We start from the raw sequence: 72,089 nt of genomic DNA, 5'->3' as shown, positions 1-72,089 counted from the left end.
CTATATATACTGTTGCAACAATAAATCTTGACCGAAGTGGAAGCCTCTGAAAGAGCGTACTAACTTTTTTCTGGAATTGTATATAAATACGAGATACACATTCCTGGTTTGGAGACGTCTCAGTTGAAAACTGCGAAGCCAAACGCATTGTGGGGGAAATATGCCAGTAGAACGCAAGAAACTAAGAATAATTTTTTCCATGATTTTATTAACTGATTTATTATCCCTTGTTCGTGATCACATGCATTAGATGTTGCCGTGAAGTTGAATAGGGCCTATACCATGGGAGCAGCTCGTTCGCCTGATCCCACTCCACTTAAGTCGTTGTTATGGATGCACTTTCTAACACCCACGTTCAAGTTTGATTGTAAAATCTTAATCTGACAGCATAACCTTTGTGCCTTGTGACTACGGTCTAAAGATTAAGAAGCATCGGTTTTAGCACGAAAGATGCTACAACAAAGGTGGGCTGCTTAACATTTTGTCCAGAAAATATCTATTGCACAGTAATAAAGGTCGTTTTGAGTTTGCGATACCTAATGTAATATAATCTCGTTAAATACAATGGGAGAGAGTCACCACCTTCGTATTACAGATTTACTCATGTTTAATCTCAACACCCGTCCAGGGTCACAAGCTATTACGGTAATGTCCACACATGATCCACACTGCAATCCACTGTCCATCACAGTTGAAGCAGATGTATGTAATTGGCACTCTATATTTTTACCTTCACTTATTTCACTTATGACAGGTATATATAGTAATTACGGGAGCACTTTACGTAAAACCTTTATGAGATGTGGCGATCATATTCTGTACTGACAATAGAACTCTCATCTACACCACGAGAATCAATTTTGTTTCTTCCATTTTTACGTGTACCGCCATTTCGCCATTTTCAAAGAAACAGAACCCAAATTGAGTTTTCACTTAAGCTTAATACGATTAAGTAGGACTCGACGCTTTATATATTGATCCTTAGAAACGGCGTCATGCCGAAACGCGTAAGTATGAAAGAAATAAAATAGATTTTTGTGGCGAAAACAAGAGCTTTGCTGCGATTATTGTGGATTACTGCCTACCCACGTCGATGGGGACATACTCAGGCGAAACTACTTCCAGTGTATTACTTCCCACTACGATGTTGCAACCACGACTCGTTGCACATTCTGAGCGACAACAGCATCTCTAATCCGGCTCTCTTAGCACTCGACAGTCAACCCTTTACCTACTACTCTCGACTTGTGTGCACGAATTGTGATTATCCTCTAAGTAATGGATCCTGGTACCATACAGCTTCAAGCACAATGAGAAATTATAAACAAATAGATGGAGTATCCATAGAATCCCCAATGCCTCCTGGAATTAAAGATCTCTATGCCAAACACATTGAGGAGGTGGCACTTTAAAATTCCCGCGTACAACCCAGACTTATTTTGCTACTTCGATGATACTTTCGAGATATGGGAGTTCAACAAACAAACCGTGTATTAGTTTCTGGGTCACTTACACAACATCCACCAAAACATTACATTTACAACTAAATTCGAAGAGAATGGATGATGTCTTACTTTCTTGGATAAACTAGTAAGAGAAAAAGACCACGGTATTCAAGGCCTTACAGGTTATAAGAAGAGGACACAAAGCTGCACCTGCAAGCAGTGAGCTACCGCCATCAGGTACAGAGTCATACAATGCTAACCTAGATATATAGGGCGCGTTTCATCAATAACAAATAAAGCTTCCCAGCCGACCTACAACACACAAATTTTCCATGAAAACGGGTACAGTAATTACAACATTATAGTACAGAAAACACGCAAAGAACCAGGAAGAATAGGAAGGAGACAGGGATTTTTTCTTTCAAATATGGACTATCCTCAGCTAACATCGTGATGCTGCTTGGAAAATACATGATAACCGTCTTCCGACCACCGCTGGAGACGAAAGATATATTTTTAAGAAGAAGGAACCACTGACATTTAACGTACGAGGATAAGTAGCATCGCATGTGAATGTGAGCGGTAATACATCGAAGAAACGTAGTGCTGTTTCTCGAACGCTGAGAAGAACGCATCGGCTGTGTACGATTGGGGACACACAGTGCGAGAACACGGCCCAAACGTGGAGCCCGACGTCAGGGAATGTACGCCAAGAGCGCGTTCATCATTGCACGGCACCCGAGGTGGATCACAAGTGCCCGCTATGGTGTAACAATGTATACAAAACTGTAATTTGGGTGCGACGAATTTATATTGTGGTGGACGGCATACACCGATTTCAAGAATCGGACGTTAAGTGCTACGAATGCATCTCTGTGTCTTACCGAAACGAGGATTTTAGTTTTTTTAGGCTCTTGGTGAAGTTAATGGAGAGATCGGACTTTTGAATACAGGAGGGAGATTATATTGTTGTGAGACGCCATTACGGTATATAGTAAATGTTCAAAGAGTGTTTTGCACAAAATAAAATCCAATTGCTAACACCAAGTATTCGAGGTGTGTATATCTCCATACCGAAATAGTTAATTATGAAGGTACAGATATTACAAGACGTAGATCGCTCGGAGGTGAAGTTTGGAACGATAGTGCGAACACGCATATTCCACGGTCAGAAATCGCCGAGAGATTATCTCCAAATTAATAAACTTTAGCTTACTAAAGGGTTGGACCTATCATCCGGACTCATCAAACAACATAGCATACAGTTGTTCCGAACGATCTGCGTAGCGAGTAAAGGTTTTAGAGATTTCAGGTGGAGTAGATGAAATGAAATGTCGCATGGCTAGGGCCTCCCGTAGGGCAGACCGGTCGCCTGATGCAAGTCTTTTGAGTTGACGCTACTTCGGCGACTTGCGCGTCGATGAAGATGAGATGATGATTATGAGGACACCCAGTCCCTGAGCGTGAGCGGAGAAAATCTTTGACCCAGTCAGGAATCGATCCTGGGCCCCTTTCCGCGGCATTCCGTCGCGCTGACTACGACGAGGAATTTCCGCGAGCTCGCCGCTGCGAAATACATCTCTTGCTGTCCTGCGGTATTTGAAATATTTATATTTTCCAGCTTTTCAGGAAATATAACAGGAAATAAGGTACTAAAATGGTTCAAATGGCTCTGAGCCTCTGAGGTCATCAGTCCCCTAGAACTTAGAACTAATTAAACCTAACTAACCCAAGGACGTCACATACATCCATGCCCGAGGCAGGATTCGAACCTGCGACCGTAGCTGTCGCTCGGCTCCAGACTGTAGCGCCTAGAACCTCACGGCTACTCCGGCCTGCTCTCATGTAGGGTTTGCCACTGGAGTCTGTTGAGCTCTTGTGCCGAGTAAACGAACCGGCAACGAAACACGCTGCCTTTTGTTGGATCTCTTCTGTTAATCCCACCTGGTAAGGGATCCAGACTAACAAGCAATAGCCTACTTAATAGGCCAAAGTTTTTCTAAGCCCGTGGTTTCGTAGTTATATTCCCTTACGTTTCTTCCATTGAATCCAATGAATGTCAACCTTGCACCTGCCGTTCCAAGTGATTGTTTTATGTGGTTATTCCACTTTATCTCGCTCCGGATGGTTACTACTGGCTGTTTTGTGGTCGTTGCGGTTCCCAGTACTCTCTGTCGCCAGTAATAGAGTATGTCACACAATGAAAATGTGCGGAAGCGACGTGGGTGTTTATATCTGTAGACTGTACTATATGCAAATATTAGAGGATGTCTTTGTCAAACAGTGGATGGCGCATGGCTTACGATGATGATGATGATGATGACATAATGCCGAAAATTGCAAGTAATGTAAGTCAATGGAAATAATGGCAGATAACAATCGAGGTAAAGCAGGCGAAAAACTGCAGTTGCCACTAGCACTTAGTGAAGATACGTTGTGTGACTGGATTTGCGAGTTGTTGTGGAAGATGCGGCTGGAGTGCCGTTTGCTGTTTACTGTCTCCCGAGTGATCAGTGATGTTGTATTAGCGAGTAGTTTTCATGTCCATCTAAAGAGAACTGGTAAGGTAATACCAAAAATAAACACAAGGGAAAAAATAAACGCTGGGGGATAGGCGTCATCTAAATGTTCTTCCTATCAAATTATCCTTTAACTAAATGGAACCGACTCATGCCAGTATTATTACTGTTAACGGAAGAGAAAGTTATACTTCTTTTTTGTTTACGAATTCGTAAAGGACTAAATCTGAACTTCTTTGACATTCCTAGGTGTGAGATTCTGTTCGTTTTTAGGCAAAATGAGGAAGCTGCTCCGCATGACTTTCAATTCAAGTGTATTTACATCCCTCTTTCCTCTTAGCTAGAAAGAGAGGACGGTATTTTTCTTATCACAAATTTACAACGAGCAAACGAGGAATACCAGTTTATTACAGTTCACAAACAATGATACCTTGACGGTAGCAATTTAGTTGTTTCTCTTCGTCATCAGAGACAGACAACCGATCTTTTTCTGTTATCTACATTAAAACCCTTGTTAAATTTTGTATATGGGAATTCGCGACGGCAGTTCAGCTCTCGTCCCAACTCTCAGTTACGTAAAATGCCGTCTTCTGTGACTTGCTATGCAATGAAACGAAAAGTGATTGCGAGAAAGGGACAGGAAATTAGACAATTTTTCATCTTCGTCAGCAACGCCTGTGTGCAGTACCCACGTGATTATAGTCTATACACTTGAGTACGATAGGTAGCCCTGGAAGTCCCTACTACAGAACTTCAGAGTTTTCTTTGCATTTGATGGTCTTCAATAGTTTTCAATTTGAGGCAATAGGAAAACAATCCAATTTATTATCCAACAGTAAAAAAAGGATACGAACCAAGGCTTATAAAATCACGTGTACTGTTTTTACGCATTAAGTTACGTCTGTGTAAATACAGAGGCACTACGTGTTGGTGAACCAACGGCCTTATCGTAGTTGTAACGCCATAGCTTAGACACTACATACCTTTTGTTGATTCATTTACCTTTCTTTTTTGTTCAACATTCCATCGTTGAACTTCTGTAATTAGTGTATGATTAATTCGATACTGTAATGAAGTGTAATCTCTGTAATATGCACAATATGAGCAAATCATGTTTTGTCTTTCTCATATAATCTCTTTGGTTATCTTTGAGGTTGAACAATTTTGTTTGAATAATTTTTTTTAGAAATGTCAACATGTGAAAAAGTTCTGTTTTATTTAATGTGTTTGGTTACTGTTATGTAAACTGCTGACTTTCACTTCGGGTTCTTAGTTATTTCATATGTAAAAGGTGTTGTGGTTTCCTTCGGGAACGGAAGCATGCAGCGCGCGCAAACTGCGATTGGCATGGATAGAAAGGTGGGACAAAGAGTCAGTCGGGGACGAGCTACCAAACTGTCAACTGCTCATGTAAAAGTTGTGTATTGTGCTGGATCCGAGAGAGGCTTTTCCTGACGCTTTCCAATGCCTGGGTTGGATGGATAAAGAGCTGGTACTATTCTGAAATTGGTATCTACCATCACCACCAAGAAATGACAGAGTCCAGCAATTCTACCTGCAAATCCACCTACCACCATGCACACGCCACCACATTGCGCAATCACTGTAATAGAACAGAAGAACTACTGTAATGTACAGTGAAGGATCAGCTCATTGGATATGCTAGTGTGCTCAAATATAAGGTAATTTATAACTGAATTTATGTACCTACCTTGATTTTTTTCCTTATCACAACACCTCTCAGGTTCCTCTCCCTTTGAACTATGATTATCGAATGTCCTTTATTGAAGGCATATTAAAATTAATATGGCAATAGAGTGTGCTAAGATTAATAATGTTTGTTGAAAGGATCTAACAAATATCTCAATTTTGTGTTTCACTGCAGTAAAGGTTCAGAACTGCAACTGATGAGCGTTATATGTTCATACTTGCTAAGTGTTTCACTGATGTAATGAAAGTGTGTTTAGTTTGCTCTGCTACAGTGGTCAAGATTAAGGGCCCCCGTCCATTGAAAGTAGTTCGAAGGCACAAAGTTACTTAATTATAGAAAGTTTCTATTACTCTTGCTATTCAAGTCAAATTATGTACAATATTGGGTTCCTCTTGTGTATTAAAAGTGCATATTAATGTTGTAACAGGATCTATAGTTTGTCTATGCTACATAACGATTAATAGAAAGACAACCATCTATGAAAACACTAACTTCTTTATTCAAAAGACAGTGAGAAGTAATCTGTTAGTGAATTCCATTTAATTTTCATTTTAAATAAAAAGGAATTTAGTAGTGAGAGACTTAATCTATGCACAATAACTAATTTTGCTTTACATCATACCCATATTTCATGTCAGATAGGAATATGTTTGAAAAGTAATGTTGAACCTATGTCCAAATTTTGATTCTAAAGTGCACTGTAATAGTAAGACTATTGAAACCACTCAGTTTGACCAAGCCTTGAAAGCAAAAAAGTATCTACATCTACATCTACATGATTACTCTGCAATTCACATTTAAGTGCTTGGCAGAGGTTTCATCGAACCACAACCATACTATCTCTCTACCATTCCACTCCCGAAGAGCGCGCGGGAAAAACGAACACCTAAACCTTTCTGTTCGAGCTCTGATTTCTCTTATTTTATTTTGGTGATCATTCCTATCTATGTAGGTTGGGCTCAACAAAATATTTTCGCATTCGGAAGAGAAAGTTGGTGACTGAAATTTCGTAAATAGATCTCGCCGCTACGAAAAACGTCTTTGCTTTAAGGACTTCCATCCCAACTCGCCTATCATATCTGCCACACCCTCTCCCCTATTACATGATACTACAAAACGAGCTGCCCTTTTTTGCACCCTTTCGATGTCCTCCGTCAATCCCACCTGGTAAGGATCCCACACCGCGCAGCAATATCCTAACAGAGGACGGACGAGTGTAGTGTAAGCTGTCTCTTTAGTGGACTTGTTGCATCTTCTAAGCGTCCTGCCGATGAAACGCAACCTTTGGCTCGCATTCCCCACAACAGTATCTATGTGGTCTTTCCAACTGAAGTTGTTCGTAATTTTAACACCCAGGTACGTAGTTGAATTGACAGCCTTGAGAATTGTACTACTTATCGAGTAATCGAATTCCAACGGATTTCTTTTGGAACTCATGTGGATCACCTCACACTTTTCCTTATTTAGCGTCAACTGCCACACCATACAGCAATCTTTTCTAAATCGCTTTGCAACTGATACTGGTCTTCGGATGATCTTACTAGACGGTAAATTACAGCATCATCTGCGAACAACCTAAGACAACTGCTCAGATTGTCACCCAAGTCATTTATATAGATCAGGAACAGCGGAGATCCCAAGACGCTTCCCTGGGGAACACCTGATATCACTTCAGTTTTACTCGATGATTTGCCGTCTATTACAACGAACTGCGACGTTCCTGACAGGAAATCACGAATCCAGTCGCACAACTGAGACGATACCCCGTAGGCCCGCAGCTTGATTAGAAGTCGCTTGTGAGGAACGGTGTCAAAAGCTTTCCGGAAATCTAGAAATACGGAATCAAATTGAGATCCCCTGTCGATAGCGGCCATTACTTCGTGCGAATAAAGAGCTAGCTGCGTTGCACAAGAATGATGTTTTCTGAAACCATGCTGATTACGTATCAATAGATCGTTCCCTTCGAGGTGATTCATAATGTTTGAATACAGTATATGCTCCAATTCAAGTGTATTTACATCCCTCTTTCCTCTTAGCTAGAAAGTGAGGACGGTAGTAGCAAGTAGTTGTGTGTATGAAGTTGGTTGGGCCGGTCGTGTGGAGCAATGGCGGTGCCTAAGCGTTGTAGTATAAGGTAAAAGCAGATGTCATTATCTGTTGTACTTATGCTAATAGCATTGTTTTTCTATAACTGTTAACACTTTCACTTTCTTTGATGGTAACATTTGCTAGTGACAGAGTTCATTGCACTCTCGTGTGTCAAAGTATAGGCTGTGTTCGCCCATTGAAGTTACTTATTTTCATTTTCAGGAACAAGAATGTTAGTCATTCTTATGCCTAATTAGGCTGGCGACCGTTTTTATTATCATTTGGACAGTGAGGATAAGCAAATTATTGTTTGTTACTGTTTAAATTTTTACGTAATTTTGACTTTCACTTCTGATAAGCCACCTCCGTTAGGTATATCACGGTCAACACAACTAAATTCCTTTGAGAGGGTAACACTGCTCTGCTTCTTTATACTGTAATTACTTTAATAAAAATAGTTTCACTATAAGAACTGCATCCAGCTTAGAGGTTATGGTATAACAGCAGCGAACGGTAGTGTTATACAGTGATAACATCAGTTCCTGTCAGATCACCGAAGATAAGCACTAGGCACGAGGATGGGTGTCGTCCGTGTCTGCCGAGCGCTGTTGGCAAGCAGGATACGCTCAACCCTCCTGAGGAGCTACTTGACTGAGAAGTAACAGATCCGGTCGCGAAAGCTAACAACGATCGGGAGAGCAGTGTGCTGAACGCATGCCCATCCATATCCGCATCCAGCCTATCAGCTAAGGATGACACGGCGGTCGGCCGGTGTTGCTGGGACTTTGAGGCCAGTTCGGTGCGTGCGTGTGCGTGTGTGTGTGTGTGTGTGTGTGTGTGTGTGTGTGTGTGCGTGTGTGTGTGTGTATGCCTGTCTGTCTGTCTATCTGTTGGTGAACTCCTTCAGCAGAGTATGGCAAAATGTAGAATTTTTAAAAGAATCGTATTACGTATACTGAGTTTATGGCTGACGGTGGCAAAATCGAGGTGACGTTACCAACACGCAGCGCCATATAAATAATGCCACTTTTACACAACAATACTTCCGGTGTAAACATGGAGGCAACGGCATATTTGTTTAGATGTAATGATCCGTTTCGACGGATGACTGTCAGACTTGTATGACCCAACATAAGCACGTTCTAAAAATACATTAATGTAAAGATCAGTAACAACAGCAAAACAGCACAGAAAGCCAAAAGAAAACGTGAAATCTTCTGGATGAAATCGGAAATTAGAAAGCGCTACAAATATACAGACCTGCTAACCAAACAGTTTCATGAGTTGCAATTTGAACTGTGTGATGCCATTGACCAAGTCGCCTTACGTAATTTCCTGACAATCTTGATGCACAGGTTAATGAATTACAACTACAAACAGAATCTAAGCAAAAGAAAAATGTTTTTGATCTGGTCTCAAACAAAAGATGAATCTGTAGAACTTGTGCGTACACCACACAAATTTTATCATGGAGTTGTAAACAATACTGATATAACTTTAGCAGTTATGCAACATTGTCCCCAGACTAAAGAAGAAAAGCATCAAAATTTTAACTATTATCACCAAAACAGCCTGTGTCATAGCCAAACTAAATCACAACACGCAGAATGCCATAGCACACAAACCAAATCAAATTATAAAGAAAGATCTTATAGAAAACAAAATTTCAACATCAACCCACAGTGAACAGATAATACTTACAAATGTCAATAAAAAACTTACTTATCATCAAGTGCTAATAATAAAAGCATATAAAAGCGTCACAGCAGCTATCATGTACCAAAGAGACTACAACAACAAAACACTTGAATTTTTTGAATCTAAGAATATCACTGAATTACAAACAGACGCCACCCAAAAGTACCGAGCGAGGCTGAAAAGACTGCTCAAAAACTGCAATTTTGTACTGATCAGTAAAGAACCTCAGTACTGTGTTGTAATACATCCACAGGCTACTACGTTAAGGTTAAAGCTTAAGATTCACGGATGTAATGGTCCCGTAAGTCCAACTGTAAATGCAATAAACACTGTAGGATACAAAATTATTGGCAAACTTCATGAAAACAGCGTTTCAGTTAACAACGGTTTTGAGATAATCACATCAAGGATCTAATAGAGGCAGACACAGCAACATTTGCCTCATTTGGCATAGTAAACCTCTACACCAAAATATTCCCTGGAAAGACACTCTAGCTGGCCGGAGTGGCCGTGCGGTTCTAGGCGCTACAGTCTGGAACCGCGTGACCGCTACGGTCGCAGGTTCGAATCCTGCCTCGGGCATAGATGTGTGTGATGTCCTTAGATTAGTTAGGTTTAAGTAGTTCTAACTTCTAGGGGACTGATGACCACAGCAGTTAAGTCCCATAGTGCCCAGAGCCATTTTAACCATTTGAAAGACACTCTCACAATAATACAAAAGTAGCTAATCAAAAACAAAAGCTAAGCAATTCAGTAATTGAAGAACTCATGATGCTGGTCACACATAACTGTTTTTCTTTCAATAGCAAATTTTCCATGCAAAACAGTGGTGTATACATAACCATGAAAAAGAATTATTGTTAACACACCCATAATTTTCCGACGAAATTATGTATTATAAAATATATGTGGACGACACAGTAACACTTTTCAATGGTCCAAAAGAAGAACTAAGTAAATGAGCAGATAAAATGGATAAAATGGGCCCAAATATCAAATTCACAACTAAACATCAGACCGATGAAGGAATTACTTTCCTTGACATGACCATTTCCACTCACAATAACAAGCATACCTTCCAAATATACATAAAACACACTACCAGGGATGTTGCCATTATCAGTGTTTCAGGCCACCTGAACCAACATAAAACGGCTTCCTTCACGTCGACTGCACACCATATGCTCTGCACCCCTATCAGTGAAGACGATGCATGTAAAGAAATGAACATACTTAAATCTGTGGTCCAAAATAATGGTTGTACCACCTCTTTGATGAACAAAAATAAGAAAATCGAACGCAAACTCAGTTAACTACCATCACATTTACAAGCCAAGGAAGAAATGTCCTTGGCAAAGTGTCATATAAACTTGCAAATATTTTCAGACCACAAAACGTAAAAATATCCTTCCACACTGACAATAGATTACCAAATATGATTATTCACGATAATAAATCCCCTGGAGACTGGCATAAAAATTCAAGCATATACAAACTCACATGCTCCTTATCTTGCTTCTACATAGGCCAAATATAGAGAAATTTTGCAACTCACTAAAAAACGCAGTTAGACACCCTTAGACTCAAAAGCTTAAAATGATTCCAGCTTTAAATCACATATTGCACAACATGAACACTCTGTTGGTGAGATTAGTGACTATCTTTCCTCGCTACACATTGCTGACAAAGGAATACAGATGGATCTTCTTGAACAATTGGAGATTTACATCCACAAATTAAAATCACCTCAAAAAATCCTTAACGAAGAAACTAAATCAGTGGAGTACCTTTTCCTACATAATTTCCAAGATATCCTGGCACCAAAACACCAAGAATGACAATAATAATACATATTCATCTTCCTGCTTAAATTTTATTCTCATTTTCGAGTAACAACTGTGGCATTCTGTAACTTACAAAAAAATTTTAATTACGTAGAAAAGTTTCTGCTCTATATGTGTACCTTTTGTATAACTTTTAACTATATTGGCAACATAAAAACACTCTTGCAGCTAGGAAGAGTTACTTAAATACGATTTTTTTACTAGTAATATTTGTACTATTATACAATGTGATGTTCAAAACTGTAATATCTATCATATCCATATTCTTTCTAAAAACATCCAATGTTACCTTTCTGTGAATCAGTGTAAATCCAAGTGCAGCTAAATACTATGTATGTTTGTGTACATAGCTTGATAACATACATTATAGGAACAGATTTGATATGGATACCACAAAGCAGTGCATTGTAAGTACATAAAACATAAGAGACTCTCGGTTTCATAAACGTTTCGCCACCGATTATTAAATTTCCGTCATTTCCACCAGCATCATCAGCACAGCATCTAGCTGTGGGACACAGCATAATGTTTTTCTAATATCTCCATCTGATGATGAGCCTACAGTGTCTCGAAAACATGTTTATGATAGAATTTAGCTTACCAAAAACTAAAAAAAAGTGATTGATTGCGTATTTATTAGCAAATAAATCCCCAGTTTAAATCACAGTCGCCGTTCGTCATGGGCAATGGATATACTGAAAGTTCTTTCCTCAGCAATGGCTCCTATATCAAGGTCACTGAAGTGCCACTGTGATAACAATGGAGTGTGGCCGTTCTGGAACTTCCTGTCAGATCATGAGTTGGAGTCCCAATCTGACAGACAATTTCAGAACAGCGCACATTCGGCTGCAGGGTGAAAAATTCATTCGAGAAACGACCCGGCTGCGGCTAGGCCATTTCATCTTCCAGCAGTACAACGAAGTATGCTGGAGAATGTCTGTGCAGTTTGGAAGGTACAAGAGAGGTACCGGCAGAAGTAATGCTTTGAGGGCGAATCGTGAGCCATTCCTGGATAACACATTTGGTAAGGTCGTTGTCCTTGCTGTGAGCTACGCACACTGTTTTAAGAGGCCAGGCAGTTTCATCATTGCATTCATATGAGGCAACTATCACACACATATCTGAGTTGGTTAACCTAGGACATAGATACCAAATTGAGAAACAACTTTGCTCTTTTTAAGTGATGATTACTTCGGCTGTTTCGTTGCTGTCATCCATCCATTCCTATTCGTCTTATGTCACGTAACGTATTTGACAATACGTTTCCCTTATTCTAGAGATTTTCTGTCATTCAGTTACATCCCTTCAAGCGCCAAATTAAAATTTCGTAGTTGCCTTAGAATATGTCCAATTGACTTGTCCCTTCTTCTTACGTTTTTGCAAATCTTCTCCCCTTCAGTTATTATTTGATACAGAATGACTTCCACTCACCTGTATGTCTTCCAGAAATATTGGAACATGTTTGCTAAGAATGTGAAAGGTAAACCTCAGCAGGCATCGTTCTGCTGAGCCTCCAATATTGCGATGTACTGCAACAGGGAACCAATATCGAAAACTTTAAGTGGTTTGAATTGACTACGTCTTCCGTCCAGAAAGTTTCAAGACTGCTTTTATTTCTGGCTTGTAAGGGACTTCAGTACAGTAACTACGGTAGCAAACTGATATAACAACTGTAAACAGTAGGCAGTGCTATGTAGTGTACCTGCAGCTGTGGTTTGTCAGTGTTGTTGTGCCAAAAATCGCAATGGAGCAAAGTCTCTAAATTAAGTGTATAACACATTCTGCAGAATATTTCGAAAAGAAAAAAGTGTGTGCAAATTTTGTTCCACACATCATGGTTACGGCACAAAAACGGCGCGTGGATGCCTGCCGCTACTTGATTTAAATGCAAGGCGCGGACAGTTATTTTCTAGAAAGAATCGCCATTGGTGAACGAACTTGGTATTATCAATACGAACATACCACAAAACAAGAAAAGTGCAGAATTTCATATGAAGAGTCAACACTTTGTCGTCATAACCCGACATTCATGCGAAAGTGACGTATAAGTTGAACATCCTAAAGAATGACTTCTGATAATTTTACGTTGTTGTATGAACGTTCTGTGTTGTACTTAAGAGTGAGCTGGGAGGGAGGAGATTGTGTAGAACACCTCAACCGTTAAAGCCACCATTTTATCTTTTCTTCATTTTTTGTTAAACCCATTTGGGATTTCACGAACGTCCTGAACGCTAGAGTAGCTTGCGTCAGCAACTTCTGTAAATCATTAGAACTAAAAACCAGTCCAAAGTTGCAAATTTTTACCCGACTGTTGGCTGCATGGCTTAAACGGACAGCTCGGCACGTAGTTTCCCCCGATCAACCTCTTTGGGAGCTACCAATAACATCCGCAGTGTCCTCTGTCACTATCGCGACGTAATCGCTCTTTCCACGCTCGTCGAATGGCTCGACTTTCGCCAACTCTTGACTTCAACCAGGCTTTCGATCGAGTCGATCACGACTTCCTGGAAGGGGTGCTCCGCAATATTTACTACTCCGCCATCCGTGGCCCGCCGCATGCTAGCGGCGTTGGGTTCGATTGTTTGCCGCAGCTTACTGTTCAAGATGAGGTACGAAACCCTCACTCTCTCGCGGTGCAGGGGCGGTTTAGGTCTATATCATGTGCGTGACAGAGCGGTAGCCCTTTTCATTGGCTCTCACATGTCGTGGCGCAGTAGTCCTACGTGCCTCACCAGCGTACTGCTGTAGGCCCTTGCACCACACTCTCTCTCAGCTCCTAACTATCTTTAGGACGTCTTGCCGCCATTCTTTCACTTCCGCCACTTTTTCCTTGAACTGAGCTACATCCGTACTGGGATACTGCCGGCGCAATTGGCATCCACGGAGGCGATCTTTGGGTTCTTTCAGCTGCACAGATCACCGAATGTGGTTGAGGGGAAGCTTTCCCACCTCGATTAGAGTGTCGTTTGGCGCTCGGTGTGCTCTCTTTATCTTGACAATGAACTCCAGTGTGCATGTTACCTTACTGTCAATGGGAAGCAAGTATGCCGGTCACGCTTTCACGGGATTCACCTCTCAGACATCCCATTGTGTGTCGGCTGTGATGTTATGGACACAGAGGAGAATCGCTTAGTGTGCATGTCGGCAAGAGGTATCTGATTCTTGGTGCGGCAGATGTCGTCCCTAATTACCTGTATGACTCCTCGTGAGATAGCTACTCAACTTCTTCTCTTTCCGGACTCTGTGAGGTGGATTTGTGGATACGCAGCACGCTTCTTGTTTGCTCATGGCGAGAAAAGTGTACGTGAATTTTGGTGTTTCCTTAATGAACGCCATTGTGCAATTGTCCGAAACCATTTTTTCCAATTTCCTCTGCAGTCCCTTTCTTAACGCATCCCCAGAGCTGTGGTGTTCCTCTCATGAACAGTTGATCCCCACCTCTCCTACATTTAGAACCGATATATTCACTGGTAATCGGAATGTTCTTTCGGAAAATCTGTACGTTGATAGTCTCAATTAGTCTGACGTCTTGCTGCGCCCTCCTCCTCGGGTGACGACGATTTGCTGATATTCACGGTGGTTTTAATGAAAAAGATAAATAAAAATAAGAAAAAACACGAAAATAAAAATAAGTAAGTAAAGGATGTTCTTTGTACCTCTACTCTACGTCCCCTACGCTTTCCTTGGTTCCTGGAGGGTGGGAAAGGGAGATGGTGACCGGGCCTCGGGTTGCGACCCCTGCCCACTTTGTCCCCAACCCGCCCTTTGGACGCCGGGAAGGCTCCTTAAAAAAACAAACAAACAAAAAAACAAAAAAAAAAACCACGAGGACGCAGGGTCGGACAGAGATTCATGGCACTCTCTTTGATTAGTACTCAAAACAAGATCGCTCCCGGGTTCGAAACACACTACCGCTTAAACTTTGATTAATAATCAGCATTGTCGGACGAAAACTTTTGGCACAAGAAGTCACCCTCAATCCACCAACGGCCTTGTTAACTAGGACGCAGCAGCGAACAGAGGTTCATGGAACTCTCTTGTCCTTGGGGTGGGAAACTGCCCCTAAAGGCGGACGAATCAGCAATGATCAACGTCATGAGGATGCAGAAAATGGATCACTGCATTAAGAACACATAAAGTGTACCCACAGGACATGTGGCCTGTTATTGAAAAAGTGTCATGATGATCTTTCCTTTGGCAAAATATTCCGGAATGGTCCCCCATTCGGCTCTCCCGAAGGGGCCTGCCAAGGGAAAGGTGGCCATGAGGAATAGACTGAGCCACGTGGGATTAGCCGAGCGGCCTAAGGCGCTGCAGTCGTGGACTGTGCGGCTGGTCCCAACGGAGGTTCGAGTCCTGCCTCGGGCATGGGTGTGTGTGTGTTTGTCCTTAGGATAATTTATGTTAAGTAGTGTGTATGCCTAGGGACTGATGACCTTAGCAGTTAAGTCCCAGCATTTCACACAAATTTGAACATTTTTTTGAAAAGACTGAAAAGCCAACAAAATGATACCGTTCTACGAGTCGGGGCGTGGAAAGTAAGAAGCTCCAAACTGATAGGGAAGCTAGAAAACCTAAATAGGAAATGCAAAGGCTCAATCTACATATAGTAGGAGTCGGTGAAGTGAAATGGAAAGAAGACAAGTATTTCTGGTTAGATAAGTATAGGTTAATGTGAACAGCAGCAGAAAATGGAATGACGGGCGTATGCTTCGTCATGATTTGGGAGGTAAGGCAGGGAGTGTGTTACTGTGGACAGTTCAGTGATAGGATTGTTCTTATCCGCGTCGACAGCAAACCAACACCGACAACGATAGTTCAGGTATGCATGACGACGTCGCAAACTGAAGATGAAGTGATAGAGAAAGTGTATGAGGATATAGGAAGGGTAGTACAGTACGTAAAGGGAGATGAAAATCTGAGAGTCATAGGGGAATGGAATTCAGTTGTAGGGGAGGGAGCAGAAGAGAAGCTTACAGGAAAATATGGGCTTGGGACAAGGAATGAGAGAGGAGAAAGACTAATTGAGTTCTGTAATAAATGTCAGCTAGTAATAGCGAATACTCTGCTCAAGAATCAAAAGAGGAGGAGGTACACTTCCGATAGGCCAGATGATACTGGAAGATTCAGTTAGATTGCATCATGGTCAGACAGAGAATCTGAAATCAGATACTGGATTGTAAGGTGTAGCCAGGAGAAGATATAGACACATATCACAATATAGTAGTGATGAAGAGTAGATTGAAGTTTAAGACATTAGACAGGAAGAATCAATACGCAAAGAAGTGGGATATGGAAGTACTAAGGAATGACGAGATACGTTCGAAGTTCTCTAAGGCTATAGACACAGCAATAAGAAATAGCTCAGTAGGCAGTATAGTTGAAGAAAAATTGACATTTCTAGAAAGGGTAATCATGGAAGCTGGAGAAAGAAGGAATTACGAAAAGTTTCGAGAAAATTCAGGAATACAGAAATACAAGTCATTGAGGAATGAAATAAATAGGAAGTGTACGGAAGTTAAGACGAAATGGCTGCATGAAAAATGGCAAGAAATCTAAAAAGAAATTACTGTCGGAATAACTGACTTAGCACACACGAAAATCAGAACAACCTTCGGCAACATTAAAAGGAAGGGTGGTAACATTAAGACAGCAACCGGGATTCAACTATTAATGAAGAGGAGAGAGCGGATTGGTGGAAAGAGTAGACTGAATGCCTATAAGAGGGCGAAGATTTGTCTATTGCGATAGAAGAAGAAACGGGAATCTGTTTAAAGGAGATAGGGGATCCAGTATTAAAATCAGAATTTAGGAGAGCTTTGGAGGATTTAAGATCAAATAAGGCAGAAGGGATAGATAACATTCCATCAGAATTTCTAAAATCAATGGAGGAAGTGGCAACAAAACGACTATTCACGTTGGTGTGTAGAATGTTTAAGTCTGGCGACATACCATCTGACTTAGGAAAAATATCGTCCACACAATTCCGAAGACTGCAAGAGCTGATAAGTGTGAGAATTATCGCACAATCAGCTTAACAGTTTGTGCATCCGAGTAACCGACGGGAATAAAACACTGAAGAGCGGAAAAGGATATTGAGGATGTGTTAGATGACGATCAGTTTGTCTTTGGGAAAAGTAAAGGCACCAGAGACGCATTTCTGACGTTTGGTTTGGTTATAGAAACAAGAATGAAGAAAAAGTAAGACACGTTCATAGGATTTGTCGACTTGGAAAAAAGTTTGACAATGTAAAACGGTGCAAGATGATCGAGGAAGCGACGGGTAATATGCAACGTGTGCAAGAGCGAGGAGCGAATAATAATAGTGGACGACCAAGAAAGAAGTGCTTACATTAAAAAGGGTATAAGACATTAATGTATTTTCTCGCCCCTACTGTTTCATCTGTACATCGAAGATGCAGTCATGAAAATAAAAGGAAGGTTCAGGAGTGGAATTAAAGTTCAAGCTGAAAGGATATCAACGATTTCCTGATGACATTGCTATCGTGAGTGAAAGTGAAGAAGAATTACATTATGTGCTGAATGAAAGAACAGTGTAATGACTACACAATATGTACTCAGAGTAAGTCGAAGAAGGATGAAAGTAATGAAAATTTGCAGATATGAGAACAGCGAGGAACGTAACATCAGGATTGATGATCACGAGGTAGACCAAGTTAAGAAACTATGTTACCTAGGAAGCAAAGTAATGAATAACTAACGAAGCAAAAGAGACATCAAAAGCAGACTGGTAATGGCAAAAAGGGCATTGCTGGTCAAAAGAAGTCTGCTAGTATGAAACATAGCACTTAGCTTGAGGAAGAAATTTCCGAGAACGTACGTTTCAAGCACAGCAATGTGTGGCAGTGAAACATGGACCGCGTGGAAAACTGGAAAAGAGAGAATCGAAGCATTTGAGATGCGGTGTTACAGAGGAATGATGAAAATTAGGTGGACTGATAAGGTACGGAATGAGGAGGTTCTGCTCGGAATCCGAGAGGACAGGAATATGTGCAAAACACCGACAAGGAGAAGGGACAGGATGATAGGACATCTTTTAAGACATCAGCCAATGACTTCCATGGTACTAGAGAGAGCTGTAGAGGGCAAAATCTTTAGAGCAAAACAGAGATTGGAATAGATCTAGCAAATAACTGAGGCAGCAGGTTGCAATTGCTGCTCTGAGATGGAGCGGCTGGCCCAGAAGGTGAATTGGTGGCGGGCCGCATCAAACCATCCAGAAGACTGAGATTTCAAATCCTGTATATACCAGGTGATAAAAAAGTCAGTATAAATTTGAAAACTTAATAAACCACGGAATAATGTAGATAGAGAGGTAAAAATTGACACACATGCTTGGAATGACATGAGGTTTTATTGGAACAAAAAAAAACACCCCATATTGCTAGACGCGTGAAAGATCTCTTGCTCGCGTCGTTTGGTGATGATCGTGTGCTCAGCCGCTACTTTCGTCATGCTTGGCCTCCCAGGTCCCCAGACCTCAGCCCGTGCGATTATTGACTTTGGGGTTACCTGAAGTCGCAACTGTATCGTGATCGACCGACATCTCTAGGGATGCTGAAAGACAACATCCGACGCCATTGCCTCACCATAACTCCGGACATGCTTTACAGTGCTGTTCACATTATTCCTCGACTACAGCTATTGTTGAGGAATGATGGTGGACATATTGAGCATTTCCTGTAAAGAACATCATCTTTGCTTTGTCTTACTTGGTTATGCTAATTATTGCTATTCTGATCAGATGAAGCGCCATCTGTCGGACATTTTTTGAACGTTTGCATTTTTTTGGTTCTAATAAAACCCCATGTCATTCCAAGCATGTGTGTGAATTTGTACCTCTCTATTCCGTGATTTATTCAGTTTTCAAAATTATACTGACTTTTTGATCACCCGGTATATACAGGATTTCTAGGGTACCACACGGTACCCTGAAATCGAAAATGTGCGCAGAGCCCTTCAGAACAGTGATAATACTGAAAAAGGAGAATTAGGTTTCGCATCACGTCGACAACATTGTCATTAGTGGCCGTGTACATATGCGGATTGGGGAACCGGATAGAACGCAATTGTCCATATCATTTTCAAAGAAAGTATGCCAACATTTTCCATAATCCCTTCAGAAAAATACAAAGCTGTAAGACCAAACAGAGGGATGAGCCGCCAGTCTGTCACCATTTCGAATTACACGGGTTGTGAGGTACTGCAGAACACCGCCAAAACTGATAGTCACAAAAGACTACGGTCAAGACTGCAGAATGTGTCAGCAGAAAAGTTGCAGTCTGCAGCGCACAATAAACTTCCATCGGCCCCAGAAACAGCAGAAACCACGCCGCCCCCATGAAGTAACTGCAGGGGCGGCAGATATATATGAGCCGCGACGTGTGCCTAGAGTGGCTGGACGCACAGAGGAAAACTCCAGCTGCGCGGTGCCGTGGCGTTCATCCATATTTAATGCAGCGAGTGTCGGCCGATTAGAGGGCCGGGGAGTGCATCGCGAGGTGATGATGGTCTAACGCGGCCCCGTAATCGCGTTCCGTCCGCCCGGTTATTGCCGGCTAACTCGATTTGCGAACCCCTGGCCCTCGCGTTCAGCCCGGATGCTGCTGTGGCGACGCAGTGCCGCGTGGGAGGGGCCGCTCACCCAGAGACCCTCCTCAGTGTACAGTACGACGCGTGCTCCGTCACACATCAAAGGCTCTCCGGGCGGCACTAGGCTTATGGTCCCAAATATCCCAAGCCGCCCTCTTCCCCTCCCAAATCATTTAAAGCGGTAGGTAAATACCAAATTCTGGAGTATTCATCGAAGTATTTGGTGCCAGATGCCATCTGTTCTCTCGAATTTCCAATGGATCATTAGCTGATGAAATGCAGCCTCAAATCTCCTGGCCGACTACCGAATTGTTTCTTCGATGTGATCAAGATTGCTTTCTGAATTCTTCATGTGTCCCACATTCTGACGGACATCAGCGTCGTTCTTACACGATATTTCGGTGACTTTACTCGTTATCCTCATCAGCTGCTGAGTCTCAGATAGCAGTTGATGAAGATAACGAGTCCCATTGTCGAAATATCGTGCAAGAACGATACCTGTCAGAATATTCAACAGGTCAAGATGTCGTGAGATCACCGGGAAAGTCTGAAGAACTACAAAAGTATATTTTCTAACGTTACGAAGGTAACGTTACGTCAGGTTCTATTTATAATAACTGCTCTTTATGTACATCTTCATTGGTCATATGCCTAGTTGGTGCGAAACCAAGCCTTCCTAGAAATTACACAATAGCCCTTTCCCGTATTGTCATAGCTCAAAGAAGAGTGGGAAAGTACCAGATGGGCAATCAGATTGACCTGGGTAAAGTCTAGTTTTTACAAATAAGATTTAATTCCTTGAATATAATCATTGTAATTAACAAAATCTTAACTGTGATTTGAGAGAAAATTGAGATAGTTCACGAACAGCTGGCTGCTAGCTTTGTAAATGAACGCTAAAAAATATAAAATCACAGCATGAAACTGTATTGATCTACTTTCTCTTGACGTACATACTCTTGATAATAACAGAATATCGATTAATATTTATATTATACTTTTCGCTTTCTGAACAGAACCTGTAAATAAAAAAATAAAAAATGTAAAAAACGATCAAGTGTTTTGTGAAATTATTTGCCTCAAAGTCAGAAAGACTTGACAAGGCTTTGAATATTGCCCGAAATCATGTACACCAAACGAGATTCATATTGAGAATCTGAAGTTCAATGTTTAAGGACCTCAGGATTTTGAAGATTACTTACCAGAGAAGGATGTGTGCGATGTCCTTAGGTTAGTTAGGTTTAAGTAGTTCTAAGTCTAGGGGACTGATGACCTCAGATTTTAAGTCCCATAGTGCTGAGAGCCATTTGAACCAATTTTCTGTTTTCAAATCTTTTCGTCATTCATATTCCATAAGCCACTTCATGATATGTGGTGGACGGAACTACGGGTGTCACTGCCAATACCCCTCCTCCCCCCCCCCATTTCCCCACGACCTGTTTTTCTGTTCCACTTAGTGTGCGGGAAGAATAACAATTGGTAAGTCTTCGTATGAGAATTTGTTTTATTTTACCGCCTTAGTCATTTCATGATATGTTAGTCGCTGAAGTATTTCGACTGACTCTTCTTGCAATGCTCTTGGAATTTTAACTATAAACTTCTCCTTCATCCACGACGCTTCTCCTGCGGCATCTGCCACTGGTAAGCATCTCCTTAATGCTCTGGCGTTCTCTGCGCAAATACAGTACATGAAGAAACGAGCTACTGTTATACCTCTTCACGCCTCAGACTAACAAACAATACTCAACACTCAGTCAAAAGACTGTTTTTTATGCTACTTCCCTTGAGGGTCTTCTATATTTCATTAGAATGCTTTCAGTGAATGTCTGACTTGAAACGGCTTCTCTTACAGCCATATTTGCTTCGTTCTTCCACTTCAGATCATTACGAACTCGTGTGAGAGTACGTCCAGACTAAAAGTGTTCCAGTCCGAATGGAGCACGAGAGCTCACGCCTCGTTAGTCCAGTCCCTACGTGTTTGACGGCCACCACAAACGAGGGCATCAGTGGAAGATAATGCACTGGTCGTCGGGCAAAGTCACCATGTCCACGCAGACGACGTGCCACTGTAGGGTGTGAGATTGTGTGCCTTGCAGTCCCTTTAAATGTGGTTTCAATCGTACCCTCGGTTTGTCGTGGGCCCCTTCTTGCCGACTGTACACTGTGGCGGTCACGTAATGCCGTTGTTAACTGTCGTAGACCACCTCCTTCAGGAAACGACGCCTGTGGTTCGGAATGCTCCACATACTCGGGAAAACAATACTGTGAGCAATATCAAACTCCTTGGCTACACTCGACATACTTTGTCTTTCTTCCATTTTCCCGATGCTTCTTCCCCGTGTGAATCCATCCAAATGCTGACTCCGAACCATACAGAAAAATAACACCACCACAGTGCATAGTAACTGCTCGCTGACTGGCACAGATTGTCTTTTGCCGTTCCTTCAACTACTTCGTGTTATGGGACCAGCGCCATTTGGGGCTATACAGACGCTGACCTCACACCATGTGACATCCGGATTTCTATGCGCTATTAGGAGAGCTTTGAGTTGTCAGTCTGTTACGTTTATCTGTCTCGCCCTTAACTTTAGCACACCAGTCTATTTTACACTCCACTGTATTCAAATAATAGAAGCCTGGTTAGCTGGAGGGGGTTTTGAACCTCCCGAGTCTAGTGTCTAAGCGCCTGCGTCACCTCACTCGCTTTCACTCTATTCATTACAAAATCTTTGCCACAGTTACTCCCATTGACGTTATTTATTTGTAGACCTTTAGAGCCTTGTACTAAGGTATAGAAAGATCGCACGTCATCATACACACGAATCTCTGGCTATGTGGTACGCTCTTTCATATCATTTCTGATGAAGATTCTAGTCCAACAGTCTAGTAGGAGGATCTCTGTGCAGGCTAGAAGGTGTGCAGCTGTTTTTTCTTTCAATTTTTTTACTTTTTGAGCAATTAGTCTTCTAACTGGTTCGATGCGGCCCGCCGCGAATCGCTCTACTAACCCATCCACTTCATCTCAGAGTAGCACTTGCACCCTATGTCTTCATTCATCTGTAGAATTTATTCTAATCTCTGTCTTAACCTACAGTTTTTACCCTATGCAAATCCCTCCAGTACCCTGTAAATTACTCATTGATATCTTAACATATGTCCTACCATCTTATCTCCTATCATCCTGTCCCTTGTTCTAGCCAGTGTTTAACTTATGTTCCTTTCTTCGCCAATTGTACGAAGAATCTTACTTTACCTTATCATTCCTTATTATCAACATTTTTCTGTAGCACTTCACCTCAAACGCTTTGATTCTCTTCTGTTCCGGTTTTTCGAATGACCATGATTCACTACCGTGCAATACTATGCTTCAGAAGTTTCTTCCTCAAAATAAGGCCTATGCGGAATACCAGTAAACTTCCCTTGGCCAGGAATGCCGTCTTTTCCTTTGTTAGTCTGCTTTTTATTTCCTTCTTTCATCGGCTCCCATGGTTTACTTTGCTTCCAAGGTAGCAGAATTCCTCAACTTCGTCTGCTTCGTCATAACCAGCTTTGATGCCAGTTTTTATGTTAATTTTCAGCTATTCTCATTTCTAGTACTTCGCATTACACTTTTCTTCTTGCAGTTTTCTCCCACATTCTGTAATCATTAGACTGTTCATTCCATTCAACACACACTGCAGTTCTTCTTCACTTCAACTGAGGACAGCAATATCATCAGCGAATCCTATCATTGACATCGATCCACCCCGATTTTTAATTCCATTCTTAAAACTTTCCTTTATTTCCGTCACTGCTTCTTCGATGCAGAGAATGAAATGTAGGGGCAAAATAATGTATCCGTATCTTGCACCCTTCTTAATACGAACACTTCGTTTTTGGTCTTCTAATCTTACTGTTTCCTCTTGTTTCTTCTTTATATTGTATATTACCCGTCTATAGCTTACCCCTATTTTTCTTAGAATTATGAACATCTTTCTCCGTTTTACACAGTCGGACGCTTTTCGTAGGTCGACAAACCCTATGAGCGTGTCTTGATTTTTCTTAATTGCTTCCATTATCAACTGCAAAGTCGGAAAGGCCTTTCTGGTGCCTTTAACTTAACTAAACCGAAACTGATGTTATCTAATACATCCTAAATTTTCTTTTCAGTTCTCTTTTCCATTCTTCTGTATATTATTCTAGCCAGCAGCTTGTGTGTAGGATATTTCTCGCAGTAATCAGCACTTCATATCTTCAGAATTGAACGGATGATATTATTCCGCAAGTTTGACGGTAAGTCGCCAGTTTCATAAGTTCTACGCACCAACTTGAGTAGTTGGTTGTCATTTCTATCAATGATTCCAGAGATTCCGATCGAACGTCATCTACCTTACTTGAGCTCAAGTTTTCCAGAGCTCTATTCAATTCTGACGCAAATACTGGATCCCCTACGTCTTCCACGTTGGCTTCGGTTTCTTCTTCCATCGTATCCTCAGTCCTCGGTGGCATTCCCACTGCACTCTCTGTGTTCCCACTCTTGCTATTCACTATTTCCCTGCAACCATTTTGCCTAGGGCGTCCTGCACTTCTTATTTATTCCCTTCCTCAGTGATTTATGTTGCTGTATTCCAATCTTTCCTTCAACATTTTTATACTTCCTTCTTTGGTCGATGATCTGAAGTATGTCTACTGTTACCCAGGTTTCTTCGCAGTTACCTTGTTTCTTCGCAATTACTTTGAGAGTACCTATGTTTGCTTGTCCAACATCGTGATTGCATAGTGATTTCCTCTCCTCTTTAAATGAACCGCCTACTATAGTATTCCTTACCGCAGTATCCACATCCTTAGCGAACTTAGAACGCATCTCAGCCTACTTCAGCATTTCAGCATCTCACTTCCTTCCACAGTGATTCTTTCGGACGGTCCTCTTCGACTTCATTCTACTCTTCATCATTAGTAAATTGTGATCTCAGTCTATATGTGCTCCTGGGTAGGTCTTGCAATTCAATACCTGATTTCGGAGTCTCTGTCTTACCATTATGTAATCCAGCTGCTCCCACGTCTCCGGGCCTTTTCCACGTATGACTCTACCCCTTCCGATTCTTGAGCAGAGTGTTAGCTGTTACCATCTGAAATTTGTTGCAGGAGTCAGTGTTTTTGCTCTCTCATTCCGATTGTTCAAGCCCATTTTTTTCCGTAACTGTTTCATCTATTTCTCCCATATAACGGTGTTCCAGCTTCCATGATTGTTAAATTTTCATCTCTCTTTACATACTTAATCACCTATTCAATATTCTCATATACTTTCTCTATCTCTTCATCTTCTACTCTCGACGCCGGCATGTGTGCCTGAACTATCGCCGTCGGCGCTGGCTTGCTGTCGAATCTGCTGAGAACTACCCTATTACTGTACCGTTCACAGTGCAGTTATATTGGTAACAAACAGAAACTTCTGATACAGTGCGCGAGGTGGTGCATAGACGATGCAGTTGCCACCTCCTTACTAATTAAGGCCGGAATCTATGTTAGACTCCTGGTCCGGTAAACGAACTTGACACAAACGTTACTCAAAGCGTTTCTCATTCAGGCGTCCTACGCAGTCCTCTCTCATATTTTCTAGGGTTCAGCCCCGAAACTGATCTATCGCAGCACGCCATTCTCAACTTGCGCCTTCCGCTTCATTCCTGCATATGTAGCGCATGTTACATAATTGACAATCTGCTTCAGGCATGGCATTCTTGTTCTTCCCCGACGATTCCTTTTCTCAGTAGCTGCTTCTGCTGTTGTTTCAGTGGTGTCATATTGTCGTAAAATGTATCGCACGAGTTTGTACCTTGTTGTCTGGATGTGCCTCCGCATAGATCTGGAATGTACTCTTCTCACGACCTCTTCATCTGTAACTACGCCTTACAGCTGATCTTCACTAACCTTTTGTTGCACCGAATCTCCAGCGCCTCTATCCGTCATCTCTCTGTTTTCCTATTGTACACGTTACACACCCGTATAAGATCAAACTACAAACAAACACTTTCATGATCCATTTCCTTATTTCCAGATTGTTGTTCTTGCTGGTGCGTAAATTAGTCCTCGAGTTAAATGCAATTTTGGCATGCTGCGTTCTGTTCACAATTTCTTTCCGTCTTTTTGCCATCCTCTGCGATCTTGCTTCCCAAATAGCTAAATTCCTCCATCATTTCTAACTCCTCACTTCAAGTTCTTATTCTTAAAGGCTAAAATTCTTCTTCAGTACTGCATACAATTACATTAATCCATCTCTTGTTTATTGAAATACTGGATACAGAACATACTTTTCACTGTGCTGAGGACCTTCTCTTGATGGTCTCTGTGACCACAGTAATATCATATGCGTAATGAAACAGTCTAGTTTCTTCCCATTCATTTTGACCCCTACTTCAGTGGTCTCGCGAACTTGGTTACAATTTTCCTGGATGTAAGGAGACAGAGAGAAAGAGCATATTCTTATCTCACGCCTTTTCTGATTTTTGAGGAGAATTCCTAATAACAGCCTCTTCGTTCATACAGAAGCCATCACCCACGAGTCATTGTATTTTAGACCTGGTTTCTTCAGAACTTTGAACATTTCTTGTCAGATAACTTTATCAAATACCTTTTCCAGGTGTCCAAAGACAATATAAGTTGGCTTATCTTTCTCTGTCCGCCTTTCTTGTTCCTATTGCTCTCCTGAATCCACACAGATCTTCATTCAGCATATCCTCCCGATTATCTTCAGTTCTCCTCAGAAATACACTACTGACCATTAAAATTTTCTACACGAAGAAGAAATGCAGATTATAAACGGGTATTCATTGGACAAAAATATTATACTAAAACTGACATGTGATTACATTTTCACGCAATTTGGGTGCATGGATCCTGAGAAATCAGTATCCAGAACAACCACCTCTGGCCGTAATAACGGCCTTGATACGCCTGGGCATTGAGTCAAACAGAGCTTGGATGGAGTGTACAGGTACAGCTGCCCATGCACCTTCAACACGATACCACAGTTCATCAAGAGTAGTGACTGGTGAATTGTGACGAGCCAGTTGATCGGCCACCATTGACCAGACGTTTTCAATTGGTGAGAGATCTGGAGAATGTGCTGGCCAGGACAGCAGTCGAACATTTTCTGTATCCAGAGAGGCCCGTACAGGACCTGCTACATGCGGTCGTGCTTTATCCTGCTGAAATGTAGGGTTTCACAGGATCGAATGAAGGGCAGAGCTACGGGTCGTAACACATCTGAAATGTAACGTCCACTGTTCAAAGTGCCGTCAATGCGACAAGAGGTGACCGAGACGCGTAACCAGTGGCACCCCGTACCATCACGCCGGGTGATACGACAGTATGGCGATGACGAATACACGCTTCCAATGTGCGTTCCCCACGATGTCGCCAAACACGGATGCGACCATCATGATGATGTAAACAACTTGGATTCATCCGAAAACACGACTTTTGCCATTCGTGCACCCAGGTTCGTATTTGAGTACACCATTGCAGGCGTTCCTGTCTGTGATGCAGTGTCAAGGGTAACTGCAGCCATGGTCTCCGAGCTGATAGTCCATGCTGCTGCAAACGTCGTCGAACTGTTCGTGCAGATGGTTGTTGTCTTGCAAATGTCCCCATCTGTTGACTCAGGGATCGAGACGTGGCTGCACGATCCGTTGCAGCCATGCGGATAAGATGCCTGTCATCTCGACTGCTAGTGATACGAGGCCGTTGGGATCCAGCACGGCGTTCCATATTAAGCTCCTGAACCCACCAATCCCATATTCTGCTAACAGTCATTGGATCTCGACCAATGCGAGCAGCAATGTCGCGATACAATAAACCGCAATCGTGATAGGCTACAATCCGACCTTTATCAAAGTCGGTAACGTGATGGTACGCATTTCCCCTCCTTACGCGAGGTATCGCAACAACGTTTCACCAGGCAACGCCGGTCAACTGCTGTTTGTGTATGAGAAATCGGTTGGAAATTTTTTTCATATCAGCATGTTGTAGGTGTCGCCACCGGCGCCAGCCTTGTGTGAATTCTCTGAAAAGCTCATCATTTGCATATCACAGCATCTTCTTCTTGTCGGTTAAATTTCGCGTCTAGGGGTAGCGTCTTTGTTTCGTAATCAAAACGTCTTCGGTCCCGGGTTCGATCCTCGCCACTGCATAAATTTGGATAAATAATCAGCATTGGCGGCCGAAGACTTCCGGCATAAGAAGTCAGCCTCATTCTGCCAACGGCCTTGTCAAAGAGGGCGGAGGAGCGGTAGAGGTTCAGGGCACTCTCTTGTCCTAGGGGTGGGAAATTGCCGCTAAAGGCGGAAGAATCAGCAATGATCAACGACATGAGGATGCAGAAGGCAATGGAAACCACTGCATTAAAGACACGTAACGTGTATCCACAGGACATGTGGCCTGTATTTGAAGAAGTGTCATGATGATCTCTCCATTGGCAAAAGATTCCGGAATAGTCCCCCATTCGGATCTCCGGGAGGGGACTGCCAAGGGGGAGGTTACCATGAGAAAAAGATTGAATAATCAACGAAAGGATAACGTTCTACAAGTCGGGGCGTGGAATGTCAGAAGCTTGAACGTGGTAGGGAAACTAGAATATCTGAAAAGGGAAATGCAAGGGCTCAATCTAGATATAGTAGGGGCCAGTGAAGTGAAGTGGAAGGAAGACAAGGATTTCTGGTCAGATGAGTATCGGGTAATATCAACAGCAGCAGAAATTGGTATAACAAGTCTAGGATTCGTTATGAATAGTAAGATAAGGCAGAAGGTGTGTTACTGCGAACAGTTCAGTGACCGGGTTGTTCTAATCAGAATCGACAGCAGACCAACACCGACAACGATAGTTCAGGTTTACATGCCGACGTCGCAAGCTGAAGATGAACAGATAGAGAAAGTGTATGAGGATATTGAAAGGGTAATGCAGTATATAAAGGGGGACGAAAATCTAATAGTCATGGGCGACTGGAATGCAGTTGTAGGGGAAGGAGTAGAAGAAAAGGTTACAGGAGAATATGGGCTTGGGACAAGGAATGAAAGAGGAGAAAGACTGATTGAGTTCTGTAACAAGTTTCAGCTATTAATAGCGGATAGCCTGTTCAAGAATCACAAGAGGAGGAGGTATACTTGGAAAAGGCCGGGAGATACGGGAAGATTTCAATTAGATTACATCATGGTCAGACAGAGATTCCGAAATCAGATACTGGATTGTAAGGCGTACCCAGGAGCAGATATAGACTCAGATCACAATATAGTAGTGATGAAGAGTAGGCTGAAGTTCAAGACATTAGTCAGGAAGAATCAATACGCAAATAAGTGGGTTACGGAAGTACTAAGGAATGACGAGATACGGTTGAAGTTCTCTAACGCTGTAGATACAGCAATAAGGAATAGCGCAGTAGGCAGTACAGTTGAAGAGGAATGGACATCTCTAAAAAGGGCCATCACAGAAGTTGGGAAGGAAAACATAGGTACAAAGAAGGTAACTGCGAAGAAACCGTGGGTAACAGAAGAAATACTTCAGTTGATTGATGAAAGGAGGAAGTACAAACATGTTCCGGGAAAATCAGGAATACAGAAATACAAGTCGCTGAGGAATGAAATAAATAGGAAGTGCAGGGAAGCTAAGACGAAATGGCTGCAGGAAAAATGCGAAGATATCGATAAAGATATGATTGTCGGAAGGACAGACTCAGCATACAGGAAAGTCAAAACAACCTTTGGTGACATTAAAAGCAACGGTGGTAACATTAAGTGTGCAACGGGAATTCCACTGTTAAATGCAGAGGAGAGAGCAGATAGGTGGAGAGAATAGATTGAAAGCCTCTATGAGGGTGAAGATTTGTCTGACGTGATAGAAGAAGAAACAGGAGTCGATTTAGAAGAGATAGGGGATCCAGTATTAGAATCGGACTTTTAAAGAGCTTTGCAGGACTTACGGTCAAATAAGGCAGAAGGAATGAATAACATTCCATCAGAATTTCTAAAATCATTGGGGGAAGTGGCAACAAAACGGCTATTCACGTTGGTGTGTAGAATATATGAGTCTGGCGACATACCGTCTGACTTTCGGAAAAGCATCATCCACACAATTCCGAAGACGGCAAGAGCTGACAAGTGCAAGAATTATCGCACAATCAGCTTAACAGCTCATGCATCGAAGCTGCTTACGAGAATAATATACAGAAGAATATAAAAGAAAATTGAGAATGCGCTAGGTGACGATCAGTTTGGCTTTAGGAAAAGCAAAGGGACGAGAGAGACAATTCTGACGTTACGGCTAATAATGGAAGCAAGGCTAAAGAAAAATCAACATACTTTCATAGGATTTGTCGCCCTTGAAAAAGCGTTCGACAATATAAAATGGTGCAAGCTGTTCGAGATTCTGAAAAAAGTAGGGGTAAGCTATAGGGAGAGACGGGTCATATACAATATATACAACAACCAAGAGGGAATAATAAGAGTGGACGATCAAGAACGAAGTGCTCGTATTAAGAAGGGTGTGATACAAGGCTGTAGCCTTTCGCCCCTACTCTTCAATCTGTACATCGAGGAAGCAATGATGGAAATAAAAGAAAGGTTCAGGAGTGGAATTAAAATACAAAGTGAAAGGATATCAATGATACGATTCGCTGATGACATTGCTATCCTGAGTGAAAGTGAAGAAGAATTAAATGATCTGCTGAACGGAATGAACAGTCTAATGAGTACACAGTATGGGTTGAGAGTAAATCGGAGAAAGGCGAAGGTAATGAGAAGTAGTAGAAATGAGAACAGCGAGAAACTTAACATCAGGATTGATGGTCACGAAGTCAATGAAGTTAAGGAATTCTGCTACCTAGGCAGTAAAATAACGAATGACGGACGGAGAAAGGGGGACATCAAAAGCAGACTCGCTATGGCAAAAAAGACATTTCTGGCCAAGAGAAGTCTACTAATATCAAATACGGGCCCTACTTTGAGGAAGAAATTTCAGAGGATGTACGTCTGGAGTACAGCATTGTATGGTAGTGAAACATGGACTGTGGGAAAACAGGAACAGAAGAGAATCGAAGCATTTGAGATGTGGTGCTATAGACGAATGTTGAAAATTAGGTGGACTGATAAGGTAAGGAATGAGGAGGTTCTACGCAGAATCGGAGAGGAAAGGAATATGTGGAAAACACTGATAAGGAGAAGGGACAGGATGATAGGACAGCTGCTAAGACATAAGGGAATGACTTCCATGGTACTAGAGGGAGCTGTAGAGGGCAAAAACTGTAGAGGAAGACAGAGATTGGAATACGTCAAGCAAATAATTGAGGACGTAGGTTGCAAGTGCTACTCTGAGATGAAGAGGTTAGCACAGGAAAGGAATTCGTGGCGGGCCGCATCAAACCAGTCAGTAGACTGATGACCAAAAAAAAAATGGTGTAGCAATTTCTATGGCCAGTAGTGTATTTTCATGGGAAGTTTTGATGCGTCCGATATTACTCGCGCACATTGCAAACAATCTCGGTCTGTAAGACGCCTGTCCCGCCTAACCACTGCAGCTCAGATCCACGTATCTGGCGCACCTGTCAATTCCTACTAAGCTCCTATGGAAATATCTGGAATAATAGCGTGCCTTAGAACAGCCCCCTAAACGCGAGAGTATGCAGTAGTCTGGCAACACACAGTTTGCTTATCTTTAGAACAAAGTAATCAGTGCCACTGACTTGTAGAATTTTAGCAACTGTCTTATTCTTTTGTGTACTACGTAATAGCACTTCTTCATCTTCGCTACTGTGAAGCACATCTCTTCTACAGAAGAAGGTAGGAATAATGAGTCCATGTTTACTAGACAAATTTTACTTGTTTTGTGTCATAGTACCACCTCTCAAAATATGGAGGGCAAAGACCTTGCAGTAGGTTTCACAGTATCGAAGATGACCTAATGCTGTAGGTCTACATGTTTGGCGCATATAATGTTCGGCGTATACGTGTTCGTGCGACATAGATACGTGCAGAAAATCGTCATGTGCTGGTAGTAGGACTACGTTGTACCATTTCAACAACGTGCTGCTGTTCCTGTACTGTCCTGAACTACACTTTCAGAAGAAAATGGGAGCTTGGAAGAATATCTCCTAAAAACTCTGGAAAACATTCTACGAAGAGGAATTGAAGGTGTCGGAAAGTGCCGACGCTTTTCTTTGACAGCAGCAGGATCACTACAATGGCAAAAGTCGTAAACAAACACTAGATCTGCATAATCTTCGTGAGTGTAGATGTGTGCCATTTTAGCCGCCGCTTGTGCAAACACACTTAACCAACGCTTCTTTCTGATACAGTCTGATTCCCTCTCATTACTTCACTCAAACCACGGACAACTCAGCGTTCAAACGGATAATTTTATGGCAGAAAGACATCGCGAACAAAGAGGCTGAAAGTAAAGAGGCATGTTGGGCCAGAATAAAACGTCAAAGAAAAGACGAATGTACCGGGTGATCAAAAAGTCGGTACAAATTTGAAAACTTAATAAACCACGGAATAATGTAGATAGAGAGTTAAAAATTGACACACATGCTTGGAATGACATGGGGTATTATTAGAACAGAAAAAAAGTTCACAAAATGTCCGACAGATGGCGCTGGACAGCAGAACGTCAGTGACTGCTACCGTGACGGGTGAGAGGTACGCCGATATGTTACAGAATCGCATCATCCCCAGCATGGCTGATAAACACCTGCTGGAACGTACGATGTTGATGCAGGATGGCGCTCCACCCCATATTGCTAGACGCTTGAAAGATCTCTTGCGCGCGTCGTTTGGCGATGATCGTGTGCTCAGCCGCCACTTTCGTCATGCTTGGCCTCCCGGGTCCCCAGACCTCAGTGCGTGTGATTATTGGCTTTGGGTTACCTGAAGTCGCAAGTGTATCGTGATCGACCGACATCTCTAGGGATGCTGAAAGACAACATCCGACGCCAATGCCTCACCAAAACTCAGGACATGCTTTACAGTGCTGTGCACAACATTATTCCTCGACTACAGCTATTGTTGAGGAATGATGGTGGACATATTGAGCATTTCCTGTAAAGAACATCATCTTTGCTTTGTCTTACTCTGTTATGCTACTTGTTGCTATTCTGATCAGATGAAGCGCCATCTATCGGACGTTTTTTGAACTTTGGTATTTTTTTGGTTCTAATAAAACCCCATGTCATTCGAAGCATGTGTGTCAACTTGTACCTCTCTATCTACATTATTCCGTGATTTATTCAGTTTTCAAATTTATACTGACTTTTTGATCACCCGGTATATCCCTCACGCGATCTGAATGATACCTATCAAATATGTGAAGGCTATACAAGAAGTTTTATGAAACATAACGGACACTAAAATACTATATACATATGGGGCCAAGAATGCAAATTGCATCAGATGTGGATTCGTAGACCAGACAACACAAGCTTTGAGTTATACATCATCTGTGGAAATGTCTATTGTGAAGGCAGAACTGTCAGCCATCTCAGAAGCACTTAAGTTCTCATGAAATTGCGTTTTGGGCAAAATTGATATCTTAATTTACTTGGTAGGCGCAATCATGATACCGAATAACCATTTTGCAATGCGACACAACAACCTGTCGTTTACAGAAATATTCAGCAAGTCAATCAGATATACATTCAGCAAAAAGAAGTCACATGAATGTGAGTCAAAGGCCACAGCCGCATCACCGACAACGAACAGGCCGACCAACGGGCTAAAGCCACATCATCCAAAGGAAACGCACACAGATTTCATACGACGACTTGGAACGCGTTTAGAGTTGGAGGAACAGTGTAGCAGGCGAATCGATGACAAGGAGACTCGTTATAGAGCTATATACCCTGTGGTTACCGCCAACGTACTGGTATATGAAGCAAATGGTGTCTAGAGGATTTTATTCGAACCATTGCACAGATGAGATTCAGTCACGGTCGTATTAAAAAAACGTTTACGTCTCGTATGACTTATAAACAACCCTCTTTGTACTTGTGAAGAAGAAGAACATATGAACTGTACAATATTAGTATGTCCTGAGAAATAAGGATGACAGTTCCGACAGTATAACAAAAGAGCGCTACGCGGCACAATAGTGTCTGCTGCGTTGACACATTTTGGAAACTCATGTATGTCTCTTTTCCTATAAATGCATACGAATGTTGTATATAAATATTAGCGAAAATTTGCAGCTGTTACTAATATGTATACAATTATGGCTGGCTGTGTTATCTAGAAACCCAGAGCAAATATTTCTACGTCGAACGGACTTTAGAATCTCAAGAAAGACAGCATGGAACACACGTAATTGGTAGCATTTTGCACCCCTTCTCGCTCTGAAGACGGCAGCAACGCAACGTGGCAAGGGATCCACGTGAAACTTGAAACACTCGGGAGTCATCCTGATCCATAAGCGTTATATCACAACTAACAACCCACTGTCGGAAGCTAGGGCCAAGTCTCGCACAATAACGTGCCAAATGTATACAGTAGGAATGTAGTCAAACCACCAGAGGATACGGAGGAAGGAGAGGACACAGAAATACTTCATCCGCTGTGGGTTGCTCCACTATTCGACGGACACGAACAATCTAATACCCAGGAGAGGTCCATGTACCGCTGGAGAGGTACAGACGAGGGCAGACCTACCGAGGGTTCCATTTCACAGTATACAAACATCCCAAATACGAGAACACTTCCCCCATCTGCCAGAGCTGTTAACAACCAGAAACAATTTCCCCATATGGATTTCGATGCAATAGTGACAATTATCGGGTTGCATTTCTATCACTACTCGTTGGTCCGGCCTCTCTTTTTCCATATTTTAATAGTTATCTGGCTGCAGTCCTTCGCCCATTACTTGAGCTCTGTCACTGTTCGACGAGCAAAGACACACTGAACCGTGGCGGCTCCACATCACTTTATCTCTGTCTTCCCAGTGTCTTCTTTCACTGGCGCCTCGTTAGGCGTAGATGATCGCTGGCTCAGAGAGTCTGAAAGAGGCCATCAGTGTGTTGCGAGGTGAGAACGGGCAGGAGCGGCGCAGCGCAAGGGCATCACGCTTGGCTTTTCGCGCAACGGTTCTTTCGGCCGTTAGTTCTGCTTGTGCCGAGATAGACTTGTCACTTCGTTGGGCAGTGGCAATCACACTGCTGTGTCGAAGGTGTCCTCCTACGGTCTTCAGTGGATTTGTACTTCCTATTTATCCATGCGGCGCGGACCTGGATGCTTGCAGTTTTGCCCTCATCGTCTCCGCTTGTGCAAGAACCAACCATTACTGCAAAATATTGGGGTCAGTATTGCTCGCGCTCTGCTGTGGTGCCTTACGGATCACTGGAACAGTCTAATTTATTGTAATCAATGCTAGCCGTAACCGTGTTGTACTCTTCCATTTATTTCATTGATGGAAATTTTGGTTGTAAATTAGTAATTGTGCCTGCGCTGGCGATAAAGCGTACCACTGAGGCTTTTATTGGCTGTGGATTACCAACGTCATAAGCGGTACAACACTTTCAAGTTCAGTGGTTCACGAGTGAAACTTGACTTTCGCATCGTGTGTTTGTTGGTTTGCTGTTCGAGCTGTAGTATTTAATCAAGCCCTTTACTCAGTTTCATTAACTTGGCGGTAAGCCGTGCAGCCCTTTCAGATTCAGTGGTTTACGAGGAAAACTTAACAGCTTGTTGTCTGAGCTTTAGTGTTTAAAGAAATTCTTTATTCAGTTTTATTAACTTGGTCATAAGACGTGTGGCATAATTGCTGTTCACTGAGATTAAGACTTTTTATGTTTGAAATATTAGTAATTTGACATTTAATTACTTTAAGGGGAATTCCCTGCAGTAATATGTTTGTTCCAGAAGGCTGTTAAGCCCGAGGACTGATTCAAGGGAACACTGTTTGTGATCCCTAGTCGTAAGTATTCCCTTGGTCCAAATGGTTCAAATGGCTCTAAGCACTATGGGACTTAACATCTGAGGTCATCAGTCCCCTAGACTTAGAAGTACTTAAACCTAACTAACCTAAGGACATCACACACATCCATGCCAGAGGCAGGATTCGAATCTGCGACCGTAGCAGCAGCGCTGTTCCGGACTGAAGCGCATAGAACCGCTCGGCCACAACGGCCAGCTAGTATTCCCTTGGATAGGTAAGCTCAACCATTTATTTGTTCTATCTGTTTGATTCAAGTAGGCACCTGAGCGCACAAATTTAGTCTAAAGTTTACAAAACTTGTTTGGGAAGACGTTAATTATTATATTTCACACTCCCTTACGAGTGATTTAATATCTATTTCCTTTAGACAGTTTTATGAGAGTAATATTTGGTATCTTATTTTTTGATAGATTTTTAGGCTTATAGGAGTGATCTCTTAAGAAGGTCTAATATTCTGCATGGTGTCTGTTTGTTCTAAGTCGTGTCTCCATACCACTTTCGCGCAACGATGCTTTAAGCGTGTTTTTTAGGGAATTGACTAGTTTGAACGTGGGACCTGTTGCTGGTAAGGAGACGCCAGACCACACATGACATGTAGAGTTCAGAAGAGTTCAGTGAGACTAGCGGTGATATAACCAAATACTTAATGATTTCAGCGTCAGCTCCACCGCACTCCCTGTAAAAGAATCTTAATATTAACTAAATGTAGTGGAAGGGGTTCAAGGCTTTCCTAATTTTAGTTAGCTGGTAAAATAACGTCGAAAAAGCAGTTAAGTTTACCATTGGAAATTTTATTCTACTCACAAAACATTGTTTATAAATTGCGCTATTGATAAAAGGAAATGTTTTAATACAGGATGATAAAAACCAACTGCGTTCAACAAAAATGTGAACGAATATTCCCTGAATGGGTTTCCAAGTTCTACAATGAATCGAAGGATGACCTATGCCATATCAAATCTATAATCTAGGTTTAAATTAAGTTTCACAAAAGAGAAAACTATCAAAATGGTCTACAGTGGCCCTCAATTACCTTTAATTACTTATCTAACTTGTCGTAAATTACAGTGGCTGATGTGGCTTCTCAATAATTATATAACAGAAAAATCATCACGTTTCAGATTTTTACTTCAATTAGCAAATGTGAACACCATGAGATTTAATTGACGATCGACGCTAGTGTTACATAAAAAGGGGGGTGTAACAGATGAGACTTCTGCAGTTTTGCGCTGCTATGCGCTGTTATGCGGCATCGCGTGCGTCCATTACCTTCTCGTTGGTTAGGCAGTGTCAGAGGGCGGCGAGCGGCGCAGCTCCATACAGCTCGCTGTCTCGGAAGCAACTCTCTCCTAACTTCTCCTTACTACAATTTACCGAAGTTGGTTTAAAAAAAAAACTATCTGGCTATGTTTTCATCTGACGAATCGGGGTCTCAATGTTAACCTTAAACTCCGCCTACAAAAATTCTGTCTATCCAATGAGAAACGTTATACTTTTCGTGGTGGGGCAATGTTTTTAACGTTTGCAACGTAACAGACGCGAAAAAGTCTCATGCTAAAACTTGCAGCTAGTGTGGCCCTTTTAGTGTTATTGTAAGATCTATTCTGTTCTTCTGGAACGCTCTATCTTTTAACATGGGCTGGGGGGGGGGTGGTCCTGGCGGTTGGCTGGCGACGTGGGTGTCCGTCCCTTATCGTATGGCCTTGTAGTTTAACCCGGTTCTGCTCTAGGCTTCTGTTCTCGTTTCTCCCCTCGGAACGATGGGAAGGTACGACATCTTGTGTTAGTCTGTGGTATTCCATTTGCTCACTCGTTAATCAAAAATGGTTCTGAGCACTATGGGACTCAACTTCTGAGGTCATTAGTCCCCTAGAACTGAGAACTAGTTAAACCTAACTAACCTAAGGACATCACAAACATCCATGCCCGAGGCAGGATTCGAACCTGCGACCGTAGCGGTCTTGCGGTTCCAGACTGCAGCGCCTTTAACCGCACGGCCACTTCGGCCGGCACTCGTTAATCGTGTTACTTTGGTTAATTTAATGTCACGATTTATTCGGAGCTATGTGACATACTGCTGGATTTGCTTATCATGTCAGGGTTTTCATGGAAGGTGTTGGATTTGCCTGACACCTTACAAAGGTGGCGGTTGATGTTCATGTAATTTTTATTTCTGTACCCTATACCTCACGTATATGGTATTTGTTATCAGCGCCCCTTAACCTTGTGAAGTGCGAGCCCGACATTTCGGCGGCTGCCGGCCGCGAGGGCCTTTTGTTATTGTCCCTGCACGTGTTTCTCGGTTGTGTTTGAGATGTATCCGCTATCGCTGTAGTGGAAGTGTTTACGTTGGCGGCTTGCCTTCTTTAAGTTAAGTTTCATCTTTCTCTTCTTAAGACTCTGATGTACTTGCTTTAACTTCTAAATTTTCTGCCTAAAGGCCTATAGGTGAGCGGTGTTGTAATTAAATTTTGAAGTAGTTCCTTTGCCTGTTCATATATTTGCGTGTATACTTGATGTGCTGAAGAAACTTTTAATGTAATTTCCGTTCTGACTGCCATCTCCTTAGATTTCTGTTTTAATTACAACTGACTGTTCTATGCTCGAGATTAATTTGACATTGTATCCGTTCTAACGATGAAAGAAAATTTGCCATATCTGGCGTGCTTGGGTATTTATTCTAAATTACCAGTTCTTAGCTTAACGACTGTGACTGTTTAAGAAGATTTTGCAAGAGTTATCTTTTACTTACGTATTCATTAAGAAAGATTTTGTTACGACTTTTTTTATTTGTTGCGGCACTGATTCCTACGGACAGCAAGAACTGGGGGTTTTGACACGTCAGTCTGTGGTTAAACTTTAAAAGAGCTTCTTTTCATCTAACAGCCTCCTACGCTCATAGGTATTTGTTGATTACTGTATCATGTACTTTATAAATAAATGTGATTGTTCAAAGAACAAATGGTGCAAGAATTCTGAGGCCAACCTTCCATGTTACTCTTTTGCTACCCCGACTTTTATTTCGAGGTTTTACACGCGTGTGATAGGAGGGCATTTATACCCCACACCTATAAGATAGTTCTGGGAGATACATCAGCTAACTGGGAGTTTTTGCCAGCACTGCTCTGACAAGAGATATGCTACACTGTGGATCTATCCGCTGTCACATCCGCGATATTCGATGGTAAGCCCTCTAGTCTGCTCGTTTTTTCCGAAGGCAAAACAATCCAGCGATGACGATTTCTCCTGTTCGGAATATTAATAGAGTATCCTCGATTCGGCGCCCAGTGTTAAGCCCTATGCCCGCCCTATAAGACTGTCCCATGCCTAGGGCACCTACGATCAGGCCACGATCAGTACCGTGCATCTTCTTGTTACTCGCTGTACTATCGTCTCGACGAAAGGTTTGATTTCATCGCAGCCTCGTAAAAGGCCGAACTATTAACTTCGCTATGACGACTTCCTTATGGTGCCTAACATAGAAGCAGCCTCTAATTCAGTTTCACCAAGGGGCATTCAGTAGTAAGCACGTCGGTTAAAATTCCAAAACGGCATATACCGAATAAGAGCAGTAGCCGTGACAACATAGAGCTGTAGAGCATATCACTGTGTGATGGAGTTCTTCTATTTCTATGCAATCTGATGTCGGAGCTCGTTTGTTGTTCTAGTAGCGTCACTAAAATAGTCGGATGTTCTGCACACCCACTGAACTAACAAATTTCCTATGTTTTAGCATAACCTTCAATGCGAGATAACGCCGTCGGAGGTGTGGCTGCACTTATGATTTCTTCAGTAACATTGCTTTGTTGGTGTCGGTTTCATCACACCGTCACAGAGACGTAGTTCTTCATACTGTACTTTGTCCAGTCTAAAAAGGGCGAACGTGCTCGCAGACCCATAGCACATGCCTGTATAGCCCAGGAACGGACGGATAAATGCCCGGTAAGTGCTGACATCACATTGGGGTCTGCTCCCTAGGTAGTACCTGCATCTGCTCGTAGGTTATTTATTGCTCTTCCGCATTTTTGTGTTACTCTTCAAACCTGTGAGCTCCATGTTAGTTTTTGGTCGATCTCTATACACTTGACAGTTTCCTTGACTGTAAATATATATGGGCCCAATTTCATGTGACTGAAGAACAGTTGTCGGTGCCTCGTGAATACACGTTCAGAGGTCCTACTCTGAGATATTTGAAGTGAATTATTTAGCTGCCAAGGTTGGAAATTATCTATGAGTAGTTCTAATGTCTGAATGGATCGGTTTATTGTGTCTCCGGCCAAACAAACACAAAGACCGTCAAAAATTGCGAGACCTTAATGTTATTCCCCAATAGATCATGTATATCCTTACTGCACGTGTTAAAAAAGATGGGGACAAAACAGATCCTTGCGGCAAGCCAACACTCGTCATCAGCGGTCTGATTGTTTGTAGCCCATTTCTGACGACGATTTATCAGTGCGCAAGTACCTAGATTCTGATTAAATCTCATGGGCAGACTGTAGTTATTCAGCTTATGTCAATAAAAAAGGGTTCAAATGACTCTAAGCACTATGGGACTTAACATCTGAGGTCATCAGTCTCCTAGATATAGAACTACTTAAACCTAACTAACCTAAGGGCATCACACACATCCATGCCCGAGGCAGAATTCGAACCTGCGACCGTAGTAGCAGCGCGGTTCCCACCGAAGCGCCTGGAACCACTCGGCCAAAGCGGCGTTTATGTTAATGTTGGTAAGGATATATGCATTTCTTAAAGCTTTGAAAATTACAATATACTTTTATTTTCACATAGGAATTTGTGTACGTCGGTTGTTAAAAGTATTATAATTCATATGTCCTCATCCCTCTTCTCAAACCAAACTGACACAGCGAAAGAAAGTCTGTCTTTTCTGTCCACCACTCCATTTCATAATTAAACATCTTTTCCAGTGCTATATGAGTGCACGTTAACAATTTTATGGGTTATAGGATTCAACCGTATATTTGTCCTTGTCTTCTTTGTTAATTGTTGCTGTTCTTTCTAGTTTCATGACTGAATAACGATGCATCTATCCCATACTTTACACAAGGTATTAAGTAGTTAGTGTTTCCATGTTTGTGGGAGATGCGAAAGCATTTCGTAGCTACCACATCCTCGTGCTATACATGTTGCATGTAATAGTGCATGTCCATCTCTGTTGGCCTAATGGTTGCAAAATTTCGTGCGTTGTATCCTCACAACATTGTTGCGGTCTGGTATCCTCCGTAGGGAGAGCCATATCCTGTAGTATTCCCTCTAACGCTTCCTCCGATGGAGGAGCCTCCCTCTGTTCACGAAGCGCTTCATTTTCTACAAAATTTCTGTGAGTAGTGTTTCTTTTGTGAAAGTCAACAGAAGCTTTCCCAACTTACTCTTCACTTCAAAGTAATTTACGTTCGCCTTTTGCTATTGCATACGTAACGTGGTATTCTAATGTGCTGTATCATTGCACCGCCTTAGTGCTTCTACTCGTATTTCCTCTGCGTCATGCCATGCCACATCCCGCCAATGCCTTGGAGCTGTTCTTGGCATTTGGCTTTCGTAGTATGCACTTTTTAGCCACATTGGTAATGGCCTCGGTAAAATTTTTATGACCGTTGTGTGTATCCTCAGTTACTTCGAAATTGTCTCCCAATGAGCTTTTCGGGCACTTCATATGTACATAATTATAACGAATTTCAGCAGACCATTCCTGACAGTCTAAGTTTATTAGCAGTGTTAGGTGATTTGATCGTAATGGATGTTGTATTGCGCACCATATCAGGATAGGAGCCAGTTCGACTAATACTATTGTAGCTTTCTTTAAATATTATTAAATGAATGCGTGACCGATGACTGGATACATAACTGGAGTTATCGCGTAGCGTGTTGTAACTGCAAGTGATGTACTTACTCTGTGTTATTGTTGGCAGAAAACAATCTTTACGAACTGATTTGGCAATGCAACTCCCAGTGCCAATAAAGAAATACGGTCACAGCAAAATACATTCAGCCACTTAGGCAATGAATCCTCTGGCCCTGTTCAAAAATGATAACTTTTGTCCCCGTGCACATAACAAATAAAAAGAATTGTGTTGCCTCTAAAGCAGCAACGGTCGAACGCGATATATTCTGGTCTCTCATGATGAAGAATGAAATATACTAACTACAGGCTCAGTGGTGTGCAATGTTGTGGGTAATACTTTGAAATGTACATGACATTCTTTTGGCTGATAAATGAAAACATTTAAGAAAAATCCAATTCTTTGAGAAATATATGATCTGGACAGGGAGGCTGATTTGCGTGAATTACTAACACTGACCTTTTCAGTGGTGAAATTGTATTCGAAGTTGTTTGGACTTTCGAAACATCCGACAATTGAAATTACATTACTCAGAAAAAATACATCCTTCTTAGTAACTGATTCACAAACAATGAGATTTATACAGCAAGAATTATCTAAGATCAATAATAAAGTTTAAATACAAATCATCAAATTACATATACCTATGTTAAGAAATCTTCGAAACATTACAAAAGGGAAATATCTGACTAGCCTTTTCATCAGATCTGTTGACGTACGTTCTGGGGATACCCAATAATTGCAAATCATCAGCCAACTCATCTACACTAACGCTCTGGCAAAACGAAAGTCATAAATATTTAACATCTTTACCTTGATAGCGAGATTAAGTCTGCTTTCACATCGGTGTTTCCAATAATACATCTACTCGTAATTTCTAGATTATAATCTAACACTTGGTGGCTTCAAAGCGTACATCACACAAACTGCCTGCTCCATTCTCTTTCGCTCACAGACAGCTGCCCACTGCAGAGCGCCAAGCGCCCTCTTATTGCAACGCTAGCAAAACCAGTGTCTTTGGCTCTGGGGTCATTCACTGTCAACGATTCACTTTATAAAGCCAATCAGAGACATACCTCGTTTATAATATAATAGTTACATTTTAATTTAGATCAGTATTATTATCGTATTCGGGTGCCACATACGAGTGTACCCGACTAGACTCTTATCACTATAACCAGATTTTTCAGTGTTCAAGCTAAAGAAGCAAAACTGTTCTTTAATCGTTAAAAATATATCTGGTAGTTTGCATTATTGCCAAATTTAGTGTGATAATGGACAATTGTACAATTAACTGCATTTTAAGTGCAATGAAAGAGTATTCGATAGAGAAAAGGAACATTCCATAGTTGAATGACAAATATTCTGTATTTTATCTCAGTTACCTTTGTCACAACATTTTATTTGATTTTCACCTATTTTATTTAAAAATTTTCGAGACAGGGAGAGCAGAAATTGTTTTCGGACTAGCAAAAATACTTCTGATCAGTTACAATTATTTGATAGCGCTGATACGGCTAAACGAGGTGACTATTATTCTATTTTTTAACACAAACTGAAAGACTCCATGCTGTTTCGACGATTTCCTCCGAACCTGACGAAGGCAAAACAAATTATTGTGATGACTGCAGACAATACTAAAATCTGTTCTACAATCGACTTGGTTAAAGCCTTTTTTTTCTTTTTTTTTTTTTAAGAAAAAGAATTACATTAGCTGAATATAACAGCTGCAGATCTGACGAAGACAAGGAGGCAGGACGTGCTTTTTTTAGCAGTTCTGGCCTTACAGCGAGAGTAAAGACAGTGAGTATACTGAGCTGAGAATTCACTTGTTCCAGTTGTACAACATAATATCGCACTGCGATAAGGGAAGTGACCCAAGTCAAGAAAGGGCTTCTTCAGTTTACGTTACTGAAAAATGCGTGTGAAGTGCCGCAACGTGCACGAAACATATAATGGAAATTACTGCCAACAATACCTCTTTGAAATTTAAAGGAAACTTATAGTATTTAAATATGTTTTATTGAATTAATTTTTTAAGTCGGGTTCAAAAATGTTCAAATGTGTGTGAAATCTTTTGGGACTTAACTTTTATGGTCATCAGCCCCTAAACTTACACACTACTTAACCTAAATTATCGCAAGGACAAACACACACACCCATGCCCAGGGAGGACTCGAACCTCCGCCAGGACCAGCCGCACAGTCCATGACTGCAGCGCCTTAGACCGCTCGGCTAATCCCGCGCGGCTTTAAGTCGGGTTTCCTCAAGTATCGCATTTTTGTTGTGTCACTGTTCCTGTCCTGGTGCGATATAATGGCAGTACTGGCTGGAACTTTGATTAACCATTTATCAATATGACGCTTTCTGCAACTCAGGAGAATTTTATGTAAGTTCTGAGTGCTACCCGTCACCGCTCTCCTTAGCAGCTTTCCGATATTTTATATCACTGCATTCATCTCACGGCGCTACACTGCCTTTCAAAGGGACTCTGCACTATAGAGAAAGAACGTGGGATACAACGCGAGGTGGCGCACTAATTTTGTCATTCCGGAGGGTTACAAACCAGCCCTGCATCCGAGGGCGGCGCTAATTCCATTAGGAGAGCAGGCAGCCGGTGATAGGTGGCGGCCCGCTACGGTTTGACTTGGTAATTCGGGCGCAGTGTTTCAGGATTGACCGCCGCGGCGGTAACTCACGCTTTCGGGTCGGCTTGCGCGGCCGGCCAGAGCGGATGCGCGATGCAAGGGTGCCGTGGAGGGGGACAGGGGGACAGGGTGGCAGGGGGACAGGGGGGCCGGGGACCCACCCGAGCCACCAACACGCCGCGGCGAGACGCACCGCCTGATTGCAATAGCATTTGCGCCCGCCCCGGCGCCGAGCAGCGTCATATGCAATGCAAATGTAGCGGAAGATAATGGCTGGGTGGAGGGAGGGGGAGTGGTTCGGAGGGGGCACGGGCGGGCTGCGCCGAGAGAGGTCGCCCGCGCACGCGTTTGCGCGATAATAAAAACTGTTGATCCGTGTTTACTGCCGGAGAGCGCGCGCTATCTGGTGACTCAGCCGCCGCAAGCAGGTTTCCGACTGCCAGCAGTGCCGGCAGCTGCTGGAGGAGCAAGCAGCTCTGAGGGGCCAGCTCTTCCACGAGAACACTTCTCTCGTCTTGTAAGCAACGACGTGACCTGTGTTGGCGTGTTAGCGAAACAGGAAAGGAGCGAAAGTCTCTCAAAGAGGCCCACGAGAAAGACAGGTCGTGGCGCGTACGTCACAGCACGTGACACATCACGTCTTACGAGCTTCAGCGACCGTCTCCAGCAGCAAATGAGTTGCTATTTGAGATCACTATTACTTCGTAGCCGTACGTATAGACTCAAGCTTTCGACAGCATATGACAAAGTTACGACTTCATAGTATGCTTTTTTGTTGATATACCGGTTTTCAGCTTGAACCAGGACATAGCCGAGCGTTGGTAATGTATGTCGGACAAGCCAACTAGTGACGTAACAAGACTGCTACGGAGGGAGGTGGGGGGGGGGGGGGGGAGGGGCATTTCTCGTGAACCCCGGTATGACTCTGTACACGTTATAGTCTGTTGGTATACTGAATAGCGAGCAGGTGTTCTCAGCTACGTTACAAGGAGTAACTACAGACTGTTTCACATTTTTATAACACTCCTCCCGCAGTCCACCTTTCGCATAACTGTAACAAAGTATTCAAACCCGCTTGGGGGGGAGGGGCATTTCTCGTGAACCCCGGTATGACTCTGTACACGTTATAGTCTGTTGGTATACTGAATAGCGAGCAGGTGTACTCAGCTACGTTACAAGGAGTAACTACAGACTGTTTCACATTTTTATAACACTCCTTCCGCAGTCCACCTTTCGCATAACTGTAACATAGTATTCAAACCCGCATTGGGGGATTTTTTTTTCCCAAATGTGTTAGCAGTACACAAAATACAGTAGTCAATCACTAATATAACTGTCGCACAGCAGAACAGTTCAGCTTGGGACGACAGAAAATATCCAACTTCACCGGCCAAGTATTTCGCTCGCAGCGGGGCCAGCGTGTCAACAGCCGCGACGTGTCTCTTAAGCGAGTGCGTGTGGTGAGCAGCCTTGGCAGAACAGCAAGCTCACTCAGCAAGGCAGTGAGTGACTGCGAGCGATTCAGCAGGAAGTGTGTGAGAGGGACAGAGCCAGGCGTCAAGCACGAATCACTTCGTAAGTTACTGTGAGTTTGTCAGAGTGTTAACGTACTAGAACAAATCGTTAGGCAGAGGTAATAGTGCTAGAGTCTGCTGACGGCTAGGAATAAAGGAGCACGGTTCGGTTGTTACGAATGATGTCTAATAAAAAATGGTTCAAATGGCTCTGAGCACTATGAGACTTAGTATCTGAGGTCATCAGTCCCCTAGAACTTAGAACTACTTAAACCTAACTAACCTAAGGACGACACACACGCATCCATGCCCGAGGCAGGATTCGAACCTCCGACCGTAGCGGTCGCGCGGTTCCAGGCTGAAGCGCCCGGAACCGCTCGGCCACTTCGGCTGGCGATGTCTAATAGCAAAACCCCTTCACCAAGTGTAATAAATACGCCAGCCGACAGGCCAGTAGACTCAAAAGGATCGATGGCGTTCACTCGATTCTCTGTTAGCTATCAGCTTGTGCGAGATTGTTCCAATTCTCCGGTAAATCTCAGCCACACTGCTGGGCGAAGAGGACTGCATCTTCGTGAGCCGCCGGGAGCCGTCATCGAGACGACGACAGCCGTAGATGTGCCACTCAGGAGACTGTCACCACAACACGGCGCTTCTGCGGCGCGAGCTGCTGTAACGTCACGGCCCCAGATCCTCCACTGGCTTGCTGAAGGACGGGGTCAGGCTCGGCTAAAAGCACGACAAAGCGACAATTCAGTCACTTGAAGGGCAGTAGAATCGGTCATCACGACAGCCGATGAAACGGCAACATGCAGTGCCTCCTAGGGCAGTAGCGTGGAGCATCACAGCATCCAACAACTCAACAACGCGCGCTCCCGCATCCTCTTAGAGGGCCACTCACGGGACCTCAGCCCCAGATGCGACGGTCGGCCCGAAGGGCGTAGCAGAGGACGAAAAATGCTGTCTGGATTGTAAAATTACTGAACAAAGTTGTCTCACAATTGAATCTTCTGTTACCGCGTCCGTCGACGCGACCAGAAACCTTCTACAACGATCCTGACTACAGTAGGAGCACCAGACGAGGGTGCTGGAACCTACATAACCAAGCCAAGAAACGCGCTTTAAAAATTCTGTCTAAATCCCCACACACTGCACCGCACTTCTAGACGGCAAACTGATTCTTGGTTAACTTGTACAGCAGGTAGGTTGTTTTTCTACAACCACTATCACTCTATAGTTTACCAATAGATTATAAATGAAAGAACTTGTTCCCCGTCTTAATACTCTTCGATATGATATTAATGTATCCTGTTTCAAGAGAGCCATATGTAAGACTCTTTTTCGTGCTGTATATAAATTTGGCCTCTACCTTTTTTCAAGACTTTCATAATGGTTCCTAAGCGTTCAGATAATGAGTAAACCCTCTGAAATTCCCTAGTAGGTTCAACCTGTCTGCTGGACTGGGTCTGATGCACAGAGTCTTTCACTGTATGAGCTTTCTAGGCGTGACTTTCTGCAGATACTGCAGAGAAACGGCTTTCCAGAACAAGTCTTCTGGAGCGAAGTGTGTGCTCTTCTAAAATTCCACTGCAGAGTCAAGATTCGTTCTGGAATTTAAGGTCTGTTTAGCTGCAACCGATACAGCTAGTTCACATAACTTTCTTCTCGGTCTTCACCGAGTAACGAAGAAAGTTATGGCTTAGTGCATTTACAAATAGGAACAATTGCGTGAGCAGTAGGCATTATTAAAATCGGCAAACACATACTATGACATTTGCGTAAATTGTGAAAGTATAAAGAACGGTCGCTGGCCCAGCTTTAACACTAGATAACGTTTACCAGTTGGTCGCTTATCGTTACGCATAATTGAAACTTGAATCAATAACTGTTTTCTACTACTAAAGAACATGACTAGACGGAAAGAGCTGTGGCTGACATCACTGAATTACTTCTAACAGACAATTCTGAACGGATACCAGAAACATTTAATAACCACGTCAATAAAGCAACGTAAACATATTCAAACCTTAGCTTCCCTAGCAGCCCAGTTTGCAGTGGCACTTTGATTAGATAACTGCACTTTAACTACATCAGTGTCGACACCACACAGGTACACGCAGACATAAGGAACAACACTGAACAAGAGCATATGGAATTCCTGTTCAAACATATATCAGGAATACATCATTGTACTGCAAACACACACACACACACACACACACACACACACACACACACACACACGCACGCACGCTTGAGGAACAACACTGAACGAGAGCATATGAAATTACAATGAAATGAATATCCTTAACTGCATACACGCAGTGATATAAGTCAACGGACGCGATCTCCTGCTTACGTGGCAGACGCTCTATCCATCTGAGGCACCGAGGACATAGAGGATTGTGTTACTGCTGGGACTTATCTCTGGCACGCCTCCCGCGAGACCCACATTCGCCACTTACTGTCCCGCGCTGCATTCATAGTGCCCCTGCCCATTATACTCATTACTCGCGGCTTTACTGCCGACTCCCGTAAGAGTTCGAGCACTGTTCGTGCTTCTGCACAGAAGAAGATGGTCAAATGGCCGGTTAGCCTTAACTATATATACAGGATGGTCCATTGATAGTGACCGGGCCAAATATCTCACGAAATAAGCATCAAACGAAAAAACTGCATAGAACGAAACTCGTCTAGCTTGAAGGGGGAAACCAGATGGCGCTATGGTTGGCCCGCTAGATGGCGCTGCCATAGGTCAAACGGATATCAACTGCGTTTTTTTAAAATAGGAACCCCCATTTTTAATACAAATTCGCGTAGTACGTAGAGAAATATGAATGTTTTAGTTGGACCATCTTTTTCGCTTTGTGATAGATGGCGCTGTAATAGTCCCAAACGTGTAAGTACGTGGTATCACGTAACTTTCCGCCAGTGCGGACGGTATTTGCTTCGTGATACATTACCCGTGTTAAAATGGACTGTTTACCAATTGCGGGAAAGGTCTATATCGTGTTGATGTATGGCTATTGTGATCAAAATGCCCAACGGGCGTGTGCTATGTATGCTGCTCGGTATCCTGGATGACATCATCCAAGTGTCCGGACCGTTCGCCGGATAGTTAGGTTATTTAAGGAAACAGGAAGTGTTCAGCCACATGCGAAACGTCAACCACGACCTGCAATAAATGATGCTGCCCAAGTAGGTGTTTTAGCTGCTGTCGCGGCTACTCCACGTATCAGCAGCAGACAAATTGCGCGAGAATCGGGAATCTCAAAAATGTCGGTGTTGAGAATGCTACGTCAACATCGATTGCACCCATACCATATTCCTATGCACCACGAATTGCATGGTGCCGACTTTGAACGTCGTGTACAGTTTTGCCGCTGGGCACAAGAGAAATTACGGGACGATGACAGATTTCTTGCACGCGTTCTATTTATCGACGAAGCGTCATTCACCAACAGCGATAACGTAAACCGGCGTAATATGCACTATTGGGCAACGGAAAATCCACGATGGCTCGACAAGTGGAACATCAGCGACCTTGGCGGGTTAATGTATGGCTCCGCATTATGGGAGGAAGGATAATTGGCCCACATTTTAACGATGGCAATCTAAATGGTGCAATGTATACTGATTTCATACGTAACGTTCTACCGATGTTACGGCAAGATGTTTCACTGCGTGACAGAATGGCGATGTACTTCCAACATGAAGGATGTCCGGCACATAGCTCGCGTGCTGTTGAAGCGGTATTGAATAGCATATTTCATGACAGGTGGATTGGTCATCGACGCACCATACCATGGCCCGCACGTTCACGAGATCTGACGTCCCCGAATCTCTTTCTGTGGGGAAAGTTGGAGGATATTTGCTATCGTGATCCACCGACATCGCCTGACAACATACGTCAGCGCATTTTCAATGCTTGTGCGAACATTACGGAAGGCGAACTACTCGCTGTTGAGAGGAATGTCGTTACACGTATTGCCAAATGCATTCAGGTTGACGGACATAATTTTGAGCATTTATTGCACTGGAAATGGAAATGAGCGTTTGGCGTCATTGGCCGGGAGGCCCCTCGCGGGGCAGGTCCGGCCGCCATATCGCAGGTCTTATTACATTCGGCGCCACATTGGGCGACCTGCACGCCGGATGGGGATGAAATGATGATGAACACAACACAACACCCAGTCCCTGAGCGGAGAAAATCTCCGACCCAGCCGGGAATCGAACCCGGGCCCAGAGGACGGCAATCCGTCACGCTGACCACTCAGCTACTGGGGCGGACATTTATTGCACTAATGTGGTAGTTACAGGTAATCACGCTGTAACAGCATGCGTTCTCAGAAATTATAAGTTCACAAAGGTACATGTATCTCATTGGAACAACCGAAATACAAAGTTCAAAGGTACCTACGTTCTACATTTTAATTCAAAAAACCTACCTGTTACCAACTGCTCGTCTAAAATTGTGAGCCATATGTTTGTGACTATTACCGCGCCATCTATCACAAAGCGAAATAAGTGGTCCAACTAAAACATGCATATTTCTTTACATTCTACACGAATATGTAATAAAAAATGGGGGTTCCTATTTTTAAAAAACGCAGTTGATATCCGTTTTACCTATGGCAGCGCCATCTGGCGGGGCAACCATAGCGCCATCTGGTTTCCCCCTTCAAGCTAGATAAGTTTCGTTCTTTGTAGTTTTTTCGTTTGACGCTTAATTCGTGAGATATTTGGCCCGGGCACGATCAATGGACCACCCTGTAAATATGAAAAGCATATGAAATTCCCGTTTAAACATGTATCAGAAATACATCGTTATATTACAAACACACACACGCACACATACATACACACACACACACACACACACACTCAAACACACAAAACCGAGAGCGTCTCTTCAGATTCGTCAGGCACGTTTTCTCTGTTGTTTTGCCAGGTATTTTCACTTTCCTTTCTCCATTTTGTAGTTGAAGTCAGCCCACAGAAACACTGCTCATCACGTATTTCATACAGCACTCAATGTCAATGGAAAGCATCGATTTGTCTCCCGTTATAAAGAAAATGATTTTGAAACTCATTCGATAGAGCGGTCCAAGATCAGTCTAGTGCGATATTTATTTGTTGATATGTATTAAAAGGAACAGCAGCGAACGAACAGCGCTGCGGCACTGCAGCAGCAGTCAGCGGGGGCCCTGAACGTGCTAAAGATGTAGAGGACTGGTTGTTCTTCGTGTTCTACTGTCCCTGTTAATGCATATCGATGAAAGAAATATTGAACTAGCTTAATTTCGGACCGTTCTATCGAAAGGGAACGTAAAAATTCTGCTTTGTAATCGACGTTCTCCATTGACGCTGAGGGCTTCACGGTAGAAGTGATGAGCAGTATTTGTTTGGCCTTACTCCAGCTACACATTGCAAACACAAAATCGCAAATATTTGGCTAGAAACGTGAAAAAAAATCACTCCTGGTGACTCTTACGAAGGAAATCCTATATATATAAAATTTCACATTCAGTACATTCACTTCGGGAAAACGAATATCGATCTACTGGTTTCCAATTACTTAGAAAACGATGCCTCAAGGAGATGTGAAGTTGTATCAAGGCACCCCTTCTTTTTAATTCTCGTCGTCCATTCAGCCCCTATATATATATATATATATATATATATATATATATATATTGCAGTGTAGTTTTGGTGCATAGCTATCGTAAATATTATGTACAATATTTTCAAAGTCAAGAGTCTGATTCATGTTTAGGGATATAGGAAGACAATCTGTAAAAAAAATAAAATTGTAAGGCCACAAAGTGAAAGGCTGTGTGTGCGATAACTAAGAACCGCAGACTCCGGTTGAAATTAGTGTCGCAGCAAGAAAGAATATTGAACACTGGTTAATCTAAATAGATGTCAATGGTCAGGAAAAGATGATACGCACGGCTTTTGTCAGATGTCGAAGCGGGAAGAGGTGGCCTAAATCTCATTGAAAATGTTATGTATGAGATATATGTGTTACCATCATAGAATGGACCATTTCTTGAAATCCTGCTCTTAATTTAATGTCCGTCTATAGATTGATGAGTCACAACCACCCACCGCAAGTCTAAATGCCCCCTGGCGATAATCAGCGTTCTGTGGTAGTTCTGAGGCAACGGCCTTGCCGCAGTGAATACACCGGTTCCCGTGAGATCACCGAAGTTAACCGGTGTCGGGCGTGGTCGGCACTTGGATGGGTGACCATTCAGGCCGCCATGCACTGTTGCCATTTTTCGGGGTGCACTCAACCTCGTGATGCCAATTGAGGAGCTACTCGACCGAATAGTAGCGGCTTCGGTCAAGCATGCCATCATAACGACCGGGAGAGAGGTGTGCTGACCCCTCGCACCTCCTATCTGCATCCTCCACTGAGGATGACACGGCGGTCGGATGGTCCTGGTAGGCCACTCGTGGTCTGAAGACGGAGTGCTGTGGTAGTTCTGACTACGGAGTACGATGCTGGTTCAGGCACAAGTGTACCCAAGCACCCCTTTCAGTGCACTTTATTGAAGATGGGGCTATGTCGCTAAAGACTTCTACGTGTTCTCACGCTTACCCAACCACATCGTCAACTACAGTAACAAACTCCACGGGATCATCGAGATCGTATTGTGGATCAATGGAAAAGAGTTGCCTGGTCGGATGACCACGTTTCTAGTAATACTAGGTTGATGATCGTGAACATTTCTGCGGACTACCTGTATCCCATAATAAATCATGTCTTCCACAACGGCGATGGCATCTCCCTGCAGGATATCTGTACCCATCCCAAGACCAGAACAGCGCTGCAGTGGTTTGAGGAGTGTGGTATCAACGTTCGATACCACACTTGTTAGGGATTGCAGTTATCAACCGCGGTCCGTATTGGTATTGTTGGACCCGCGAGATGCGACCCGCGCCGCTAGCGCCGCTCCGCGGCTTGTATCAAGTTTCTAGCGAGCTCTCGTCAACTTTTGCTCGGGACGTCAGGTAGTAAAGTAGCATACCCTTCAGCTGATAGGAAGCAACCGCTAACAAGGCGCTTAGTAACGTATGGCCCAAGTGAGGCCTCACTAGCTATCTGTTTATGATTATATGAATGCAGCCAAGAAGAATCCTGTACAACCAGTTACGTAAAATATATATTATTTTTTACCAACGACTTCTAATTGTATAGTCGTTGCAGATCCAGACCATGGAGCCAGCACCTTATCGACGTTACTGACAAACCTGCTGTGATTTAAATGTTTCTATTTAGCATTGGCCACCAGTCAACATTGGCGACGACTCTTTCGTCGTCATAACAAGAAGCATGTCAGTGAACTCATGCTGATGTTTCGCCCACCAAACTTGCCTAGTCTGAACCCTATGGAACAGATCTGGGACTCTATCAGGCATCAACTTGCTCCCACAAATCAGCGGTTGATAATGTACGCGGATTGTGTGATCTGTACGCAAAAGTCTTGTGCCACGTACAACCTGAATCCGACGATATGCTGTCGAATCCGTGTCATGCAGAATCGCTGCTGTTTTGCGTTCCAAAAATGGACAAACTCATTATTAACTCTTCCATGGTTGACGGGATAGACATCTAACACTTAAGTAATATGCAATTTTGAGCTTTAAGACATCTTCATCTCAATCCGTCTAGTGCTAGCTTGTAGTGACATGCTTTCGGAACTTGGGGAAAAATACTACGAACCAAGGGGTGGATATACAGAAGACTATGAGTGACCAAATGAAGCGACGTGTGTTTAGTGTGTGTGAGTTTCACGAAAATTAGCTCAATCACCATCTTCCCCATTCCAAGAATGTCTGGAGGAACTAATTGTGTTATATTATACGTAATAGCAGTAATTCTGCTGGTATGCACGTAATTTTTATGTAGTGAGACATACATGCAGCAGAAAACTTCATAGGAGGATAAATGTCGTGTGGTACGGATTTGTTATACTTTTCTCCATATTTGCCATCCGGAGAAAGTCATTGTAAAGGCCAATGATAATTCACCAATGTCCACTGTTACACATTTATACAAGCCATTCAGCACATTCTGTGAGGAATAATTGGAACTACTGTAGAAATATTATCTTTGACCATGTTTATAAGTTCTTAGATGCTCCAGGGCTGAAGTAGGTCGGCATCATGCCGCGCAAGGTGTGTGGGATCCTCTGTTTGAGTGGATAATATGCTTTTAATCAGTATATATTAAATATTTTCTCTTTAAATGAGTACTAGTGGACCAAATATTTGTATTCTTTTCTTCCGAGAAAACAAGGTTTGCAGTGTGGTTTTCGGTCACAAACAATCCTATTGGAAATGCTGCCTGCACGAGAGAAATGTTTCATCTCGTTACTAACGAATTTAAGAGGGATTGTAACACCATGGATCTAATGCTGTACGGATTTATTTTGCCTTTTGCTTTGGTTTAATGCTACATCGTTGAGCCTCTGTAAATGTGTTTGATAGAATAGATAACACAAAATTGTATACTCTTTTCTTTGTTTAAAACTTTGATGTCGTGGCTTGATTCTATGCAGTGTAGTATATCTGTCATTTTAATTCTTTGTCCCATTTTGAGGGAACAAAACTTACTGTATATAATTGTAATTTCTGCGTGAATAATTTTTTGTAGAAATGCCAATATGTGCAAATGTTCTGTTTTATTTAATGTATTTGGTTACTGTTATGTAAACTGCTGATCCTCGCTTAGGGTTCTTAGTTATTCTGTATGTAAAAGTTGTTGTGGTTGCCCTCGGGAACGGAATTGTGTAGCGCTAGCAAATTGTGGTTGGCCTAAATAGAAAAGGTGGCACCAAGAGTCAGTCGGGGACGAGCTACCAAACTGTGAACTGCCATTTAAGAGTTGCATATTGTGCTGGTTCCGACAGAGGCTTTTTCTACCACTTTCCAATGCCTCGGATGGATGGATAAATAGCTGGAACGATTCTGGAATTAGTATCCATTATCGCCACCAAGAAGGGACAGAGCCCAGCAATTCTGCCTGCAATTCCACCTACCAACATGCAGTTGCCACCACATTGCGCAATCACTGTAACGGAATACTATAATGATGTACAGTGAAGGATGACCTTTTTGGATGTGTTAGTGTGTCCAAATATAAGGTAACTTTTAACTGAATTTATGTACCTACTACCTTGATTTTTTACCTATCACAACACCTTTCAGGTTCTTCTCCATTTAAACTATGATTACCGAGTGTCCCAGTTTGTGGAAAAAATGAAAGCCTCAGAACATTAAATAATGTTGTTTGTTTTTTTGTAAGAAGGGAGTGTTCAGATTTATTGTGGATTTAGTGAAATTGTGGTAGGCAGTAAATGTAGTTTTGTGAAGTTTCAAAGTCACCTATTTAATCATTTACTTGAAAGTAGAAGACTGTGGTAATAAAGACAATTTGCCGTTTCTTTTGTAAATTAAAGTTCTTAAAATTGAGGCTTATAAAGTTTTGCTTAGTTAATGATCATAGTGCTACCTGTAGTAAATTTTAAAAGGTGAGTCAGTTTCTTGCATATTTGTCAACATCGTGTTTCACTGTAGTAAAAGTGGAAAACTGCAATAGTAGAAAATTATATGTTCATGATTGCTAAGTGTTTGTCTCTGTTGTGTATTGGAAGTGCATATTAATAGTATAACAGGATCCACAGTTTGTCTATTTTGCTAGTGCTAGGTAACAAGTAACGGGAAGACCACTATTTATGAAAACCACAATTTCTTTATTCAAAAGATAGTGAGAAGCAACCTGTTAGTGGATTCCAATTAACTCTCATTTTAAATAGTAAAGTATTTAGCTGAGAGAGACTTAACCTATGTCCAATTTATGATCCTGCAGTGAATGTTAATAGTAATGTTATAAAGACCATTCAGTTTGAACAAGCCCTGAAAGTAGTAGTGTGTTTCGGTATCTGTTATATTTTTGCCAATAGTTTGTGCTGCTCTAGCTGTTAGCTTCATTCTTACCGTAAATATATGTATGTGTCAGAGTTCATTGCACTCGTGTGTGACAAAGTATAGGTTGTGTTTATCTGTTAAAGTTACTAATAACTGTTTTCTTGAACAAGAGTGTTAATCATTCTCTTGTCTAATTAGGCTGGCGACCGTCTTCTTTATCCGTTAAACAGTGCACATAGGCAAAAATTTTGTTTATTACTGTTCAAATATTTACGTAATTCTGACTTTCATTTCCGATAAGCCACCCCCGTTAGGTACAACTCGGTCAGCACAACAAAATTCCTCTCAGAGGGTAACACTGCTCTGTTGCTTTATACCATAATTGCTTTAATATGATAGTTTTATTTCACGACCTGCCTCCAACTTTAAGGTTATGGTATAGCAGTAGCGGACGGTAGTGTTATAGGATCTAACTATCTGATAATTAAGTGAAAATACACTCCTGGAAATGGAAAAAAGAACACATTGACGCCGGTGTGTCAGACCCACCATACTTGCTCCGGACACTGCGAGAGGGCTGTACAAGCAATGATCACACGCACGGCACAGCGGACACACCAGGAACCGCGGTGTTGGCCGTCGAATGGCGCTAGCTGCGCAACATTTGTGCACCGCCCCCATCAGTGTCAGCCAGTTTGCCGTGACATACGGAGCTCCATCGTAGTCTTTAACACTGGTAGCATGCCGCGACAGCGTGGACGTGAACCGTATGTGCAGTTGACGGACTTTGAGCGAGGGCGTATAGTGGGCATGCGGGAGGCCGGGTGGACGTACCGCCGAATTGCTCAACACGTGGGGCGTGAGGTCTCCACAGTACATAGATGTTGCCGCCAGTGGTCGGCGGAAGGTGCACGTGCCCGTCGACCTGGGACCGGACCGCAGCGACGCACGGATGCACGCCAAGACCGTAGGATCCTACGCAGTGCCGTAGGGGACCGCACCGCCACTTCCCAGCAAATTAGGGACACTGTTGCTCCTGGGGTATCGGCGAGGACCATTCGCAACCGTCTCCATGAAGCTGGGCTACGGTCCCGCACACCGTTAGGCCGTCTTCCGCTCACGCCCCAACATCGTGCAGCCCGCCTCCAGTGGTGTCGCGACAGGCGTGAATGGAGGGACGAATGGAGACGTGTCGTCTTCAGCGATGAGAGTCGCTTCTGCCTTGGTGCCAATGATGGTCGTGTGCGTGTTTGGCGCCGTGCAGGTGAGCGCCACAATCAGGACTGCATGCGACCGAGGCACACAGGGCCAACACCCGGCATCATGGTGTGGGGAGCGATCTCCTACACTGGCCGTACACCACTGGTGCTCGTCGAGGGGACACTGAATAGTGCACGGTACATCCAAACCGTCATCGAACCCATCGTTCTACCATTCCTAGACCGGCAAGGGAACTTGCTGTTCCAACAGGACAATGCACGTCCGCATGTATCCTGTGCCACCCAACGTGCTCTAGAAGGTGTAAGTCAACTACCCTGGCCAGCAAGATCTCCGGATCTGTCCCCCATTGAGCATGTTTGGGACTGGATGAAGCGTCGTCTCACGCGGTCTGCACGTCCAGCACGAACGCTGGTCCAACTGAGGCGCCAGGTGGAAATGGCATGGCAAGCCGTTCCACAGGACTACATCCAGCATCTCTACGATCGTCTCCATGGGAGAATAGCAGCCTGCATTGCTGCGAAAGGTGGAAATACACTGTACTAGTGCCGACATTGTGCATGCTCTGTTGCCTGTGTCTATGTGCCTGTGGTTCTGTCAGTGTGATCATGTGATGTATCTGACCCCAGGAATGTGTCAATAAAGTTTCCCCTTCCTGGGACAATGAATTCACGGTGTTCTTATTTCAATTTCCAGGAGTGTATATGCAGTTAATCGTCATCAATGTCTATGAACCTGTAGTTGTAATATATGATGATGTCATGAAATCTGTCTTTATCCAAAAACAAAATGGTTGTCGCGCTTTAATAAAAAAAGAAAAAGAGTGATTCACTCAAGGACACTTTGTAAAATATAGGAAATGACAGGAAAGCTGATACCAGTATTTTTCCAACTATAAACAAAACAGGCAAACGATTAACAATAATTGTTTTTGCAATTACGTGAAACATGGATACTCTAATCTGATTACAGACCCGAAACATATTGAAGACAGACGGAAATGATATTTTGAAGCACTGAAGAATTAATAATGTATATTAACTCAAACATCAGTAAGATAGAGTTTCAAACCGCTGAAATACTAACTGAGGCAACCTCTCTGCAAGAAGTGAAACAAAGCGTACAGGAACTGAAATGTTATGAAGCAGTTGGCAGTGACACACTATCTCCCGATATGTGAAAAATTCGGAATTCATTCAAACTAGAAATCCTTTGTAAGCTGATTCTCAAGAAATGGAAAGAAGAGAAAATGCCAGAAGAATTGAAAGATGTTTTTATTCGCATTATATATAAAAAGGGAGATCCATCTGCTTGCAGTAACTACAGGGAAATATCATTACTTGAAGCTGCATTCAAAAGAGAAACATCATTTCATTAAGATTACAATCATATCTGAAAACATTACTGATGATGCACACGTTCACTTCACGAATCCTACTTGAAAATAAATCTGAATACGCTCGATATGTGCACATACTTTTCACAGCTCTTAAGAAAAAATTTGAAGCTGTTAACAGAAACTGTCACTGAATGACTATGAAACAATTTGGAATCCAAGGAAAATTAATACATCAGGTAAAAATACGCTTCAAAATTCAAATTCTGAAGTGCAAAACAGTTTCTCAGTGTTGTTTATCAACCATCAGTTTTAAACTTCGTTATGGGACAGATCGTCAGGAAAATAAACTCATCTCCACTTGTAACATTACTGGCATATGAAGAAGACAGAGTAACTTTAGGAGAAAATGGACGCGAAATTAATTCTCTCACTGCAATATTATATAACAGCTTGCTTGGAAGATGGTGGGAAATTAATACCAGTAAAACCAATTACTTCATTGTATCATGACAAACTAAAGCAGATCATATCTCTGAAATTGCTGTAGAAAAATCGAAAGAGTTCACTTGTTTGGAACTTTGCTAACTACAGACAACTGCGTCAAAGAATAAGTAAAAAGCAGAATTCAAAAAGCCAATAGATATTATTTCGCATTACTACCTACATAAATACGTACATATTCTAAAGACTAATGCCTTGTCGGTGCAACACCTCTCTTCTGTCATTCGCCTTTTGTTTCAGTGTCATGTAACTGTCACATCGTATTCTCATCTCAGCGTCCTCCAAACAATTCTCATCGTAAGCTGTCCTGTTTCCTTCTTTCCCAGCACTTTCCCTTCAAGAATGTTAACGATGATGGTGTTGTGTCTGAAGACATGTCCGATAGATTTTATTTTTCTCTTTTCAATTTCTTGCAATAATCTTCTCTCTTCCTTGAATTCCCTCAAGCCATCCACTTTATGTTTTCTTTCTGTCCTGCTCCTTCTTGTCATTTTCCACTATATCCAACTTTCAACGGCTTGTTGGTCAAAACGTCTTGCTTAAATACCTGTTTTACCAGACGCAATCCTTCTCTTCACGTCCATTAAGCATTTATTGTCATCTTTGATTATACTATCGACATAACAAAAGAATTGCTTCACCTGGTCAATTCCGATGCCATAAATTTTTATGCTGACTTTAATTTGTCCCACATTTTTAAGTACTACCATTACTTTCATTTTCCGGTGTCTCGTGGGAATTGCAACATCAGTTCTCTTGTTTTTCAGAATCTGCAACTATCATGATGTGGTCAGCAAATCTAATACAATGTATTAGACGTGTTAAATAACAAACAAATTGCAAGAGATATTCAAGATCCGCTTTCTTGGCATTCCTGTTCCGAATACACTTGTGAAACAGAGCATTAGCAAAATCAAAAGAAGCAAAATTAATAAACAGTTGAAAAGAAAATTTTGAGGAAGACGTTTTGTGGGATTCAAGATAAGAATAGAGCGGAATGGAGGAAACAAACAAAGAAAAATATGATCGATGTGGAGAACAACACATTGTATCCTATACCAAAGCTAGGAGACTCCATTAGATTGGATGCGCCCTTAGAGCCCCACAGGAAAGAATTGTCTGTCAAGTGTCTACAGAGCATCCTCAAGGAAAAAACCTCATAGAAAATCAAGACTACGCTGCTTAAGCATCAGATATCTTACAAGCGATGAATTGGAAAACTAAATGCAAGATAGAACTACCTGACGAAGTATTGTAAGCAGTGAATAGCTTTCTTAACTTTTGAAGCTTGCTAATAATAATAATAATAATAATAATAATAAATGGGTGACTCGTAAAGTAGGGCATCTTTGGCTGTGAAGTGGTGGTAGTTCCTTAAGGTGTTGGTGTCGTCTTTCTGCATTCGCCGTATTATGGTTCTTTGTCGGCGTAGCACGCCTACTAAGGAGACTGCCTACACTCCGTCCTATTTTAGAATACTGCTGCGCGGTGTGGGATCCTTACCAGATACGACTGACGGAGTACATGGAAAAAGTTCAAAGAAGGACAGCACGTTTGGTATTATCGCGAAATATGGGAGAGAGTGTCACATAAATACAGGATTTGGTCTGGGCATCATTAAAAGAAAGGCATTTTTCGTTGCAACGGAATCTTCTCACGAAATTCTAATCCCCGACATTCTCCTCCGAATGCGAAAATATTTTGTTGACACCGACCTCCATAGGGAGAAACGATCACCACGATAAAATAAGGGAAATCAGAGCTCGTCGATTTTTTCGCGCGCTATATGAGGCTGGAATAACAGAGAATTGTGAAGATGGTTCGATGAACCCTCTGCTATGCAGAGTATCCATGTACATGTAGATGTTGCACAGCAATCTCTTATTGTATTTGTGCCTTGAAAATGACATGGTGTTCACCTGTGAAAATATCAGCGGTTGCCGAAGTCGTCATCCGGCTGCATCACCATCCGAGCATTTCTTACGCCGGAAGAAACCTAAGATTGTCTAAATTTTAATTTATGCTTCCGGAACTTCAGTTGCCTTTCCAAATTTCTTGTTTGTTTCCTCCAATTTTGTCTATGTACATATTACCTATGTTCGAGAATAGGCTACATACTTGTCTCACTCCCTTCTCAACCACTGCTTCTCCTTCATGTTCCTCGACTCTTATGCACGGTCTAGTCACATTAATGTGACCACCGCCTTTGCTCGACGTCAGTATGCAGTAACACGTCGGCACGCTCAACGTTGACGTTCGAAAGCACGGTCCGTGCGCCGATGGCTTAAGCTCGAGCGTGCCGAGCTCAACGTGCTACTGGAAGCTCAGAAACGATGCGACCTGAGCATATAGTACGTGGCCCCCAAGTCGTATACGCTATTGCAACGCGCTCCAGCGGCACTTGTGGGCTGTATCTGACTCGTAAATCACAGGCGTAAAATTCCTATATTACCTCTATTAAAACGTTCATTTCCTCCCTTGCCGCGTACTAGTCTGGTTGTTCTGTCTGTAGTATTCATAAATAAAAACTTAAACATCCGTGAAGATGTTATAAGGCAAAAAGGATAGTACCATATCCAGTGAATAATGACATTGGCTTATGAAAGTTCCATTACTAATAGTGCGATACAAATTGACAACAGTTCTCCACAAGAGATAAAAATTATTTCATCCTTCTCGTCCCGTCGCTCTGGTTGTTAAAGTTGGAGAGCAAGCTCGTATAGAAATTAGAATTAAATCAATACAATGAAATGAACACCCTTAGCTGCATACAGTCGTTGATACACGTCAACAGGGACAGCTGAAAATATATGCCCTGACTGGGCATCTCCTGCTTATATGGCAGACGCCATATCCATCTTTTTTTTTTCGTTATTGATCGATCTGTTTGGACGTTGCGGACGTCACATGACATCCGTTCAAGTTCGTTTGTTGATCCTTCCACTCAGTTTTTTTTATTTTTATTTTTTTATTACAGAGGCCAACCAGCTCTCTGACCGATCACGCTGAGCTACCGTGTCGGCGTCCATCTAAGCCACCGAGGACACAGAGGATTAGCGCGACTGCAGGGACATACCTCTGGCACGTCTCCCGTCAGACCCACATTCCCAACTTATTGTCCCACCCATTAGACTCGCGGCTTTACCGATTCCCGTAAGAGTTCCGGCACTGTTTGTGCATTCGTACAGAAGATGGTCAAATGACCGGTGAGCCTTAACTATATATATACAAGGTCTTACAAAAAGGTACGGCCAAACTTTCAGGAAACATTCCTCACACACAAAGAAAGAAAATATGTTATGTGGACATGTGTCCGCAAACGCTTACTTTCCATGTTAGAGCTCATTTTATTGCTTCTCTTCAAATCACATTAATCATGGAGTGGAAACACACAGCAACAGAACGTACCAGCGTGACTTCAAACACTTTGTTACAGGAAATGTTCAAAATGTCCTCCGATAGCGGGGATACCTGCATCCACCCTCCGTCGCATTGAATTCCTGATGCGCTGATGCAGGCCTGGAGAATGGCGTATTGTATCACAGCCGTCCGCAATACGAGCACGAAGAGTCACTACATTTGGTACCGGGGTTGCGTAGACAAGAGCTTTCAAATGCCCCCATAAATGAAAGTCAAGATGGTTCAAATGGTTCAAATGGCTCTGAGCACTATGGGACTCAACTGCTGAGGTCATTAGTCCCTTAGAACTTAGAACTAGTTAAACCTAACTAACCTAAGGACATCACAAACATCCATGCCCGAAGCAGGATTCGAACCTGCGACCGTAGCGGAAAGTCAAGAGGGTTGAGATCAGGAGAGCGTGGAGGCCATGGAATTGGTCCGCCTCTACGAATCCATCGGTCACCGAATTTGTTGTTGAGAAGCGTACGAACACTTTGACTGAAATGTGCAAGCTCCATCGTGCTTGAACCATATGTTGTGTCGTACTTGTAAAGGCACATGTTGTAGCAGCACAAGTAGAGTATCCCGTATGATATCATGATAACGTGCTCCATTGAGCGTAGGTGGAAGAACATGGGGCCCAATCAAGACATCACCAACAATGCCTGCCCAAACGTTCACAGAAAATCTGTGTTGATGACGTATTTGCACAATTGCGTGCGGATTCTCGTCAGCCCACACAAGTTGATTGTGAAAATTTACAATTTGATCACGATGGCATGGTGCCTCATCCGTAAAGAGAACATTTGCACTGAAATGAGGATTGACACATTGTTGGATGAACCATTCGCAGAAGTGTACCCGTGGAGGCCAATCAGCTGCTGATAGTGCCTGCACACGCTGTACATGGTACGGAAACAACTGGTTTTCCTGTAGCACTCTTCATACAGTGACGTGGTCAACGTTACCTTGTACAGCAACAACTTCTCTGACGCTGACATTAGGGTTATCGTCAACTGCACGAAGAACTGCCTCGTCCATTGCAGGTGTCCTCGTCGTTCTAGGTCTTCCCCAGTCGCGAGTCGTAAGCTGGAATGTTCCGTGCTCCCTGAGACGCCGATCAATTGCTTCGAACGTCTTCCTGTCTCGAAATGTCTCGATACAAACGTACCGCGCCACGGCTATTGCCCCGTGCTAATCCATACATCAAATGGGCATCTGCCAACTCCGCATTTGTAAACATTGCACTGACTGCAAAACCACGTACGTGATGAACACTAACCTGTTGATGCTACGTACTGATGTGCTTGATGCTAGGACTGTAGAGCAATGAGTCGCATGTCAACACAAGCACCGAAGTCAACATGGACTTCCTTCAATTGGGCCAACTGGCGGTGAATAGAGGAAGTACAGTACATATTGACGAAACTAAAATGAGCTCTAACATGGAAAAAAATGGTTCAAATGGCACTGAGCACTTTGGGACTTGGGGGCAATCGAGGATGTGTGACGTAAGCAGTCGGATGTCAGTGGGTTGGTGGCGTGGCGCGTGTCCGGTTATAACATACACGCTAGAGAGAGTCAATTAATCTAGTGAGGTGTCTCGTGGCGACCAAACATGCTGTAGTACAGTCATGGAGGGTTCCACTCTTGAGCAAACTTTGGCGCCGAAAGTGTAGCACGGCGTTCTCGGTCGCACAGAGACACGTGCTGGATGGCGAACAGTTGGCATCGACAGGTTTGAATGTGTCCAGGAAAACAACTTAGAACTACTTAAACCTAACTAACCTAAGGACATCACACACATCCATGCCCGAGGCAGGATTCGAACCTGCGGCAGTAGCGGTCGCGCGGTTCCGGACTGAGCGCCTAGAACCGCGAGACCACCGCGGCCGGCTCTAAAATGGAAATTAAGCGTTTCCGGACACATGTCCTCATAACATCTTTTATTTATTTGTGTGTGAGGAATGTTTCCTGAAAATTCGGCCGTTCCTTTTTGTAACACCATACATATATATATATATATATATATATATATATATATATAATGGTATCTTTTCTTTTGGACATGGCCATATATATATATATATATATATATATATATATATATATATATATATGAAAATGGTATCTTTTCTTTCGGACATGGCCGAAAGAACAGATACCATCTTCATATATATAGAGTTAATGCAACAGATACCATCTTCATATATATAAAGCTCGTGTTGGTTGGTTGGTTTGGGGGTAGGGGACCAAACAGCGAGCTCATCATTCCCATCACATTACAGAAGGAACTTGGTCGTGTGCTTTCAGAGAAACCATCCCGGCATTTGCCTGAAGCGGCTTAGACAAATGACGGAGAACCTAAATCAGGATGCCCAGACGCGGTTTTGAACCGTCGTCCTCCCGGATGCGAGGCCTGTGTGCTAACCACTGCGCCTCCTCTCTCGGTCATTCTTCTCACTTTTTATAAACGTTAAGGTGATTCTTACTTTCATCACCGTACCTACTCAGTAGTGGAAACTTGACAACATATGAAATACAAAATTTAAAACAAGAAAATGCAGAATATCTTACTGCAAGTAGTGCAAGCTGTCCAGTAGATTAAGCCAATCGAACAAAGTGACTCTTCAGAACGAGCGTACTTCCAGTTTACAGTGCACAAACTGTTAAAAAGGTATCGGAACCTATTACAAAAGCGACGGTTATGAAACGTCCCCTTCGAAAAATTGTGAATGACAGTGTTGGTAAACTTCTTCGTTATTTGATTTTCAAACATCTGAGCAAAACTGAACGTACTCAAACTGTTTTATCTTTACTTATTCTGATCATCACTGAACTGACACACAATATTCTTAGCGCAACGCCATCTGACTTTCAATAATCCCTACAAAAGAATTGCCCTGACTGACAATAATCTATAACTTTCATGAATCACTTACCTCACAAAAATCTTCGTTATTCGAACTACTACAATATAGCGAGCGCCAATATTGCCAGCTAAATAAAAGATTCTAACTACTGAAGGCACTAACTACTGGCAGTCATAGTCAGCAAATGAAAGATTTTGTTAGAGAAAAAAACAATGTATTTACCTTAATAACGTTCAAAAGACATTATATATCATTTTGTGACATCCAATTAATCAAATTTCCTTTTTCTGACGGACACACGTCCAGATCGCCCGCTCTAAACTCTGGCGTCTCTCTCCCCACATACACCATTGCTGGCGGCTCACCTCCAACTGCCCAAGGCTACCCGTTGTTCATATCCAACTGCCCAACACTATAGAAGCGAATATTCCAACAATGAGTCCAACCAGCAACAGACTGCACACAGAGCAGTCAGAGATTTTCATACAGAGCACTACGTGGCGTTACCAACATAAAAATCTAAACAGCCTACTTACAGTTAGTAAAAAAAGCATTTGGAGGTAGTGCGGTGCAAAGCAGCCACACAACACACTTCACCTTACGAATCACGACGATACTCACTTAGTTAAACTGACCACAAGAATTCGGCCACTATTTCTAGCATGTTTGCATCTCCTTAGAGCTTTAATCGTAGCTATGTTGCTAACTGAAATTTAATTACGATACATTATATGAAGAACAATGCGTTTTTGATGGATTCTCAGTGTGCCGTTACCTTCAAACGGTATACTCTCATAATATATAAGTTACAGTAATTCTTCAACAACGAATAAGAAGTTTCTCGTTATTTTATTATAACGAATCATACAACTAACGATGGGTTTTCGAGGGATCCTAAATTTATGGTGTTCGGAAACGACATGTATGCAAATGAGCTTCAACTGAAAACCAATATGGTGCTTCGCGGCTCTGCACTGAAGGGAGATGGTGTGCGTGTGACGCTAGCCAATGTTGAAACGCACGTTTAGAGTATCTGACACGTTCTGTATGTTCAGAAATACCTCCCAATGTGCTATTCCACGCCGTGACGTCAGAAACTTGACACGTTCAACGCTCAGCGCCCGCGTGCCGACGCCCCGTCTACCGCTGCACGGCCCCAGCCACGGTCCGTGTGTCGGTGTCGCGTGCCGTTTGTCCATCAGGCCGGGCGCGCCGCAGCCTTCCTCTCGCCCGCGTGCCGTGCCCGCCGTCACTTAATCACCCTCGCGGCCGCCTCGCGACGCATCCCATAAATGCTTATATATCGTGTTCCCCGCAAATAATCGTAGCATTTTGGTTATCACGGGACGGCAAAGTGAAACTGGGCGTTTTCTCCGGGTAGCCACTAAAGCACGTCGCGTGCGGTCGCAGGGGCCGAGGCGGATTTTCTGGGCTCGGCGAATGCGTGGCCGCGAGTAGACAGCTCGAGGCACTGACCCGGTTCGCGTGGAATTAAGCTTTCTGCCATGCAGACTGTGCCGTATAGTCCCAACAACTCCGGCCAGAGCTGCTGGACAGGAAACAAAAGCCACACATGGCACTGTGGCACGCAATGCGCTAAGCTTGTTGTACGAGGAAGGAAGAGCAGGGTTTTAATGTCACATCGAGGACGAGGCCATTAGCTAAGGATCACAAGCTCATACAGAGGAAAGATTAAGGAGGAAATCGACCAGGTCCCTGAAAATTGCCTGTTTCTATTTTTCAGTAATAACTGTCTTTCAGTAAACAGAGAACTTCTCATTGTTGATATTTTGCCAAGATTTGTAACCAGTATTGATGTATACGGTGTACACCGAGGTGACGAAAGTCATAGGTCAGCGATATGCACATATGCTCGATGGTCGTAGTGTCACTTAAACAAGGTGTAAAAGGGCAGTGCATTTCGGAGCTGTCATTTGTATTGAGGCAATTCATGTGAAAAGGTTTCCGACGTGGTTATAGCAGCACGACGAGTATTAACGTGGAATATTTGTTGCACTAATCGCATAGGACATTCCATTCCAGAAATCGATAGGAAATTCGATATTCCGACATCCACAGTGTCAAGAGTGCGCCGAGAATACTAAGACTCAGGCATTACCTCTCACCATGGGCAACGCAGTGGCCGACGGCCGTCACTTAAAGACAGAGCGCAGCGGCGTTGGCGTAGAGTTGTTAGTGCTAACAGACAAACAACACAGCGTGAGAAAACAGCAGAAATCACTGTGGGACGTACGACGAACTTTGGAATTAATGGGCTGTGCCAACAGACTACCGACTCGAGTGACTTTGCTAAAAGCGCGGCATCGCCTGCAGCGCCTCTCCTGCACCCGTGACCATATCTGATGGACCCTAAATGCTTGCAAAACCGTGGCCTCGTCAGATGACTCCCGATTTTAGTTGGTTAGAACTGATTGTAAGGCTCGAGTGTGGCGCAGAGCCTAGGAAGCCACGGACCTAAGTTGTCAGCAAGGCACTGTGCAAGCTGGTGGTGCCACCGTAATGGTGTGCCTGATCGTTGTCTGGAAATGACTATGTTCGACTACCGAGACTGTTTGCTACCACCCACGGACTTTATGTTCCCAAAAAACGATGTAATTGCCATGGATGACAGTCTGCCATGTCACCGAGCTAGAATTGGTTTGAAGTACATTCTGGACAGTTCGAGTGAATGATTTGGCGACACAGGTCGCTTGACTTGAATCCCATCGATAATTTATGGGACATAATCGAGAGGTCAGTTCGTGCAAAAAATGTTCAAATGTGTGTGAAACCTTATGGGACTTAACTGCTAAGGTCATCAGTCCATAAGCTTACACACTACTTAACCTAAATTATCCTAAGGACAAACACACACACCCATGCCCGAGGGAGGACTCGAACCTCCGCCGGGACCAGCCGCACAGTCCATGACAGCAGCGCCCAGACCGATCGGCTAATCCCGCGCGGCTCAGTTCGTCCACAAAAGCCTGCACCGGTAACACTTTCGCATCTAAGGAAAGTCTATAAAGGCAGTATTTCTCAATATTTCTGCAAGGGACTTCCTGCACTACACCGGCCAAAAGAAGGTCCGACAAGACATTAGGGCCCTTGGCTTTTGTCACCTAGATGTAGATTCTTTCAATTTTTTTTGGATGTTGTGGAGGAAGCGTCGTCTCATCTGACGCTTCTGGTCGCTTTCAGCCAATCGGCGCACTGGCGGTTAGGTGTCTATGCTTGCGAATTCTATTCAGACGTACTTGTTGGCTGTCACTTGTCATGACTGGACGGTGAGACTAGAGGTTAGTTGCGGTGAGAGTGAGTCTCCAGTAAGTTCTTGTTGAGAAAATTGAAGTTATTGCCACTATGCGCAATGGTTTCTCGTAGGCAAAATTTTTCTACCAAATCATTCACGTGGTGTACGTATCCCACTGCCTGCTTTTCACCAGGTTTACTAACGTGAAGTGGTATCCATGCGCGCGGTGTTGAAACATTTCGGTGCCTTTGTGAATTCATTAAGTTTGGAGACGATCACAGAGTCGCGTCCTTGTCATTTGGTCCGAAACATTATGCATTGAATTCACCGCCCCCTTAAATTTAACTCATTTTATATTTTCTTGGAGTCGTGCATACATATTAAATTACTTGTGATTGCTGGTACTTTCAACTCAGTGCAATTGTTTTTCGAAAGCCAAGTGGCTTGTGTCCGCTCCTTACTTTATTTTGGAATCAAATTTTACAATGTAACTGCATACGCTGTTCTTCATTTTCACTTAAATTAGTCGTGTATTGAATATTCACTTACATTTTGGCGTGTGCTCTGTCTAGCGCCATTTTCTCTTCACGAAATGCAAAAAAATTGCTCTGAGCACTTTGGGACTTAACTTCTGTGGTTATCAGTCCCCTAGAACTTAGAACTACTTAAATCTAACTAACCTAAGGACACCACACACATCCATGCCCGAGGCAGGATTCGAACCTGCGACCGTAGCAGTCGCGCGGTCGAAATGCAAAGTTCCACCTTCAGTCTACCCAACTGTTGAACATGACAAAGGTTACGACGTATTTCAGTTCTAGATAGTTTCCCATATTTATAGTAATACATCCCGTTCTATGCATGAAGTCCAGCTGTGAAGGTAGTTCTAAATGACATTAGATGAATGAAGAAATGCTACCGCGGATTCTATAAAGTGTAGGTGTTCCTGTACCACATACTAAATTACAGAGATGGTTGCGTCGATGTGTCCTGTATTACTTAACAGGTCTCGTGTTTTCAGATCTTACGAACTGTAAATTATTCAGATGATATTGAGACAAGTTACCAGCAGCTATTTACTTTTCACATTCGACTATTGCGAACGAGAAAGGAACCTCGATCCCTATAACACAGAGACCGATTATAATTTGGTCCTTATTTTAGAATTTTGATAGGACCTTGGGAGTAATTTTTATATTCACTGATAACCGGTTATTCATATAAGCCTGACGTTCATTAAGTTCCACGATTTATGTAAATGTGAGCTACTAATTTAATTATCGAAGTCGGATAGCGTTATAAAACTGATTTGTTGGTTCGTGAATTTCCACCTGACGCCCTTTCAAACGAATTATTTGGTGGTCTTCTTAATCGGTGTAGGAAGATCTACGAATTCCTTAATCTATATACCCTCTTGATTTGATCCGTCGTCCTCCTCAATACGAATCCAGTCTCTGATCACTGCTTCACCTTGATCGTTGCCAAGTTTGCAATTATTTAGTCTGTTCCATCAGCAACTATTTCAACGTATCGTACGTCTGTCTGTTACACATTTTACAGAAAAAACGAACATATTACTTCTGATTGTGAGCCACGTGTTGTGCTATCCTGGTTTGGTTCTCGCGATCCAAAAACGTGAATGTGATGTTAGACTTGAAGGTACGGCCGTTAGTCGTTAAGGTTTTAGCTGTCACTTTGGAAATATCAAGTTGTGACCATGAAACTTAGACCTTGTTGCTAGAAACAGTCCCTACCTTAACGACAGTGTCAGTACAGCGACGGGTATTAGTGACCATGATTTCTTCATAGCGACCATGGTTGGTATAATTAATAAATCCTTGAAGAAGGCTAGGAGAGTATGTTTTCTAGAAAGAGCAGAGAAGGAGCTGTTAGCATCCCACTTAGAAAATAGATGGACATCATTTGGTTCCTGTGTGATGAGCGTAGAGCAAGTATGGTCATGTTTAAACTGGTTGTAAATCCCGCCCCGAAGAAGTATGTGCCGAGTAAGTGGATTAAGGACGGAAAAGACCCACCGTGGCTTAATTTTAAAAAATAATCGGAAAATGCTGACAAAGCAGACTGTTGCACTATCGGTTCAAAACAGAACATATAAGCCACGAAGGGCAAAAATTAGTAGAAATTTGTGCGTCTGTAAAAAGATCTATGCGCGAAGCTTACAGCTATCACCGTCATATCTTGGCAAAAGACCTTGCTAAGAACCCGATAAAAGGCTGGTCCAATGTAAAATCTCTAAGCGCGTAGAAGGCTTTCTGTTAAGTCACTCGTTGACCAGTCTAGTGTAGCAATTGAAGACAGCAAAAGGAAAGCTGAAGTTTTGAATTGCGTGTTTAAGAAACCTCTCATGCAGGAGGAGTGTATGAACATAAAGATGTTTCAAAGTCGCACAGCCTCCCGGATGGACGACGTAATAAAAGGCATTCCTGGCTTGGATGCCACAGCTGAAAGAGTTGAGAACAAATAAGTCGCCAGGTGATGGCATCCCATTTCGATTTTACAATGAGTACTCTACAGCACTGGGCCCTTATTTAGTTTCCATTTACCGGGAATCTCTCGCCTAGCGCAATGTCTCAAGCGTCCGAAAAAAAAGAAAAAAAAGAGGAGCTAACTCCTGTATTTAAGAAGTGTCATACAAGGGGCCCGCAGAGTTACAGACCAATATCGTTTACAACGCTTTGCTGCAGAATTCTTGAATATATTTTCAGTTCGAATATGATACGGAAATGCTTTTGTCCAGAAACCAGCAATGATTTAGAAAGCATCGCTCGTCCGAAACTCAGTTCTCACTTTTTTCACGTCATATCCTGACAACGACGGATGAAGGGCAACAGGCGGATTCCAGATTCCTATATTTCTGGAAATTTACTGACACTGTGACCCGCTGAAGACTGTTAACTAAAGGCCGAGCGTATGGATTAGATTCCCAGATGTTTGAGTGGGTCGAAGACATCTTATGTGATAGAACCCAGTTCGTTGTCCTCGACAGCGAGTGTTCATCAAAAAGTGTTTGGTCAGGAGTGCCCCAGAGAAATGTGATACGATCGTTGCTATTCTCTGTGTACGCAAATGATCTGACGGTCTTGGTGAGCAGCATCCAGTGGCTGTTTTCTGATGACGCTGTGGTGGACGGGAAGGTCTCATCGATGAATGACCGAAGGTGGATACAAGATGAGTTAGGCACAATCTTTAGTTGGGGTGGCGAATAGCAGCTTGATCTAAATCTAGAAAAATGTGAGTTATTTAGATGGTACATAACTTATTAACGATTCAGAGAACAGAACACAAAATTTTACATGCAGGTGTTAACATAACAAGAGCAAACGAAATGGAAAGTACAATAGCCCTCAATACCTGCATTTATTGAAGTGGTTTGCAGTCTCACACAACCGGGTTTGCAGCGTCTCAGTTGCATCTTCTGGTGTACATATTGCTATGTCCAATGGAATAGGGAGCTGTTGCAGAATGCAGCAGAGTAACATTTGGCGTGGCTAAACAGAAGTTTTCAGCCTTCTTCAGTTCGTAAAAATGATCATCAATGATGAATGTCTGTGTTGAAATCACGACGAACTGTCGGCTCTTGATCGATTAAAATATTAGTGGGCCTGTGTGAAGCAACGAACGATGCCCATCATAAACGTTATTCAGGAAAATAT

The sequence above is a fragment of the Schistocerca serialis genome, chromosome 6, assembly GCF_023864345.2.
Source record: "Schistocerca serialis cubense isolate TAMUIC-IGC-003099 chromosome 6, iqSchSeri2.2, whole genome shotgun sequence".
Taxonomy (NCBI): Eukaryota; Metazoa; Arthropoda; class Insecta; order Orthoptera; family Acrididae; genus Schistocerca; species Schistocerca serialis.
Note: the sequence above shows the minus strand (reverse complement) of the source record.